This window comes from Galendromus occidentalis, unplaced genomic scaffold (genome assembly GCF_000255335.2).
Source record: "Galendromus occidentalis unplaced genomic scaffold, Mocc_1.1 scf7180000077464, whole genome shotgun sequence".
Classification (NCBI taxonomy): domain Eukaryota; kingdom Metazoa; phylum Arthropoda; class Arachnida; order Mesostigmata; family Phytoseiidae; genus Galendromus; species Galendromus occidentalis.
In genome coordinates this window covers 662,798-724,879 of record NW_003805452.1, presented here as the reverse complement: position 1 = coordinate 724,879, position 62,082 = coordinate 662,798, and the positions used below count along the sequence as shown (strand labels likewise).

The following is a 62,082-nucleotide window of genomic DNA, read 5'->3' as shown; positions in this document are numbered from 1 at the left end:
CGCGTGCTGGGACCTCGACATGATGCCCCCCGCCCTCAGATTTTTGTCGAAAACTCCCCAAATCTCGCGATCTGGATACCGATGGAAGTCGATATAAGTCTCCATTCATTATTCATTACGACCGAACCTCGAGGATTCCGCCTCCCCTCGGGAATTCGTCTTTCCGGGACTTCTATCGAGCATTGTGATGCCCCCGGAGCAGTGATGCCCGGGGTGGAACCCCTCACCCCCCTTCCCCCCCACGCTGAGCCTCTGCCCGACAGCTCTCCAGCCTCCCCGACAGGAGCCTTCGATGGGGTAAGACAATTGGAGCGAATGATCTCGTTGATGAGTGTCGTTCAAGCTAAAGCTCTCAGTCCTTCCAATCACGGTGCTGCTCTGGAGGTTAGATCAAGGAAGGACCCATCAAGAACGAGACCGGCAAGGTGTTCCGACAAGCCACATTTCTCGATCAGGCTTACACGACCACAGCGGGTATCAGCAACGCCGCGCCGTCGCTTCCGACGACGGATCCAGGGCAAACGTCGCAACGTAGATCGAGTCCGGAACCAGGATCATGGTAGCCGACGGCAGGAGGAAACGGTCGATACCTATGTAGAGAACGCGAATGAGGTCTCCCTCTCGGAAACGCTGTCCCTCGATCGAGCAGCCTTCTTCCACGAGCCCGAGTTCATGTGAGTGGAGCGTTCCCGCACAGGAGGTGCTGTCCGCGCTATCCATTAGGCCGCTCATCGCGTCAGAAGCGAGAATCTGCATGAAATTCATGCTATGGTTTCTGAGAGAAGGAGTCTACAAGCCGGGTAGCACGCGCAGATGCCATCATCAGCATGTTTGTAAGGCGAATATCTTCTAAGCGCTTCTCTCATCGGAAGAGCCTGCCAGTCCGCGTGGCTCTGTTTCTCCAAATCTCACTCTATCCGGGTTACGCAGGAAAAATGATTCGATACATCGAAGAAAAATGTGTCGTGGTTGCCAGATTTGCGAAAGATCAGGCCCCGTCTACCCATGGCCGTGCAAGAAGGCGGTCCTGTAGTTTTTTGTGTCACATTCCTTGGAAGCCTCCGTCCCGTGGAGTACCCCGATTCCGTGACGGAATTCGCTAGATTTCGTTGTAGATTCATCTTTAGATGAATGATTCTGTGGGAGTTGCTGCTCCACATCCTCCGAAGTCCCACCGAGTCTGCTCCTGGCGCCGGAGAGCTCCCTCAATACGAATGCGCTATCTAACATCGGAGCATGCCTTCCGAGGAGCCCGCTCTCCATTGGGTACATAACAGTTAGCGAAAAACACCTCGGCGTCACGTCTCCGGAAACACTTCGCGGAAAGAAAGGTATCCTGAGGATTTTGGCTGAAGGGGACAAGGGAACTTCAGCTTAAGGAGACAAAAGCTCAAGACTTAACAACTTACTCCATACCCCATACCCCCTCCAGGTGTAGGCTGAATCGAAATCATACGAGCGTGTGGTACCCTCGAATGTTCGGGGAGCGCCGAAGGTCTACAGTCCAAGGAAGGCGGAGATGCGTATAAGTTCGCGCCAATCAGCCCAGAACCGTGACCAGATTGACTGAGTGAGTGAGTTGAGCTCCCTCATGGGAACCCCAGGCCGTCAATAGTAGGATACCGGAGACAGTCAAACGAGAATTCCTGTTCGAAAAAGTCCGTGAGAAAAAGTTCATCCGTCTCACTGTGTAAGCCGTGTGCGTTGACCACGGGATTTCATGTTGGCACCAATGCGTGGGAGCGCGAACGCTGGAACTCCGCTCCCGGAGTCTCCCGTTCGCGCCAAGGTTAGGCTGAGGTTATGGAGTTCGAAGACCTTCCTCCCGCGATGGCCAGCCTCTGCGGCAGCATTCCCCCGCCGAGAACATCGAGGTGCCACATCATATGTATTTCCCATTCGGATGTCGGATGATCTTTATCGATTCGGGGCTTGTCCTTCGCAGAGTCCAGATTCGATGACTCCACGATCTGTGGGTATATGCTCCATAGACCTCTCTCGGAACTTGATTCTAGGTTCAGACACCGAATGATTTGATTTCTACTCGGTGACGAGGAGCGAAAACATTTCCATGTCGCTGACAAGATTATTGAGGGGAAAAGTCCTCGAGCAGTTGGAACGGCTGCAGCGAATCGATCTTATCGTCGGACACACGCCCACTTTGAAATTCGGAGAACCAAGTCCGCTGTCGAACTCAACACGAGAAAGATTCGATCCGGACCAAATCTAATCGTTTCATGCGTTAGCAGAGTGAGTTTTGATGCCGGCAAACTATACCGAATCGTCAAAGAAAGCACAGTATTCTTCTGGAGGACCGGGGGCTCCTTGAAAATAAGATATCGAGCTACCTCGATCCCAGACTCTTCAGACGACGATGATGGCTATTTGCATAAATCTGAATACGGACCCGTTCGGAGCGATGCGGCTTGCGATGTTCTGCAGAGCGTTTCTGATATCTTCCTGAGAAGAGTTTCGTGAGAAGTCTGCTACTCCATTGATTCCGATCCTAGCCGTTCGCTGGGATGATGTGATACATCCCGAGAACTATTTCCCCGGGTCAGATCTCCACAGTCGATGTCGGGGGAAGGTCTCCATCAACAACCTGAGACTCGCTCAACGAGATTTCCGTCGTGCCAGCGACGTGAATCGGTGTTTCTGATTTCTGATGCTCCGAACAACGACGGAACGGTCCCCGACAACTCGCGAAGGACCTCATCTGATTTTGAGGAGCGCGAGAAGCGCTCACCGTCAATGAGCCCCGAAGGAAGACGACTTCGGGTCGCGAGGAATCGCGACATGTGATGACACGCTCGTATGTTGTAGAAGTCGACGATTAGATGATAGACTCCCCGAGATGAGAATTCTTCGAAGTTCTTCGCCGAGCCTGGCGCTCGCTGGTAGGCGAACTGCTCCACGGCTGATCAAGACATTATCATAGGTGCATCGATTCTTCTATCGCCCGTTCGGCGGAGCCTACGGACCGTCCGGTGCGTCTTTATTTTTCTTCGTCTTCTTCTGTTTCTAGCTAACTCTAGCGTGTGGTGGCGCTCTTTCTTGCTGCTGTGCCTTCGGAGGCGTCCATGCGCCGCCCATGGTGAAATCCTCTCCAGCGACAAGGCCTCCGCTCACGGGCAGCCAGGCACCGTCAGAGTCTGATGTGCGTTGATCTGGGACGACGGCAGGCGGCTCGATACGTGAAAGAAACGGTGTGCGCAAATTTTCTACCGGTGACAGTTAATTCCCAGAGATCCATCTCTCTCGACTCTATAGGACGAATTTGTGCGTGGATTGTGTGACGACCGATGGTGCTCGTGAGTGCTGTCTGCGAACTGTTCCCAGACGCAAGACAAGTGAGAAAGTGAAGACCGGACAATGTTACGCCTTCGACACTAGGATACAATTGACTCTTTGGACAGAAACCACACGATACCCCAACGCATTCTCATGGCAGAGGTGCCGTCAGTTCCTGGCGTTGGGGCATTGCACGGAACGGCCTCAGCTTTCGCCGCGGTTCATGCGGCCATACCGGTCGACCAGAGAACCCATGAGGGCCGCTATGTCTGGGAACCTCGGATCAATCCGTTCACAGGGTGAGTTTCACTGGGACGATCGTACGTAATACGTCGAAGCTCAAGACCCGACTCGAGGCTAGACGACAGGCTTCGGTTCCGCGCTCGAATTTCCGCTGTTGACACCGGTCCCGGCACTCGCTCGCATCTATCGTCGGCTCTGCAGAGCCACGGCGGCGTCTCGAGGAGGATCCGCGCGGGCTTCTCTGCCCAGCGCTCATCTCACTGCGCTTTTGGTGAGGTTTCGCGAGCCAGTTTTCTGTGGACCGTCGATCTTCCCGCGTGATTCTCATGATTCTCTGGGAGTATCCTCGCCGGCTCCTGGAATCACGAGAGAGAGTTCCGGGTCGGAACTACTACCGATGATACCCCATTCGAATTGGCAATCTGACTGCCTCGCACCGAATACAGCACCGATCCCCGGATCTCTTGGTCCTTGAATGTCGTTATCCAGTATGCCCGGAAGCAGATCCACTTATCGGCCTAATGGGTGTAAACAGTGAGACGCGAGTGAGCGGCATGGTAATCGGCAGAGAGACGATCTACCTGTTGTTTGACGAGGTCAATATAAAAATCGACACGATCAGAAGAAGCCAGCGGGAGGAAGAGAGTGAGATTCTGTAAAAACCTCCACCTACATGGAGCGAGCCGGAGTTCAGCTGGTCTCCTGCCAGAGGCTCCCGCCGCCACATCTGTCGTTTCCATCATGTGCAGGCAGTCAGTCAGGCAGGCTGGCTGCCTAGCAGGCGAGTAAACTGGCCGCATTTAGAGACTAGCCGTCCTCTTCTTGTGGAAGTCTCTCTTCAGCGGTCGTTCCAGCACCTTCCTTTCCATCTGCTTTCGTCTTCTTCCGAGCTTTCGGACGCACCGAGGAAGGCAGAGCACCTGACGAAAGGACATCATTTATCATTTGTTGTCTGGCTCTTTGTTGCGAGTGCTCCTTCTTGTCGAGCTAGATCTCGACAGCGTCAACGAAAAAATAAGAACAACAAGAGCGCTCCGATCGGAACAAATCTAATTTCTCCTCGCTCAAGAAAATTCGGCCTCGATGGGGAGATCACTTGTGTGAGAGTCGCTGCTCCGCCGGCCTCGCATTCCATGACTCTGGGATTCATGCTCGAGTGGAAAACTACTCGCGAGAACGACCACGACCACGAAAACTACTCCCCACTACCGCCATCGCTTTTACTACTCGACAATTCCGACAGACCGAGAAGAACCATCAACGGATGGTGGCATTAATCCGTTTCTTCCGAACTTAGTTCCAGTCGTTCCCGCCTTTGAACTCGGCTTCTGTCGAGAGCGCTCTCGCTTTGTTTTCAATAAATTCTCCATCTGAGCGCGAAACATCCCGAGGTTTCGCTTGGGAATCTCAGAGCCTGAATTTCGTCTCATTGTTCAAGACTTTCCTCTTGTTCGTCGATTGTTCGATAATGCTCTGGGGAAATAAAATTACGGTCTTTGTCGGAATGCTCGAGCTCTTGTGTTACGAGACCGGGAGTGTTCCGATGATACCTTCCTTCAAGCCCCTTCGTCCACGCTGATAGGTAGAAGTGCGCTCCGTTCTACCCTGGAAATGTAGAAATCCTGCCATCTTGATGAAAGGTCGGAGCGAGGAACGTTGTCCTGACGATGATTGTCGTCCATTTTCCCGCCGAGAGTCGACCGAATCGGAAGCGAAAGCTGCGACACTTGGAAGCGTCTCCCTCTTCTCGCCTGCTATGCGGGGAGGCCAAGAACAACAAGAGAGCTTTTCCACCTGCGGAATCCGTTCTTTATGGTTTTTTTTTCATTCTCTATTTTCCTTTTGTTTCTCTAGCCTGGTAGACACCGAGTCGGGACCGCGTTTCACGCAACGAATCATTCTCTTATTGTTGTTTCCATCGTCAACGCTTGTTCGCTCCGAATCTCTCTAATCGAAAAATCCTGACGCCTCTCTAATATGAATTGAGTAGTCATTTATTCTCGGTCGATCCTGCATATGACAGATTATGTACCGGTCAGCGAACGGCGCGAAGTATCTCAGTAGCGGAAAAAAAACTGCCGAAGGCTGCCGAGCGATCGGTTTAACATAGATAAACGATTCCGAGTCATAAATTCGCATCGATTTCGAACGAACTCAACATCGACCATTCCTGCCCTTTTTACAGGTTGCCCGCGTCACCCGAGCTAGCATTCCAGCAGGCGGTCGGGATGGGTGCAAGATCTCCGTATAGATTCTCACCGTATCTCGATCAGCTGTACAACCCTTTCACCGGCGGATCCCCTCTCGCAAGGGTTCTCAGTCCAGTCAGTGAGTACAACTCCGATTTAAGTCATGATTCGTATACTATCTGGATCGGGAGAATATCCGTCAGCAGCGATGTCCCGCGGCTGAAAAGTATTCTACGAGACGACGTGGCTCTCGGAGCGAGGTAGTGCTGCCGAGAACATGATGTTCGGGAGAGCTACCCCCGAACTTGTCTGGACCTCATGAGTATTATATGGCGCCGGAGCCGTCGAAAGCTGAAGTGCAGGAGGAGCTGTACATAGTCTGGTCCGAGGGGGCAGATTCCAACGAATTCAACATGCTTTGATGAACTTTATTAGACCAGTCATGCTTTGTGATTTGTGGCTATGCAAGCGAACTTGAACGCCACATCTGGGAGAATGAGGGTGAACGAGGCTCAGCTTCCGCGGATAGAGCAAGACATACGTATATGTTGTTTTTCAATTAAAGTGTGCTCTCTTGAATTTTCCCGCCGCATTTAGATTGCTTGTTGGCACTCTCCGTCAGGATTATGCCGGCATTAAAATAAGATCTCCGTTCGGGAGCACTCAATCAAGTAGCCGGCGTTTGCTGCGCGCCAATCTGTCGGAGCGCTCGCACGACGCGTCTGCACTGCAGCCATCAAGCGTAACTCACTCAAAAAGCCTCTGCCGGAGCTCTGCTATATGAATGAAGGCTGATGGGATGAAGGAAAGAATGAGAGTGAAAACAACTCCTACCAAAAGATCCGCTCTTTGTGGGGTACTTCTTTCGAGTCCTGCGGCTCAAAATTCGAGATTCCGTTCCATGAGACCGTTTGACTGGAATAAGAACGTGGCCCAGCGAATGATGCAGTTTTCTCGGGTGAGGCTTCCGTTCCTTTTTCACGCAGGGCGGAGAAGAAGCTCGGAGAAAAGCGCAGCCAGATGTCTCTTGAAACGAGCCGTGGGATGTTCCACTGAATACAACCAAACTAGTCGCAAATGACGGGGTAGTGGTCAGAATTAAGTACTCCAATTTATTTACCCGTCAGGAGAAGCTCGAGAATCTGCCGCAACAACAGAAAACGATGCTTCAAGCGGTGCGGACGGCAGCGGTTCGCACTGGCGCCACTTACGGGCTCCTTGTCTAGGCTTCAACCTGAAGGCGACGATGGGGACAAGCTTAATTTTGAAACTTCCTCCGAAGGCTTTGGAGGCGGAGCGAATAGATGGAGGGTATTGGAGGCGAATGGGCTCCCGCGCGAATTTAGCGAGAGGTCTAGTAGAGTTTTCCATGTCCCGGTCGGGTTGAATTTCGATCAAGACACAGCTCTTCCAGGCTACAGGATCGAATGTGCGAGGAATTCAGGCTGGGCTCCCCCGAAAGGAACACCTCCCCGAGCTGATCCCTTAGGCTTCTTCGCACCAGCTAGACTTTATCCGGTCGGGAAAGAAGGAAGATTAAAAACGGATTTCTTGCCCCTTTCAGATGTCGCTCAGCATATGGACTACCTCCAACACATGCAAGCTGCCCTCGCACAGCAGCGAGCAAGTCTCCAACAATCGGTCAATGATCGTGAGTCTCTAGAGCTCTTCTAGGTATTCCTCGGCCCTCGGGGTATTCCAATTGGACCTGACGATCGTTCGTGAAGGAGCGATCGATCAGAAAGACTGTGGAATGTTGGGGTTGTCAGTTTAAAGTTCAGTCGGATCCAGAAGAATATCTCGATCCCCTGCATCTCCCCGGTATAAAGAGGATAAAAAGCGATCTAAGAAAAAGAAATGAGGCAGAAGAAAATCATCAGATCAACTGTCGTCATCGGGAGCGCTGGCCGAAATTTACGATTTTGCTTGATGGCGTCGATCGATGCCCTGTGGCATTCTATCCAGTGGCTCGTTTCAGAAAGTTCTTCGCTCCGCAAAAGCGTCGCTCCTCTTCGACCTTGCGCAAGTGTACGGAAGGTTGATTGGAGATTTCAGTCTCTAGAGATTCGAGACGTTCAGATCGATATCGCTGCGAAAGGAATGACCGCAATCCACTGATTCCCCGCTGTCTATGGTTCCTTTCGAATTCTGCGATCAATGAATACGACAATTCTTCCATGCTGCTCCCTCCAGCCTAATTGCGTGGCGAGCGCGTAGTTATCGGATCGTAGGGAAACTTCATTCAGGGTGACTCACCGGAATACGTAGCGTTGCTGCTCCTATGTAGTGTTGGTGATTTCCATTCGCACGTCTCTGAGTTTATCCTAACCAGAGTTGCCGGGTTAGACTAGTTCGACTCCTTGCCTAGTTTGTTTACTAAGCTTGGCGTCAAGTCACTCTAAAGGAGAAAAAAAGCAATCTGGAACCATCTGGACGGCTTATCAAAACGTTTACCTTGTTACAACGCGATCTTTTCAAGCGTTACCCGTCATAACCAGATTGTATCTCTGCTCCCCGAGAGCGTCAACGGTTCCTCGAACACTTGACTCTCATTTTTTTAATTGGAAGAGTGAATCTCTCGGATATGAAGATGAAGAACTCTCGGAAGAAGAAGGAGGGGATTCGGGGGGAGCAATGCCTCGTCCCACCTTATTCCCGTGTGACCCTAATTCTAGGTTCTTCGGAAATCCGGTGAGCAGAGTCATCATCGCAGACGTTGGCCACATGAACTACCTAATCCCGGAAGAATCGGACCGTGGTATATCTGTCGAATAATGAAGACGTGCTCCGCGCATGATACTCTTCAGCCGAGAACCCCGCCTTATTGAGCTTGTTGATCGCTGAAGATGTCTCTCTGGATTTTTTTGGTCTATCATTGTGCTCTGGCTTTCATTTTTCGTTCGTGACGCAAGGAATCCGCTTTTTTTCATCCGGTTAAAATATGAAGATGTTGTGTGAGTCTTTGTTTGTTTTCGTCAAGAGGAAAAAAAACATTCCGGAATCGGGTTTTTGTCTGTCCTGTTCGTTTTCTTATCGGAAACAGAAAGGAAGGGGTCTTACTCAGGAAGGTGTCGAATAATAAGCTGATTGTTGTCTACGGATTCACGTGTTCATCACCGGATCGGGGTCCGTGGTTGATAGTGACGTGTTTTTTTTGTCCGAATCCTTTAGCTTTTATCTCGTTTTACGCTGTCTGAACAAATCCCCAGAATCGGGCAGGCTCGTTACAAACTCACGCACAGCCTTGTGCACCGAGCGCCCGTCTGGAGAAGAACGTCGCTAGTACAGCGGCTAATGATAACAACATACGGACGCACAGAACGGGAGTAACGGCTCCGAGTGAGCGGCGGCCGTAATGTAGTCACTCTCGATGATGACGTGGATGATGATCTGTATTGTCCGGGGGGTTTCGCCGCTCTCATGTGTGTAATTGCAAATTGGCGGTTAGGCTCTGAGCAGTTGGCCCCTGACTTCCTGTTGCTTGGTCGTTCTGTCGGCGGGAATATAATATCATTTAAATAACTACAGCGAAAGATTGACGGTACACGGCTGGACGGCAAAAGATTGATTTAGGTGACTTCGCCAAACAAATCTGTGGAAAGACACTTCAATCTATACGGCCAGCTGCTTGAGCCTAAAGTTTCGCGATCGACGCTCTCGATCCGAATCTCACAACGCTCGCTCCATCATCGAATCGTCTCCCAATCTCTCCCCGACCTCCGTAGACTCAGTGTAGAATAATGGGGATAAATTCGGGGGATGAATGGGCATAAAAGCTTCTTCTTGGCAAATTATTTGGCGCTTATCCTGTAGAACGGAACTTTGGAATGGATTCCAATACAGATTCGATTCGACGTTTGAAGCCGCGGATCGAGGTCGGCTCTAAGCAGATGGATTCGTAGCGTGAGAGTGACGATTTGGTTGACGCGGCTCGCTTCGAGACATTGGCTCCATGAGAGAAATCCTTTTTCACTTTTTCTACAGCTCCATCAGCTGATCAGATATTCGACCCTTTCGACCCGTCGTTCGTGTCGTTTACGGGCGGTAACCGAGAATCATCTGCGGTGTAATTAGTCTTTTGCATGACTTGGCTCGAAAAGAGGATTTCCCTCGGTTCTTTTCCTGAATCTTCTTCTCTATCCGGCGACACGCGTGTTGGGCCCTTCGCCGAGTCGCTCCTTTCACCAATATCAAGATACGAATTAAAGTTCGAAACAGAGTCGACGAACTAGCATGAGAGTCGGACTAAAATTGGAGTAAACAGGAGCCCCGAGAGAAATCCTCGGCAACAGAAACAAGCGTTAAAACAAACAAACGTCGGGATGCTAATAACCGAAAGCAAGATAACGCAAACGTAGATTTCGGTGACTTTGTCATTTGCCCGTCCCTCGGTTAAGGGAGCAGCTGAGACGCACCTTGAGCAGATGGCAGTTTGTAGCTGTGATTTTGTTTGTTGAAGGTCTCCTCCTGTTGTGCAGCTTGATTTTCTTCAGTTTCGATGCCACTCGTGCCGTTTGCGCCGAGATTCGGCCAACTTAATTTGCAGTTCCGTTACGATTGCTGTGACAATGGAAGAAGTTTCTCTCCGCGTTAATGGGAGCGAGCGCGGCATTCGACGTCTGAGACACCGCCACTCCCCAGCCATTATTATCAGATAAAGATGCGTCTCTGTGTATCCAAGAGTCTATCCATCGGAGCGAGCCGACGAGTCACCGTCAGTCGGGCCGACGGTGCGTCAGTACGCCTGCGTATGAGCCAGTCGGACGCGGAGAACAAACCGCAGTTTCGCTGGTTCAAGGCGCGTGCTCTGGATTGCCTGGGCCTTCGGACTGCATTCAACGCTTTTCAGCTTAAGCAAACGGCACTAACGGGGGCTATCATTTGGAAGAGGATTCCAGACAGCTGATGCTCTATGTACATTTTCACGGCCCTGCGCTTGATCGACACGCTAATGTATTCGTCACGCAGAAGCGCCGAAAATGGACTGCTTCTAACCCTTACCCTAACTCTCTGAGTTCTGTTTATCTACCGCTGTCAACGGGAAAATGATGGATGCGATTTGGCTCGATAAATTCAATGCGGTGCTTGCAGGCTGGCTGTCATTACGAGGTGGGATTACGCAGAGCTCACCATTGGTTTGAGTTAGCGAAGGAGCATCTTTGAATCTTGGTTAGAAGAAGATACAATCCTCAGTTTATGAAAAAGCACGTGCCGCTCAGATTTGGGAGAGGAGGAAAGTCGAGAGTTTCGAGCCCATAACGAAAGAGCTGGGAGAAAGTTGAAGGATCAAGCTTTGTTGCTCGGCCAGTCTCCGTAAGAGGAAATCCACATCGGTCATTGTTAGAGATCCGAATTCCTCTTTCGGCGTTTTCGTTAAACATCTCGAGCATCACCTGTGTGACGGATGGGTTTGATGAGAGACGATGGCTCTCTTTCATCGCTGATCTGCTCTATGGAGAGCGATTCTCCACTTTCGAGCTACTCGCTACGGAAAACCCCCATTCTGCTCAGTTGAAGAGCTCGATTGCTTTGTGGGACTCGGATGCACAAAGGGGAACGCGGAAGCTTGCGCCCTCCGAGAACCGATCTAGGATTAAGATATGAGATGCGAGAACGAACCGACCCGCCGGCCGTATGATGAGGCTTTATATTCTCTAATATGCATACGAGCTTAGCTCATGACCCTAAACATCGGGACAGAGAGCTGCGGAACGGGAGTGCTCGCTTCGTGTTTCTTAGCCGGACAACTTCTCTTCGAGAAACTCGAAAAAAGAGATGCGAATCGCTCACAGATAAATCCCTGACGATGATTCTAAGTGTTAACGCCCACGAGCGCCTAACGGGTTTCCGTCACGACCAACTGCTCTCAGACGGTTGACTCGACAGTTGACGCTATGCCCGATGTTACGAACAGTGGTCATCCCCCCGCCTTGGAAGGTTCGTCGCAGTGGTTCACGTGGAACTGAATTACCTACTTCCCACTCGCAGTCTTGTCAACCCGAGCGGGCGAAACACTGACGACGAGCGAGAGGTAGGAAGTATATTGTGGAGCGCTCCGGCAGCTCGACTTCACCGCGATCACTCGTTCGGCGAGCCAGGCCGCTTTGGCTCGCATTGGCTTATCGCGTGAGGTTGGCTACTCGACACTCCTACGGAATTTCACGGCAGAGAGAGATCTATTTGTCGAGAGCCTCATTGCGTAGTTCATCATCAACGACCCGTCATGTCGAGACTTGTTGGATGTGTGCCACCGATTGCGGACACGCAGCAGAAGTGACAACAACGCGAAAGTAGAGAACATAATCCGTGGAGGCTGAAGCTTGTCGCCGGAGATCACGTGACGGCAATTATCAATTTCCCCCCGGCGTGGAAAAACACGTTTGCGGTAACGACTCCTCATAGTCAAGCTACTTGTCAGATATGAATTCCGTCCCTCCTCGAATTCTCTAAACGGAATGTTTTTCGAGCGCTCCGGGTATATCCCCGCTAATGCCGATCACCCTTTCATCAGTTAATTTCTGATGGGCGACGCTCAAGGATCTCTCAATGGGAATAAGTTGGCAAAATGAATTGGCGTCGCTGACGTAGATGAATTGATGACTCCGGATAAATTCGAACGATCTTTGGCTATTTTACGCCGATCGAAGCGCCGGACCCTGATTGATTCGCTTGGCGTTGTTTTGCTCGTTGTCAACCCCGCCATAAGAAGCGCGAAAGTCCCGGAGCGGAGAAAATCGCTTTGCCCTCCTTTTGTCGTCGTTCTCACACGTCGTCCATCCGACCAGAAGCCGGAACGACGGAATCTGAAGGCTGTTCTCGAGAGCATCAATTTTCGGGGCGCGCAACGCTCTAGCCAGCCGCTTTGTGATCACGATGGCAAGTTAAGTCATCACAGAACGACCACCGGAGAGTGGTCGGTGATTTTGAAAAATGACGTCAGAATTTCCGAAAGGCCTAATTAACAACTGACAGCGAACACCCTCTCGCGACCGGAGCATATACCTTCCAGCATGTCCTTCGGGAAGGAGCAAATTTAACAATTTAGTAATTTATTCGATCACTGATTGATGAGGTTCTTTTTCAGCTGTCTCAAGGGCGGGACGCGGTCGGAAAAGAGCTTTATCATCCTCGCCATACTCGGATGCGTTCGACGTCAATTCCATGATACACTTCTCGCCGAACCAATTGGTGAATTTCATGAGCGGTTCCCGAAGTGGATCGTACGGTCATTTGTCGGCCGGTACGCTGAGTCCGCTGCATCAACAGTTACTCCAAAGGCATTATCCACACCATCCAGTCACTCCGCTGGCACCAGTCCCCGGCACAACCGATCTCGGAACGGTGAGTATCATTCTGTGATCATCTTTCTTATCAGGCTCTGTTTGAAGTCGAATGGTGCAAATTCATATCCGCGAGGTTTTTCGAGGTTCCACCTGGAGCCCCCGCTGGAATTGTAATCTTTCAGGCGTTCGAATAATTCCGGCTGTTCGACTACGCTTCATGTTTCACGTTGTATCATAGATATAAGCGAGAGAGTGTGAGGTTCTTGTACCGTCTCCTCTTTTTACCTTCCCGCTCGGCGTACCATCCATCGAGCCGACTCTCGCTTCCTTTCTCGCCGAATCTCTGTGAGCCAATGTCTCGATAATGAAGACATTCAAGGCTCCGCCGCCACCGATCCAAAAATCGACTTTGCCTCCTCTGGCTTTTTCTCTTTCTTCTTCTTTTTGGTCTTCACGAAGTTATTGATCACAGAAGACCGCGTCTCCTCTTCGCTCTTCGTCGTCTGCGTCGTCTTCTCTCATCGGAACAAGCCACCGGTCGGTCGGTCCGTCGGTCGGCCGACCGGTCGCTCGCTCGCTCGCTGGCTCGATCGGTCTATCTATCGGCTAGCTCACGGCTCGCTCCGCGAAAAGATCGTTGCTGCTGCTCTTGCCGGGGCGCCTCTACTGACGGTGTCTAAGACCACGGAGCTGTCTCGGACGCCCGTCGCTGCCGGTCGTGTCCGCGGAGAGCACCGTTCTTCTGCTTCGGTTTCAGCATCATCCGTAGAGTGTCTCGATATCTTCTCCGTTTCGGAAAGAAGAAATCTTCTTAGCCGCCCCAATGAACTTCAGCTCTTCGATCGCACTCCGATGCGGGATTGGTTTTGAAAAAAAATCATTCCTCTACCCTGAACACCAGGTTTCATTTCCCTCGATCTGCGCAGAGAGGAATTCATCAAAAGTCTCCGACTCGAATTCCATGGCGGATCGAATTTCAAAACCGCTCTCGGCAGAAATGCGTTGACTCGGAATCGGATCGCGCGCGTCAACTTACGGCTCGCGCTTCAGCCCGACGCCAAGATTCTCTTCGAACAGCAATGAGACATCATCATTATGTATTATTGTGAATGTCTTCATACTCGAGAAGATACGGGCGATTCAACGAGACACAACGGTCCAAGATCAACATGAGCAAGACAACGCGAGAATCATGCGGGTGTCTGAAACATATGCTTCTTTTTTCATTTGAAAACAGAAGGATGGGCACAGACACATTTTGTTTTCTCAGATGCATTTGATGTCGTAATCAGTTCGAAGTGAGTGATTTGCGATCTTGAATCGTGCGGACTGCCTCGTTGCTTCGGGTCCTATGGACCTGCGCTACTAGCAGCGGGCATTGTTATTCAAGTTTGCTTCGGGAGCCAAGTTGAAAATCGTCTGGGGTGCTCACTCACCCAGTGTGACCGACCGACCGATCGGCTGACGGACCGACCGAATGAATGTAGTTCGGGCAGGAGAACACAATGAACAAATGAACATTGCTTCCATGCGCCTGAGCGAGCAGAGCTCCGTCTCAGGCTCCGTGCCGGGCCTTGGAGCCTTTGAACACTCTGAGTGAGCCTCAACATCGAAGCCACGTATTATTGGGAGCTCCGAATCCGACCCTCTGAACTAGAATTCAAATTGAGGCATTCGCTCGAAGAAGCATGTCTTTCGAGTTGATGCTGCCGGAGAATAGAGAACTTCGCCTAAACCCAGCCTGTGCCCCAGCAGTGGCTTTCGTTCGCGAGCGAGCGAGCTAGCTGAGTGAGGCGCGGGCATGTCCATAGATCGGTGTTATAGATCGATTGAGACGTGAGGCTTTCCGTGAACAACTTGTGTGAGTGAGCCCAGATGAAGCCATTTTCTTCATTTTGGAGCCGATGCTGTTGTAGATGTTGTCGACGTCGTCGTAGTCGTTAGTCTTCGTACTTCCCCGTAAATGGCGTGTGGACCCCCTTTCCCAAGTTACTCGAACCGGTCTACTTGAGCCAATCACGAATGGCTCCTACGTCTATATACGGATGCACATGTGCATATATGAATTCGGGGGCACGTTTTTTGAGAACGGTGTCACCTCGAGGGCCTCGGAAAACTGTGAAAATCTGCTCCTTGGGAGTACCTACGAAGTTCTTCCGAGGACTCCGGCCGAGGAGGCGAACCCGTTCGAGCTCCTATTTCCCGCTCTTATGAGCTTCACTTTCGCCGATTCCAGAGCGGCGAGTAGCGAATAGAAGGAGAGTCCTTGCACTTATGACACAATAGCCGTAATGGCCACTCTCCCTTTCCTCGGTGGTCGGCAGCTTATGTCGCCGGTTTCCGACATAAAAAACAGAAAGAGAAAGGGTTTTCTGGTCGCGAGCTGAATCGCCAGCTGGCCAAAGGCGGCGCTGTGGCGATGACGTCGCTGTCCGCAGGACATAAATTTCGCAATTACCGTCCTGAGCGGGTGAGCCGTTATGTCGTTTATGGCAGCCGACAAAGGAGCAGCCGATGATGCCTTCACGCTCCGCCTTGCCTATTCGGCTCTCAATCGGATATTCTCTGCGTCGAGTCCGGTCGCGTGCTTTCAAAACTACAACTTCCAGACGGACCTCTTGTCGGATTTCTCGATTCTCGACACACCTCGGCCGCCTAGGATATGCATCATACGAGCTCGAGGCGAGGTATCGAGGAGCTTCTGACCTCAAAAACTGCCGGAAAATCTCTTAGATGACAGAGAGGAGCTCTATACCGTAAAGTCGGCCACGGGCTCCCCATGCTCAAGTCAGCACGGCTGGTCTACTTGTAAATTATGATACACAGGCATGTGGATCCTTTCATTCGCTTTTTGTGACTGGATGTGCGAAGAGAAAGAGAGCGACAGGAATGGTCAGATTGATTGTGTGCCTTGAACCACAAGAAGCGGGGGTTCGCGAGAGAAAAAACTCTACGCCCTCTGGTGGCACTTCCGAGAACGTCATCAGGCGGATGTAACTCTGTACCCGCTTCAAGAATGCTTGATGCGAGTATCTGGCTCGCTTCGGCTGTTAGGTGTGATGGTTCTGTTCGGTCGATCTGGACAGGGAGAACAAACCTTCACCGAAAAGTCTACTTTGGGCGTTCCTGCCGCGGGCTCACTTCTCTGACAGTGGCGGCGGCCATGGGTACCCTACCCCATGCAGGAATTGAACAGCTCGGCTGTCCAAAGAGAAGACGTGTATATTCGGGAGTGATACTGTTCGACGGTCTCCCGCTAAGCTATTGTCGTTACCGAGAACGACCTCAATTTCTGTTTGGTTCTCCTTTCCTCGTCGCAAGTAGGTACTCTCGACTTGGCTCTAATGAGCAGCTCAATGGCTTTACACCCCTCTGCGAGTCTCGTCGTACGTTTCGCGGAGAATCGCGCGAGCGAGCTCGCCGCCGCAGCGACAGAACCGCTACTGAGAGGTATAAAACTCGGAGAGCATTGTTCGTCGAGCTTCAGTGACCTGAGCTGACTGACTGCCATCCGGAGATCGGAGACGCTTCTTCGGAATACTCTCCGACGGAGGACAGCGCCCTTCTTTACCGATAGCTGTGAGAATTCGGGGGAGCTGGAGACAGCCATGAAAGGCTGAGGGGCAACGCGCGGTAGAACCTAGCGCAAAGGAATTCACAGGCGACTCACTCCGCTCAATGGCATTGTGTCCTCATTCTGGGGTGTCGATGTAGACCTCATTAGTCCAGAAACGGGAAAATATCGGCAGAGGATCGTACTCGCTCCGGAGAAGCGGAATGTGGTCGACTTTCCACGGAATCAGTCGCGCGCGGCGATCGCGGTTTTCCGTCGATCGGCGTCCGTTTCCATCTCTGCGCCGATGTAGTTGATGTCTCAATGTTCAACTTTGATCTTTGCTTCTCGCATTTCCCCAGCATCGCGAACGACGCTGCTGATGCTGTTCCCGGTTCAGTTCGAACGAACAGAGAAGGGTTCCCAATGTGGCAGAGAGAGCGAAGAAGTCGATGCGGAATTCTTGTGAATACACTTTGACACCTAGAGATTTTCATCAAGGATCTTTCTGCTTGAAGCGTTGAGAAGCCGGGAGGGGAGCTGGCTTTCTCTGGCTCGAATATCTTGAGGAATGGAACCGGGAGTCACTTTCTCGTGGTGGTGGTGGCGATGATGATGATGGTGTTGTGGCTCGGATTTCTCGGTTTCGAGCGAGTCGTTTACCCCAACACACCACAAGCCACGCTCAAGAAATCAGCGCCTTCTTAATCCATCTGCCCGATGACATACTAGGAGCAAGAGAACGAACGAACAACAAACCGTTCAGAACCGATGACAGAATAAGTCAGAAGAATCCGAGTTAGTCTCTTGATCTGGTGTAAATTCCTGGAACGCATATCGTTGCGAGCACGGTGCATTCCCAGAAGAGGATAGCATTCGGAGTCCCTGATGACTCAACCCCGCTGAAGATTCCGAATAAAGGAGAAAGAAAATTAGAAGAAGTTATCCCAGACTTCCGCATCAGGATGTCGACCGACGGAGACCTTTGCCGTTGGTGGAGCCAAGTGTTTAATGTTTCAAAAATGTGGGGTTCATCTCCCGGTCCATAAAACGAGAGGTTACGACAGGTCTTGCCGGCGACCATCATTCGTTTTCGTATAGTTTCGCGGCGTGCAGATCAGTCAGCCGCCCTTAAGGAAATGGGTGTTCCAAAAGTGGAGCTTAAGTTTTCGAGGGTCTCGAGTACGCGCATATGCGAACACCATACGTAGGGGCGTCGGCAACGTCTGCCGGTTCTGCGCTTTTCTTCATTTTCCCGATCCATCCTCGGTAAGTGAGAGAAGCCAGAGTAAAAGTAGCCGCCGCCGCAGCCGCAACAGCAGCTCGTCCTCTTTATTTTGTTTTGGTCGTAAAGGTCCAAGCAGAAGCCGCGGCAGCTTCTCCGTTTTATGGATTTCTGCTTCTGCTGTCCTAAGCTTCTTCACTTTTGCCACGGCGGAACCTCATGAAAGAACAGTGAACCTTGCTCGGTCGTCGTCTCGATGGCACCCAGTGGCTTTACGAGGTTGCCAACCTCTGTCGTATGCGGGCTCTGCATCTCGGTCCTCTTTTTCGGTTTTTCGAAGTTTGCTTTGGTTGTCAAGAGGTGTCTGTATGCCTGGTCGAATCGAACCGACGACCACTGCTAAGAACTCGGTTAGCAAGACGAGTTTCCCGCTTCGAACGCGAGGACCGAGCGGATTTCTCGAGCAGGATCGGCCTTCATCTCGAAAAGTTCCGCTCCGAATCTTATACCTGAGGCCCTGAGGTAATCTGAAGAGCATTCCGATTTGGTTGATTCCATGTGATCGGCGGCCTGTCGGGCTGATTGAGTCATGAGATCGGGTCACTTCAGCTAACGAGAAGAAGCAGAGCCTCTTCTTTCCCGCCCAGAAAAGGAGTCCCGGAACTCATGGACGTCTTTGGGAGCGCATATCAAACACTCGATCTTGTGTTTCTCTTAGAAGTCTAGTTTCCGGTCGGCAGGCAGGGAAATCTCATCGTCGAGACACGCGTGTTAAAGCGTGCAGCTACGGATTATGGCCGAGGTCGGCCTTGAAACAAAGCGGGATCGGTGGAGCTGACGTTACCCCAGCGCGACTAGGGTCGCTAGAATCCGGAGAACATTCACGGGAAGAACAACAAATTTTCCACACTTCTTCCTTCCGTGTTTCTCGGATCTACTCGCATTCTGACACACACACACGCACACACACAGACAGACCGAACATATGTTTCTATTCGAATGTGAGAACCGGAGACGGCGCCGCGCTAGGTCTGTCGATGAGCACGATCGAGTAGGTCTTCAGCAGCAATATTACGCTCAAGCGGAAGTTCGTTGATCAAGTGAATGAAGACGAGTTGGGTGGTCGTCTGATCAACAGATTTCTCATGTTTGACAAACAAAAGAACTTAACCAAGTTACCGCAGCGGTGCCAATGAGTGTCGGGCGTGCTCTGAATTCTCAACGAGAACCAGTTGCTCGCAGGTGCAGCGATCGTTGGCAGGAAATCGTCTCATGGGCATCGGTAGTTCTCCGATGATGCCGGGCTGCGGTCGAAACCACGGATTTCTGATCGGCTTCCCTGAATAGTATTAGCGAGGAGTTGGAGTCTCGTGGCGCGTCGCTTGATTCCAATCGGAATTCGCTCATCTTCGGTTGAAAACACACTCGTAAGCCGAATTGATGACTTCATACGTCTTCGTGCCTGTCTCCCCAAGCCAGGGCTGCCGAATAAACATAGTAACGCAAATGCGGCTCGAGAACAGGGAGATGAGTTAAAACGAGCGCTTTCGAGAAATCCCTGGCCGCATCCGTAGCGATTCCCCACAGCGAAGCGATCCAATGAGACATCGCCAACATATTTCGCGGAAAGGTGTTGATGACAACAACATCGACAATCAACTCCACGAAAATACAGATATCGACGAGGAGCCCTCTTTACACCGAAAGTCGATCTTGACGCCGAAGGCTGCCGCTAAGAATATGCCTCCTGGTGCGACACCTGGGTTGCTTCACAGTCTTTGCTCATTCTATTCACACCGACCAGATCTACTTGCTGTGCATACGAAGCCAATGTACCTTTCGCCGAAAACTTCGTGGTGACGGGGAGATTTCCGCATTCGGGAAGGAGTTCGCGCTTAGAGAATGCGAATTGCCCCTTTCCCGCGGAATAACAATCTCCATGGAAGACATCGTCGAGCATGGAAGACTCTCTCCGACTGGGTAAAGAAAAGACAGATCACGATATCTGAGTATCGCAGGCTGTCAGGGAAGTTCAACAGAGGGCGAAAAGGAGCCGGATGAGGCTCCCCCTAAATCCGAGAATCCGGGACTAATCGGCACCACCAGTGACTCCGGTGCGCGAGAGGGGACGGGAATGCGGTTGTGTTCATTTGCCATTCAGATTTCTTATTCTGAAACATGGGGAATTTTGATCCAGTCTGACAAAATCGCTTCGATCGGACGGCGCGAAACCAACGGGTCCCCTGATCATGAAGAAACAAACATTCAACCCGGCCACCAACTAACCGGTTCCAAATGTCTCTCGCAGCTGTGTGTGCTCAGTCCCGAGACGCGCGAGCTTTTCGTTTGTTCCATCCCCACCCTGCGGAGCCCAACTCTAATTGGTTATTTGTTCTGTTTGCAGGACGTGGTGTCAAGTACGAACTTGGAGATCAAGAAAGAAATAAAGGAAGAGAAAGAAGTAACCGGAGAAGAAGACTTCATAGAAACAAATTGTCACTGGGCCGATTGTACACTCGAATTCAACACACAAGCCGAACTGGTGAGTAGCGGACAGCAACCGCGGGTCTCGAGCCGACTCATTCCGGTTCACGGCCCGCGCTCCTGAGCAATCGTTGATTGATGGTCGAATTCTGAAATTACCCCCGCTTTCGAGAGGGAAATTTCTAGCCCAGTGGTTCCGCGCACAGATGCGTCGAAAGTTGAGAGAATTGAGTTGTACATATGCGGAGTTCGTTTCAATTGAATAGGACGTGCCCGACGGCGTATCCGACCGCGAACTGGAGGTGAATTGTTGAGTCCCGATTGTTACTGAAATACTGAATACGACAGAGATTCATTGCTTCGGTGCTTTTATTGTGGCGAGTCATAAAGCGGCATTACCAGCTCTCCGGATAGCGGTGACTCCTCAATATGAATGTATCTTGCATTGTGAATCAACCGCTCGAGTTGTGTGTTCGTCCACCCGATTGTCTGTCCGCTTGTCCGAAACAACGCCGCGCCCGCCGCCACGGCTGTCTCTGCTCGTTGTGTGTTTCTCCCGTTGCTCGCCGCGATCTCGCTTCTCTCGTATCTGTCTGCTTAGGAGACTTTGATCGAACGCCCAACCGATTCATATCTTGCATCCCATCTTCCTTTCTTATTCTCCGCCAGTCGTCGCAGTTAACGAGACAGACCGCCGAATCGGAGTCAGATCCACCTGATAGCGGAGTAGTATGTACTCCATTTGATGTGAACACGGGCGTTTTTAGTTTCGAAACCTCGGACTCGGAGCTCAACGCAGCCATGAGCGCGCATATCCCTTCGAGTGCGAGGGCAGCGGGGGAGGACGGGAGTAGGGGGAGGGGGGGGAGGACGGGATTAGGGGGAGGGGGGAGGGGGCCGGTTTGGGGCAGCGAGACAGTGAACTCGATCATGGGATTTCCTGATATCCGAGCGGAAATCGAATCGAATGGCAGCTGACAGGTGTGAAATTCTGTTTCAGGTCCACCACATCAACAAGGATCACATCCAATCGAACAAGAAAACCTACGTGTGTCGATGGCAGGACTGCCAACGCGAAGAGAAGCCCTTCAAGGCCTCGTACATGCTGGTGGTTCACATGAGACGGCATACGAGCGAAAAACCGAACAAGTGCACTTTTGAAGGATGCACCAAAGCCTACTCTCGGCTCGAGAATCTCAAAACGCATTTCAGGTAGGCGCCGCTTACGTTGAATTGTTCTCGTAACAGCTTAGCGGTTGAGAGGAGTAGTTCCTACGTGGCTCTGGATTGCCCTGAACTTGAGTGAAAGCGCATAGCTTCTGCTTGTGACGAGCGTCGATCCGGCTAGCCAATCAGTCTCCCAGCGAGCGTCTTCACTCGTGTAGATTCTGCAAGCTTATCGTTGCTTAGTTTTTTCGGTTTTGAAGTGATCGACGGAGATGGGGCCGGCGCGGCGGTGGCGATCGGAACGCCGCTATCCTTCCGAGGCGACGTTCGTCCGCCAGTCGTCCGGCCGAAAGCGTAGAGATAAGGAATAATTTGTAAGCCGAACGAGTGACATCGCCTTCAGAGCGAACGACGTTCCGTTCGACCCACCGACGGACGACTTCTCGCCTCCTGGTCCGAGCTGAGCTCAATCTGTTCGACCTCAAGGATTACGCTCGAAGAAACTGGTCGCTCGGAGAGTACGCGAAGAGCGCGATCGCGGAAAGTATTGAACTAAGGCAACAGACGGCGTCGGTCAGCCGAGTCAGTGACTTCTGGTTGCGGTCTCGGGTGTCAAAAGCCGTTCATCAGACATTGATCCGCTCTCTTTGTTTTTATTGTTCGACCGAGCAACATCGAGCCCGACTGAACCTTGAATCTCCTCACTCAGACATGAATCAGCAAGTGAACAACGCCTGGACTAGCGTCGGATCGGCATTCGATGGAGCGAGCCTTGTCTTTTTTGGAAACAAAGTATTCACGGACCGAAAATCTTCATCATTCGATGAAGCGGCAAGGGGAATACGTTGTCAGTGCAGACGATCGGATAGAGCGCGTCGAATAACCTTCAATCCCACCCCCTGGATGTGCTCGTGTCCGTACGAGTGTTTGCCCGCTCGTCGGTCGGTCGGTTCGTCCTTCCGTCCGTCGTCGGTCCGACCATTCGTTCGGGCATGCATGCCCATACGAAAGTGGTGCTCCGCTGGAGAAGAGCGTTGTCTTCGGCTTCTAAGGCGCCTCTTCCGAATCCATCTTCATCAAACAACGGCAACAAAAGTTTCACACCTCGAAAGAACGCCGCCTGAAGACAGTAGCTTTTCTTTTCGGGATTCTATCCGTCCCGTGGCCTTTTTCCTCTCACAGGAGCATACATCGAATCAAAGCAGACGACCGGCCTGTCGGTGGCCGGTCTGCATGCCTGCCTACTGCCAACCCATCGACCGGCCCACCGACCGGGTGCACAATCTACAATCGAAAAACAAAATAAAAGAACTCGTCACTCCCTACACGGTACTCGCTACATCACATGGCTTTGTGTAACATTCATTAGATTACCTGACGGTGACGACGACAGCAGCAAGAAAAGGAAGAAAAAAGAAGAAGAGCCCACGAGAGCTTGAAGAAGCGATCATTCCGATTGAATCGAGAATCAAAGAATCATTACTCTCCCAGTGAGATATGGAAGCGCGGTCCTTATGCAACTTTAAAGAAGGAATGAAAAACATAGAACATTCCTGTTCGTGAGGGTACTCGGAGAAGTGACTCCACCGCCTGGCATCTACCTACCTATCTGTCCTCTGGTATCTGCGTACCGCTGGAAGCTAATTGGTTTTCATTGAGGAACCCATTTCTATATATAAAGCCGAGCACAACAAAGGGCCTTGTGTTGTCTCGTGAGCCCTGAGCCGGATATGGCTCAGAAGTAGACACGTTGAAAGATCCAGCCGTTCGGCTGGTCCTTGGAGTTCTTTTTGCTCTTGGCTGACATCGAGAGCACTTGCCCAGCATGTCGAACCCTCTCGGCCTGGCTCTAGGACGGAGACCACAAGAATCATTCTCGCGCACCGATCTGTCCGGAGGTCTCCTCCGCATTACACGACATTGCTTCCCGACAGATCCACCTACGCCCATGGTTCGAGCTCCGGTACTCCTCCCTAGCCGCATGAAAGTCCCGAAAGAAGACCATGTTGAATGAATTGATGGAAACACACCACTTTCGCGAACGAAGACGACTACAGGCCGGTGTCACTCGGACGCGGCCATTGAGTGAGCGAGGCTCACGGCCTTTGGGTTTCCCAAATCCCGCGTTGCTCCTTATCGCTCTCCCTTTCTCTCCCTCATCAACGTCGTGTCTGTCGATGATGATCACTGTGTTGAACCTTCTGTGGTGGAACATTGCTGTCGTCTGTACTTTGGTCCCCTTTTGAGGCTGCGTCGTCGCGCTTGAGGGGTCTCAAGTTCTCGCTGACGCTGCCGCCACTGATGGCCGAATCCATGTGGGCAGCTTAATTCATCCGTTCGCTCGTTGGCTTGCTCGTCGACTCGGTCGGTCAGTCAGTAAGTTAGTCAGTCACTCAGTCGCTCCGTCAGTCAGTCAGTCAGTCAGTCACTATATGCAGGCTGCCTGCGAGGAAGTTAGAGAACGAAGCGGCAGGTCATCTTTCCTCAGCGTCGCGACGCTGCTGCTGCTGCTCTTCCTACGGCATCAGAAGCAGGGAACAACAGACATCATGTGAAGAGGGACAAAATTACGACAATTAACGGACACGCCGCAGACTCAGTCAGTTCAAGTCGACTTGTGTGTGGATTGCTGGAGTCGTCCGCCCGCCCGACAGACACACACTCACACACGAGTTATTAGATAATGATGATCTTCTACTCTAAGCAAGCCCAGACGCCTCGGAACGAATCAAACCCGACAACAACGTCAGCGATGCCACTCTGTCAGATGGATAGGGAACGAGGACGGCAGCACGGGCGGACGTTCATTCGTTCGTCCGTCGGCCGGCTAACGCAATTAGTTCAATTGAGTCACTGAAGTCTACGCTGCTGTTCTCAACTTCTCAGTGGGGCTCGAATTCCCCTCGTCGCAGTCGCTAATTTGACGTTCATTTACACCGATGAGAACGTGAATACGATCCGCTCGTTGACGGCGGCGCGGCGGCCGGGCGTTTACGCGCGCAGAGCGAACTCATACCGACCGCGCTCTACGGTTTCGAGCAATTTTATTGTTCCCCTCAACGAGGCGCATTCGGGGACGCGGCGACGGAGCGCGTCGCGGGTACCGTGACGGGTCTCTGTCTTCGGGATCGATTTCGTCGTCATCGTCGTCGTCGTCAGTCTCTCCTCTGTGTTCAAGGGGTTCAAGGGTCAGACGGGGGTCTATGCGAGGAAGGGTCCGGATCCTCCTGGTCTAGATTGGTCTGTGCGTTCAAGGCTGTGAGATGTGTCATCTTGATGGAGTAACCCCTTGGAGGCACCTTGCCGCCACAGTAAATTTTCGTTCAAATACTCCCTGTCTTTGTCTCTCAGCTTCTCCTCCCCCTCCCTTCTTCGTCTATCTCTCTTACCGTTCAGCAAGAACCCTTGTTGTCTGTCCATCCATTGAACGCTGCTTTTAATGGGAGATACGCCGATGATAGTCGCCCTCGATAAGGTATCGGCCGTGCTCGCTCGCTCGCTGACTAACAGGCAGGCAGACTGCCTACCTGGCTGGCTGGCTGGCTGGCTGGCTGGCTGGCCACGCAACCGGCTGACTGCTTGTTTTCTCGCGATAGCGTCAGGGCGCGGTGTACGTCTGAAGAAAGCGTGGGGAGTGTCCACTGATGGATAGGCGACGCTTTTACTGTCAATCGACTCCATTTCTCCCTGAAATGCAGATGCGTGCACTCCCAGTATCTGTAGAGTTCAGCTCGGGGAGATCCAACGATGATCTCGACGATGATCTGAAGGACATCTGCGGCAGGGGAATTCCTCCACTGAAAAGTCGACGAAGGAGCGCACGGCGAGAGCATCCTCGGAACTCCATCGCGAGCCGATACCGTGCGAACCTTTACTCAGAATCGATTGGTTGACGTGGATCCAAATCTGAGGCTTCGCTTCTCCATTCCAGGTCTCACACCGGTGAAAAGCCCTACGTGTGCGAACACAAGCTCTGTGGGAAGGCGTTCAGCAACGCTTCCGATAGAGCGAAGCATCAGAATCGAACCCACTCGAATGAGGTACGTAGACCCAAGAATTATCGGACGACGTCGATCGACGATATACGAGCTTAAGTACTAAGCTTACCTCGTTGGCTTAGCTAATGAGAGCAACTGCCATGCGGACCCGTCTTCTGGGCTTCGACCGGCGGAGTTTCAGACGGAAGAAACCGGTTCCGTTCATGTCGATTTCGCCAGCACGATCGCGCCTCGTTTTGACGTCTCAATAGAGATCAACCACAAACATGCGTAGATGTCACCGACTCTCAGAGCATATCTGCGAGTGAGCGGAACTAACTCATTGCATGCGGGTGGGTAGGAAGCCCAGAGCGTACAGAGCTCGAGCATACGGGCATTTTTGATGAAGTCGTCAGAAATCGCGTTGGGTTTTGTTCTTTTCTGCTCTCGGTCGTTTTCGATACGAAGGGCAGGGTCGGCTGTCCGGTCGGCTCTTGGTGGCAGTTAGCGTCGTCATCATCGTCGTCGACGGGAAATGCGTTCTCACGTCGTAGAGTTCCTTTGAAGATGATTTCCCATTGGAAACACGGTTCACTCATTTGTAAACGCCTTGGAGTCGTCATCGGCTATGCCGGCGACAGCGGCAGAATAACTTCAAAGAGCGCTGCCAAGCAAAGAGGAACAGCGTATCGGATCGTTTGCTGGACATTCCACAGTCTTTCAGCTGATGATGTCCACGGCGGCGACGACGACAACGGCGATGATGACGACGACGACGAGGATCGGACAAACCGACGAACTTATCACAAGCGAGTAATTGTCGTAATTGGACAAGCACAGAATACATTTATTCCTCTCGGCATCGAGAAGAAAGATATCAAGACTGTCTGTTTGTCAGAAGAACAAGGGCAAGAAGGCCGTTCGGGAGAAACAATCCTCGAGCGCGGATTATTGTCACCCGCTCGTCCGCCTTCGATCCGCGCGAGATCCGAAGCGGATGTATTTCGAGGAGCGTGACCGTGATTCGCTGTTTAATCTCTCTGGAACCCGATGCTGAGGGTTCGGGACGGGGACGTAGTTACTCTGCTCAGTCCGAATCAGAGACAACCCGGCGTTCAGAGGGTCGTCAGCCAAAGTCTGATTTGTACTACACCTTCGTTTACGTCCCGTACCTGACCGCTTGGGCGAAGGATACGTTTCTTGTTCGTCCACGAGGGGAACGTTCCGAACGGGATCAAACGGAAGAGTATCGGACGAAAGTGGTGTCAAGAATAAAACGGAGCGTTTCGCCAGAAAAAAAAAGGAGCGAAGGGACTTCGGAAGGATTTTTCGACGGAGCCTTTGATTCCGATTTACGTCGGCCAATTTCTTCGAACGTGTGGCGGGAAAGAAGCTGGTTGCGGCATTCTTTGTCTCGCGCTCGTTGCTCGCCCGACTCGCTGGTCGCAGTTGGTTTTATATCTTTTATCACCTCCACGTTGTTTATGGGTGCTGATGCCGCTGCGAGAACGCCGGCGCTCCAGTGAGCCGAAAGCAGGTGGACGAGCGAGTCTAGTTGAGTCCTTTTTGCCTAGCTCGTTCTTTTTCTCACCTTCGCTCCGTCCTTCGCTCGTTGGCGTGATTCGACGCCCCGGAGGGAGGTCGACCCTCGAGGCTTTTTCCTTTCTCTCCTCAGTCTCGTGGATTCCTGTTGCTGTCTATTTTCTTTCATGTCATTTGACATGTCGCTTGTCGACGCAGGACACATCCATGCATCACCAGTCATACTCTCATTCAGAGCGAGCGAGATATTTCTTTAGCTCGTTTTGCTCGTCGCTTTTTCGCCGAATCAACGACCTTGTGCTTTGTCGATCGGAGGCGTACATGTTATTATTGTAGGGAAAAATCGACGGGGGAGGAAACGCAGGAATAAGGACAGGTCAGGCGACGGGTAGGACACGATCAACAAGGGGGATTCGGAGGTGTGAACAACACTACACGTGTGTCGCACATGTGAAATGTACAGAAAGAACGCGTCCGACCGACCGACTGACTGACTGGTTGCCGCTAGCGCCGAAATCTTCCTTGCTCATGTGATGGAACAAAGGAAGAGGTTCCCGGAGCTGTACATGCATATATCACACCTCTCACATGTCGCTCCCATTTGCCTGGTTTCCTTTCTTCTGTTGTTGATGATGTTCTCCGTTGAGTTGGAACGAGGCGACAACGGGATCTTTGTACTCATAAGGAAACGAACGCTTCAATGAATGAACGAATGACCGGGAGAATAGGAGAGAAAAGAAGCCTGAGAGTGTGAATCAGACGAAGAGAGCCAACGGAGACATTCTGGAAATTCACCCGCATAGGTGTCGTGGCAGAACTATGTCGAGCGCAATAGATAGCGGTGGCTTCTGGGGAGGGTACGGGATGAACGTCAGCGTTTTTGATTGCCTAATCTCGATTTTTCTCCACAGAAACCCTATGCGTGTTTCGCGCCGGGATGCAGCAAGCGCTACACCGATCCCAGTTCGCTGCGCAAACACGTCAAGACCGTCCATGGAGCCGACTTCTACGCGAACAAAAAGCACAAAGGACCCCAATACGACGAACATCCCAACTCGGGCGGAATAAACTCCGACAACAGCTCACCCTTGAGTCCGGGCAGCGGGAAGTCGATACCCGATTCGGCGCCGGGCTACACCCATCTCGGCAACCCACAGACGCCACCGAGCGATGCGTCTCCCGTGAACGACTCGCACGTTTCCACCACGACCTGCGCTCCGGTCGACTCGCTAGTCCCCACTCAGCAAGCGAGTCCCTACGCCTCCCTGGAGTACGAAATGGATGAATTCGTGGAGCCCGTACCCTGTGCCGTCGGGGTCAATGGTTACGGTGACATACCCGCCTCGAGACCGAATTTCAATCCGGTGAACCGTATCAAGGAACGAATGCAGCCCGCAATGGGCAGGATACCAGCCCCACCTTCGCATGCGACCCACCATCAGGGCAACTACAACGGAAATCTGCATTACGCCGAGCTCCGGACGTGCAACGGCGGATCGCCACGGTATACCGAAATCACCCGCCATCCCCAAATCCAGGAAACGTCGTTCAACGCCGTTGCTGTCAGACGGGATAGCATCAGCACGTACTACGGTAGTATGGCCTCAGAAGCAACCCGGAGCGATGTCAACGACCCGGTTGCGTCGACCTGCGGAAGTGATAACTACGGACCGTACCTGAACTCGACCGCTCCTCCACCGCCGCTGAATCCCAATGTTCCTGTTCCGCGAGAAAACAATGAAGACTCCAATGGCAGCAGCGCTCTAGTCGATACCGTTCTGTGCGATCTCGATACGAACGATATCAAAAACGACATGAAACCTCTAGAGGCGTTGGACGATCTCGTTCTCCCCGATGAAATGGTGAACTTCATGAACGAGCGAACTGACGATCAACCGGCGAGGCCAGGATCCGCGTTGAGTTCTGCCGCCGTCTCATCGGTGAGTCAGTACGACGAGATCCGACGCAGTCAGATGGGACCTCCTCAACATCCGGCTCCCCGAACCCGTGGAGTCCCTCCGCGGCCCTACTGCTACCAGGCGACGCAGAATCTGGTGATTGCCCAACAACCGCAGTACGAGTACTACCAACCGCCTCCCGCACCGGCGCAACCGAACCACCGGATTCAGCCTCAGCAGATGTCGCAGAACTGCTACTATCCTGGACCTCCGCCCCCACCCCCGCCTCCTGCTCCTGCTGCTCCTCCCCAGGCCCAGATGCCGGCTCCCGCTGTAAATTATCCGCCGGTGATGAAGCACGACCAGAACATGAACCATCTTCCCGCCGCCCCCCAAAAAGTGCCCGTCGACCGAAACCACCACGCGAACAACTTGCATGTGCAGCAGATGAACATGACTCCGAACCATCTGAAAGATCACGCGCATGTCATGCACAGACACCCGAGCCAGCAGGGCCGAAGAGAAATCCAATGCCGCTCCGTCAGTCAGAGCTCGATGGCGCGAGATGCCTATGAGAGAACCCTGGAATACGTTCAGCAATGCCAGATCAGCTCGAGCTCAGAAAGTCGCGCTCAGAGACGCAGCAGCCCTCTCCTCGAAACTACGGGCAACATGGTCATCAACGACATGAGCGCATCCCTCACGTCGCTCGTGCAAGAAACAACTCATCTCAAATTGATGCAATAGAACCACCGATCATTATTATGAGGTATTATTATTATTCTTTTGTCTACAACTAGGGTGACGGCAGGATAAACCTCTCGGACCCCAGGTCCTTCGACAAGGCCACACCGCAGGATTCAAGCAATCCGGGGATCATCGCGACCGAGCGTCCTAGCCACCAACTGTGAAACTGTGAATTGAACTCGAGGATGGAGCATCATGTTACTATTTATTGACTGAGTGGAGGCTCACTTCGTCGATCTCAAAATGTTCCTCTTTCAAGGGAACCGACACATCATTGTACATATCTAGAAGATATCTCGGATAAGCGAGAAGGAAATCCATTATTCTCATTCTAGCGCAGCATCCCCCGTCAAGCCCAAAAACCCCGAGCTTCATTGATCAACCGAAAGGCCTGAGCATTCAATCGTTACTCCTCATCAAACCTCGTAGAATCTCTTATTGTGTAATTACCCTTACTTAGAAAAACCAATTGATGCGAAAAGAAGAAGGAACAGAATGTGAGCGGAAATCAGCTGAGAGGGCAGCGACATAGTGTATTTAAGTAGCGTCAGATGTTGTGGAAAAACGAGAGTACTCCTGCAAAAACAACAGAATGAATTTGCGCGACTCTAATAAACGAATTCTCGGTCGACCAACCCGAGTCATACCTGAATCCGTAGCCGTTCCTCTTTGTCCGCAGATAGGGGATATCTTGTTCCGCGGGAGAGGTTGCTCGTTGTCGTTCCCTCCTAACTCAACGCTAGTACGCTGATTGAAGGGGATGCTCCCGATGGAGCCTTTTCGCGACTCTTGTGGTACGAGAAGCACAGAGCTCGCAAGCGACGATTTCCAGCACATTCTGACGGGAACGGAGGTTGCCCCTTCGCTCGGTGGAAGGCTGACGAGCTGGGGTGGCCAGGGTCGAGACCGCGTGCGGAACCGCAGGCTTGGTCCAGACGTCACCTTCTCAGAGACTCAATGAGTTCCGTCGTTTGCGCGCTCTTCGAATAAAGGGGAGGGGGACAATTAGCGCAGAGAACAGGGGAAAGTGTCCATGGAAAGCGCCCCCGAGCGTCAGATGGCCTAAAAGTGACTGACAGCTCGCATGATGTTCATGATCGACATCAGCCTTAGAACCAGTCAACGAACGAAAATCCGAGACGAACAAGAGACAAAAAAACGACAGGATCGAGATTGCGGAGCGGTGCGACAGGCTGAGGATGGAAAAGACGATTTCCGAGCGCTTCTGAGAGAGGAACACTGCGAGAGAGGACGAAACAGGCCCCCTCGAGCTCACGGAGGTCGTCCGGTCCATGAGCCGCTTACCAAAGGTACACCCACACACAGGGAAACCCATTCCCTCACATGACAGTGTCATTCTCCAGTGAGTTTATTCGTCTCCCTCAACTTCCGTGGTGACTTCAAGAAGGAGGCTTGTGCGCGGGTCGAGGCGCGGCGGAATTCTGTACAAGAGCATCACGGCGGAGGAATCTCCTGGAAGAGCTTCCGAGTCGAGAATGAGAATTCATTTGATTGATTGGCCAATTACTTCTGATCACTACAGAATTTGATTGCGAGACGAAGGTTCCAATTTCATCGCAGCCCCACGCTGCGCCGTAACCTCTCGGAATTCTCCACGAACAGTCTTTTGTCTTCGGTCGAACAGTCTCCAGACGGTGGCGGCCTCCTTTCGGAACACAATCGAGGCGCGCCGACATACCAACAACGTTCTAATTATCCCATCATACAGTGCCCTGAACAAATACGATGTATCGCGAACGTATGCCAGCGAGCTTTTGCGGGCTCATGAAAAGAGAGTCCCTCGTCCCTTGCTGTCCACCGGTGTGCAGCTGCTGCTCCACTGTTTGTATCGATCCGAAAGTTCGTTTCTCGGCTCGTGGTGTTTGACATCCGGTCGACGTGCCGCCGATGGTTTTGTACCGAGTCCGTCGTCAGTCTGACTGCGGTGAGTTGACGCGGGCCACATGAAGAAATGATTGCTCTGTGTTGGTTCAACTTTTGCCGTGAGTGAGCGTGCCAACCTGCGTGTGAACGTGCGAGTTTGTGCGTCTGACGATCCGTTCGCGGAGACGAGAATGTCGTCGTCGTCGTCGAAGTCCGATCGACAGATCAAACCCTTCTGTCGGTCAGACGTTCGGCACCCATGAGCTGTGTGATGTCCGCGAGCTTTGGTGACGACTGAGTCGTGCGGCTGCGGCGGCAGTTCCACTCGCTCGCTGCTCCATCCGTCCATCGCCCGCTAGCAAAAGCTGGTCGCGATGCACATTTCAATTTGGCAGGTGAATCGCGTCGAAGCGTGAAACTAGACGCCCATCTCTGGAATGAATTCCGAACAGTGGGCGCTCACCGCCCCAAAGCAGACGCCGTCATCGTCGAAGCTCATCGCTCGGGAGATGAAGACGACGAAGACGTCCGACCAAACGGATGGACGTATCGCTGCCGCGCGGTCGGCCGGTGGGCCCTTGATTGCAACCTATCAACGACAGAATGGAATGATAGTATAAAAAAAGGGAGAAAAGTAGAAATGGGAATAGACCACGATTCCTTTGAGTGCTCTTTGTTCATGCCGCACAGGTGACTTCTGCGGGCGCAACAAAACATCCGTCGAGCACCCGAACTTCCGCGGGACTCGACCGCAGCAGTGACATCGTTCCATTGGAAATTTACTACAGAGGTAATTCCGGCCCGGACCATAATTCCGTGAAGTTCGTCCTTGTTTCGGAATGAGTCCAGGGGCGTACGCAGGGGGGGGGGGGCTAGAGGGGCTATAGCCCTCTCCCAGATGGTCCCTTCGTAATGCTGTAGTACAGGAGCGAATCGCCACACTGGATTCCAGCCCCATGCGGAGATCCGATCCGAGAGAGATTCTCCATCCCCAGATCTCAAGGCAGAAAACTTGAAAGAGGCGATCAGCCATCTCCCGGACATTTATTTTCTCGAGTTCCTATGAGGACCCGATCTGTTCGGGGTGAAGGATGGCCCCACGATTTTCCGCTCGATGATTCAGTCCAATAACTCAGACTCCGGAAAGCCCCTCTCGCGTCATCCTATTTGCTGTTCTCCGATTCATGCTTTTTCCCAACATCCAACGCTGAAGGCACGGAGAGAGAAGGTGACTGCCGGTAGACCTGGAGATCCCTGCCGCGCAGAATGGCAGTACTCAATACATGCAGAGTACAACGACGGCTTCAAACCCTTCGACGCGAATCAGACGATGCTCCTCTTCACACTCGATCCGTATCGAGGTCGCATCTCGGATTGGAAAGACTCATTTTTTACGGCATGGAACGGCGGGACCACCTCAATGGCCTTGAACGGCGAATTACAGGGAGGCGACAAACTTCTGGTAGACTGTCGTTTCTTTCTGCGATTATGTGCAAACCATTCCCCGAAGCAGCGGATTATGCGTGATTGTATTGGGCGCGCAGCAGCTCCGCGGCGGAACGAGGCCTCCTTAGAGAATTCCAATCCAGGAGTTCGAAGGATAGCCGATGCGTCATAGCTAAGTCTCATCCAGAGTAAAACGGCCCCAATTAGTAGCAGTGTCTTCCGTGGAATATCGCGATTCGGATGTCTCCGATTATTTGCTACGGAAACCTTCCGGAGATCCCGCTAGAATCGAATAAGAGTCTCTCGGGAATCCCCGAGGACGGTTTCCATCATCCGCGAGATGAAGCCGCGCTAGAGCATTCCATTTTTTCCGTCCGAAATTCGGCGCCAAACCAGTTCCGGGCGCCGAAGTCTCACGTTCAGCCTAAGGAGTGACCGAGTGGTCCCGATTTCATAAGCACATATGATGCGACCTCCATATATTGATTAGATCCTAAGTAGATGGAGTCTGGCTCCGCGACTTGCGTCGGATCGATATGGTCCAAGTTAGCTCCTTCCAAGGAGGAACGTTTCGAGCTCTCTCGAAACAATAACAACGAGACGTCTTCGCCGCTTGTCGCCGAGCACGAATTCGCACTCTTCCAGGGATTGGGAGAGGCGAGGATTTCTTCGGACTGAACGCATTGGAGTCGTATACCGATTATGACGTTCCTTGAGCGTCCAGGGAGAACAACCGTAACGAGGAAAGCGTTCAGTGAGCGGCATTCGCCAACTTGACTCCAAGTGACATCGAGTGGTCACAGCCGGCCGGTCGGTCGGTCGGTTGGATCCTCAGACCCCTAGAACGTTCACAGATGAACGGGCGAACGAAGCAACATCGGCAAGCGCTTTTGCTTGTGAGCAACTGGGGACACACGGACGCACTCACGCACGCAACTCCGTCATCCCGCGCCCAGACGCTCTGCTTTTCTACGCCCGAGTTTCGCCGCACAGGGACGGTCACTCAGTCAGTGACGACGACAACAGCGGCGGCATCGCCGGCGACAACGACGACGCGGTCGTCGTCATACGGCAGCGGCGTCACCGGCATCGGCGGAAGAGAGAATTCAATAAGAGCACGGCGACGACACGGTAAGAACAAGAGCTCGCGTGACAAACCTCAACAGCGCTCAAGTGGCGAACGAGTCGGTCAGAGTGGAGATTCTCTTCATTTTCTCCGTTTTTCCCTGAAAGGGTCGCTGGTTCGGTTGTAATACCGAGGCGGTAGCCATCTCGGCCCGAAAGCAGTTAATGTGAACAAGAGCGGAGCTCCTTTTTTTGTCTCCATCAAAAGCCTCTCTAATAGACCGACCGTTCACTGTCCGTCCGTCCGCACGTCCAGAAGAGCCCCCGAAAGCGACGACAGCACGGAACATATCACGTTTGGAATTTTCGCGCCCATCTATTCGTACGTTCATTAGACTCCTCGTCATTGACAGCTCGTCTTTGAATACATGATAAGGGGCTAATGGTTTTATGAATAAGGTGTTTCGCATGCCGACGGATGTTCCAGAAAACAGCTCGGTCATTTGGTTCCCGATCATACAATCGTTTGACGGAACTGGTCTTAATCAGCAGCTCGTTGAGAGCGTGGACGCTCTGGCGCTTCGATGGCACGTCGACGATAGGTCGCCTAACGGTTCAGGAAGCCACGGCTACCGATTCTCCGACGACCGTGCTCCTGCTGCTGATGTCGACGCGACTGCTGCGGTGTCAGCGCTTCAGATTGTCGGGCTTTCCTCTCCGGTCCCCTGTACATTTATGACAACTCCCAACGTCGATGCTGTCACCGTGGCTCCCGCGGAAAAGAAAAAGCTTCTGACGGGCTTCGGGAGCTGTGAAGACTGGTCATCCGGCGTGTAACTGGAGCGACCGATGCACAAAGACCGAGTTCTAATTCAAAGGATGATTGGCGCGGTGATCAACCGGACCGAGAAGAAAGAGCCCGAACTTAAAAGAAGATGAGAGTAGCCATTGCGCTGTAAAGCGACACAACCAGGTGTGAAGGAGGTGACCATTCAAGTTCACACTGATCGAGCGCTTGTGTCTCTGTTCAATTCGTTCGTTCATCTATCCGTCCGTTGCTCCGGTCGTCGATCCATCGTGCATCGTTGCCTTCTATCACCATCGCCAACAACACCACCTATTCTATGAGTTTTCGTCATTCGCGTCGATTTTCCTTCTCCGCGCTTCACAAAGCCTCACGCAAATGTACGATGCAATTAGAATCGTATTGCGTCGATGGGGCGTCACCAGACCCGTCCACCCTCGTCTCGTTTCTCATCACTGTTCTTTGACAACCCGTTGTGCTTCGAGGCGAGCGGTGTTCCGAAGTATTGACAGACCTGTTGGAACTCACGAGAACTTCAATTCATCAGTCAGCAGCGGTTTTTCACGCGATTAACGAATCCCAGTCCCAACTAGAATTTCCATCCTCCGTCCATTGGGCCTCACCCACCATGCGTCACCACTTATTATCATTTGACCCGCCGTGCTGGCTCGAGCCTACGGTCCAGGCTAAGTAAGACGACTACGAAGACGGCGACAATTTTCAGCTTCGATGCGGTCTGAAAAGGCTCTTGAGGTCGTATGAATTAGTGGTGCGGTCGCTTTCTCCATCGGGGACCGTTATAGGTTCCCGAGTCGACTCGAAGGACCGGCTTGACAGCGCCCAATGCGGCTCGCCTCGATCAATAGTTGTTTGGATTTTAGAAGTTGTAGCCGCAAATGATATGCATTGATGTGTCGACGATCCCATGGGGGAGCAATCGATCGATTGTTAATCTCACCGACACCCTTCCCTGGAGGGGACCATTCATTCTTCTAGCTTCTCGGTCATGCGGGCTGGAAAATCGTCGCGCAAACGAAAAAGCTGTAATTTCTAGAACAGCTCGTAGTCTTTCGAGAATTTCAGGTGAAAAGGAAAATTATCAGTTCCTTTCGTGGGTGTTCATTTTGATCGTCGCTGCGTTAGCTTGCGACGGCACATCAGGCGAGTTGGTGACTTCGAGAAGATTGCCGGCGTTCGAGTCGCTCTTCGAAGGCGATTGGAATCGGAGACCGCAACCAGGGCGTACAAGAAGAAAAGATTTCAATTTCTCCGTGCTGGATATAAATTGAAACGGAGAACTAGCAATTTGCGGAGCCTCAAGTGCACCCTATGGCTAGAAAGCCACAACAGCCAGCCCTGAGGAAACTTCCAAGCTGTGCATGCCGCTGAGCTTTCGAGGAATCATGAAATAGACTGACGAGTCTCTTTTAGGGGTCGAATTCCTCAGTCCGGGGAAATTGGGCCTTTCAGCCCGAAATGGGAAATGTGTCCCTGTTGATTCCCCTCTCCAGCTTGATTCACAAGGAGTTGACCGATTGATTGATCGAGCAATGCACTCTCGTTGGTGCGATACGTGCGCCTGTCGAATCACGCTATCTGCGTAAAGCTATTAGTCGCTCACCGAAATATCGCGTCTCGATTCTTAAGCGAACAGAATCACCTGAAGTCACCTTTTCGGTGATAAGGCAAAGTCACTCTCGACGAGACGCCAAGGCAGGCGGAAAAAAAACGTCAGGATCCAGATTCATTCAAAATTTATTCCATCAATAAGAAAACCGGCTCCGACATCTCCGCACAGGAAATTCTCTGACGATAGAGAGGGAGACTCCAATGGAATGGGATTCCGAACGTGTTTTCATAAATTCGTTCGGCGGTTTGCTCCATTTGATCGACGCTGAGCCTACGTCTCGTCTGCCGGGGTTTCCACCAGAGTGTCCTTGGGTCCTGGGCTATGGAAGCTCGAACCGAAGCCGAAAATTGGCGATGCCCGACGAGGGAGAAACGAATTTTCAAAAGTTCGAATCCTGGTTTGCGTATCGATGCCGATTGCGTCGCCTCGGAAATGAGAGATCAAATTTCGGTTTCAATCGTGGGTCAGGAGGTAAGCTTTCGGTGATTATGGATTGAGTCGGTCGATCGAGAGGGAGCGCGACGCTTCTTGGTCTTCTCCACCACCTGGGGTTTCGAAGACGGAAAAGCGGTACTGGGGTACTTACGGGTGCGATCAATCGATCGACGCCGTCTGACTATCCGGCGATCCATCCATCCACCCATCAGGAGCGGATGTGACACGACATCATGCCAAAACGGCTTGCTGTCACATCGATGCTCCGCGCGTGCTGCTCCGAGTCAAAGATACATGTCCGTTAGTCTGTTTGTCAATCCCGTCCGCGTGTCTTACTTTGTGACGGTGTGTGTCTGCTTGTGTGTGTATGGGCGCGCTTGATTCAGCGGCGCCGCCGTTATTGGGTTGTGCAGATGCAAGCTTCACAGGTTACACGAGTCGGGGGCCGCCATATCCCTATCGATACATTTATGCTGGGCCGACTAGCCGGCAACTCATGGCTCCGCAAGAGGCATCCGACGTGCACGCCTCGGCACGTTTCGGTCACGATTGTTTGTATCTTCGGCGGAATACTCTTCGTCGTCGTGTGGGCTGTTTGCTTGGCTTCGTTGGCTGTTCAGTATATTGCTTGCTGGCTCTCGATCGGCTCCGTGGATGCCCGGGGGCCCAACCGGCAAACTAAAATAGGGCCGTCCTGTCTCATAATAACGTGATTGAGGTTTCAGCGAGCGATCCGGCATCGCTTCGTCCGAAGTTTCAATTCGGACTTGATTTAGCATAATCTCCGCTGATCGCGATCGTATGTTTACCTCACGCAGGTACCCAGGGGAGACCCGATATTTGTGACGGAGAGAGGAAACAAAGTTTGGCACAGAAGACAGGGAGAGCCTAGGGGGGTTGGCTGGAGTTTCATCCGGGTCGTCCTCATTGACATTCAGGGTGGATCGCTTCGGCCTATCTGCGATTATCTCGAAGGTCAGATGACCTGGGAATTCGTGGAAAACTCGAAACGACCCAATTGAGGAAAGTTGTGGATCGAAAATTTGCGAACTCAAGTGTTGGGTATCAGTAACAAATCGGCTCGTTCCCTAATGAATCACATCATCAATAAACACTCCGGGGATGGTCCGGAGGAAATCTCTGTGAATCTTTATGTTGGGTCGGACAAGGGATCTTGAGGTGCTCGTCCCGTGTGAGAGGTAAGCCCGACGCTCACCCTGGATCCCAAGACAGAACATGGGGAGACTAATCACGACCAGATGTGTGAATTCCGGTGAGGACGCTGTTCTGGAGACCACTTTGCGTCGTCTTATTCTTCATGGATGACGAATTGGGACCGCAGACGATTTCCCGCACTACATTCGCTATTCCGCGAAATTAAGTGCTTTTGGTGACAGTGCCCCATGAAAGTCCAGCGAGGAAGCACAAGCAGTGCGGGAAGGCGGAATGAAGAGAAATTGAGGCAAAAATTCTTAGAGCTCCGCTTAAAAGAGATGGTCCAAGCTGACATGTTGCTGCCGCAGCTTCATCTAGCGGGAAGAGGTAATGACGAGGCGATAAGCTGTGTAACATGAGGGATCTGATAGCTCGGTTTTGCCGTTAGGGACGCCGCCGCTGTTTTCGTTTTTCTGTTGTGAAGCCTAAGGGGCATTCCGCCCGCGACTCGTCTTCGAGGTTCTGGCTCCGATCGAAAATGTCCAAGCGTCGCTGCTCAGAGGGTCGAGAGTCGGATTTCTCGTTGCGTCGTGATTTCTGGTGCTCTCATCGAGGCGAAGGTGCGGAAGCCGCTGCCGACGCCGAGGTTCAGGCTCTTAGCTGTTTTGGTGAAATTTGTAAATGCTCAACGGGGATGCTGCGGTCCATTGTGAGGATCCGGACAGACTGGCTTCATCATCGATCACGCTGCCGGAGTTGTTCTTCTTAGCTGACTGAAAAGCGAATTTTTTTCTCCCATGATGTCTTCATCGACTGACTGTTCGAGCGGGCAAGTGAGCGAGGACCATCGACAGCGGCCGCAACAGCATGAAATTACCTCAACAAAATGAGGAGGATTCGGAATCCGCCGCCTTCGAGGGAGAACCTATTAATTAGAAGGGACCTCTTCTGGGTGGTTTCAGTTTCGTTCTTCTACCTGTCGGAGCGCGTATCACCGCTTTGCTCCGAGGCCTCAGTCTTTTGCGCTGAAGTGCTTTCGGCTGCTAATCGTCACTGCTTGTGTTCGGGTCATGTCCAAACAAACCTAAATTGGCTCGAAATGCTAGAGGAGGTCTTCCTCTCGATTCTATCCCCATCGGCCAGGAAACCCGTCACGGGACCGATTGCTTCAGTCGGGATTCTCCCGGAAAAACTTCCCCCTTTCCTGGTATGAGCTCTAATATATCCACCACCATCGTCAGAATTCAGTGGGGGATGTTCCGATTCCCAGGCTTCCGAGTCTATCGAACGGAATTCCGGAGGATTTTCCCGGCTGTACCCGACTCACCATACGGCGGAGATAAAAAGCCCTGTCGCCTTTTCCGTTCGCAAGTACAGCGAATCACGAGGTTCTCCCGCCAATCGGAGATTGACATCTTTACAGCTCGACAAGCCGAAGGATAAAAACGCTGCCGGATCATAATAAATTCAAGAGGCGTCAAACGAGACAGGTTGTCATAAAATAATAATGAATGTTAAGGAGATGACGATTCTCCGTCGTTGCGATACAGGCGGAATCCTCAGCCGAATTCATTGAGTCTGCTCGCCCATTGCTCCGAGCCCCATGCCGAGGCATTCTAGAAGGATTATTAAACATCCGCGTAATTTCTCAAGGTCCGGAATCTCCGGCGATTATCCTGCGAATTCGTCCGCGGCAAGGTTCAGGTACGTGGCGGTATTCGTTTTGCGGCGCGATCGCCTGCCCCGTTGGCGAGCCTTCCCCAGCGACCAATGTGCCGCTCTTTGGGGCAGTTTCCATGATGTTCGTGACCATCCAGAGATTACAATGAGGGCCTCCGTTGACGGATGACTTCGAGATTCGATCTCATGATCTCGCCCAGCAATGATGATTGCCGCTCGTTTCCAAGAGCCCGTCGTTCGATCTGTTTGTCGACACTGGCTCGGCTAGAAATCGGAGTGAACAATCAAGACATCATCCTCCGTGAGAGAAGCATCGACGAAGCAGAAAAGCAAAGCAATTAGCGAACGCATGTCGAGGTGAAGGGCACCTCACAACAACTCAATCTGGTCGGAGCCAGCCGATGACCGGCTTCTGTCCGTGTGCGGCTTCATATTTTACCTAATAGGCCTCAGTTATTACTCGGAGTTTCGTGAGCGAATCCTACCTCCGGGTTATCTTATTTTCGCCTTTATATCGATGATGATGATATTTGTGTTACCGCCGCCGCCACCGCAAGCCGCCGCGGGCTAAGCGTATCGAACTCGCAGAAGCGGACGAAATGACTGAAGGCAGTCGAGAGGCATAGGAGAGTGATGTCGAAGTGTCTGGAGAAAAAGAAAAATTGTGACTATCGGTTCGAGGTGACGGGGTCGTCGGATATTTTTCGACGGAAAATCAAAGAGATTTCTTTCTCCTCTGGCATTATGCCTTCAGAGGTGGTCAGCCGGAGATGAAGCCGACGACGAAGAGAAAAGGAGATGAAGGCAAAGAATCCACCTTCTGGAGTGACAGCCACCGACAGTTGGACGGACAGACGGACGATGGAACGAACGAACGCCCGGCCGAACTGCCGGCACGAAGAAAAAGATCAGCTAGATCTCTTCTGCCGAGAACTTCAATGTCTTCATCATCTCGACTGGTTGTGCAGCAGCAGCAGCGCCCGCCGCCTTGTCGCGCCTCTGTGATTACCACCCGTCTCCTCCGAACGAGTCCCTGAAGGAGCCCCTTGCTCCGTCGTCGTGATTGAAACGTCTTGATCTTCAACAGCCAGCCAGGCAGTCACTCAGCTAGCCAGCGAGCGAGCGAGTGAGCGGGGAAGCCAACCAGTCAGACCAGTTGAGAAGGCACGCAGGAAGGTCGCTCTTTCGTTCGCTCGGTTGGCCGGTCAACAGGTAGGTAGGCAGGCAGGCAGGCAGGCGGGCTGAAGGCAGGCTCGCTGAAGATGAAGCGCTCGGGATGAAGTCATTTCGAGGCCTTCGTCGACGCTTTGTCGGGTGTATCGATTCCCGCTCAATTCGCCACCCAGGGTGCTACGGCCGCTGACGAGAACGCCTGCCACCCAAGAACGAAGATTATGTAGTCTTCGTACTTCGTCTGTATGCATGCGGGAGGAGGGGCATCCTTAATTTGCTTCTTATGAAGCGAAAAGGAACCGAGACAGAAGGACACCCAGAGCGAACGCTCCAGCTGCACCCCAGTCTAGCTTTCAGATGTCTGCTGCCCCCTGCGGTAATGACAGTAATGACTTCGTCCTAGACCTGGTCATCACTCTGGTCAGCATTCCGGGATGGGTCAATTCTGATCGAGCAGACTTCCGGCCGGCTCGAATCCTTCCTCGGGAAAATTGTGGAGGCCGAGTATGGAGTCGAACAGGCCTCATGATGGGTTTCCTTGGCACGGTTGAGCTTGAGCGAATATTCGGATACCTCCGTGAGCATGTCCGAGTCAGAAGTCAATTCTGAGATTCTCTGTGTGCTTCGGAGCGTATGAGTACGCCGCTCCGTCAATCGAGAAACGCTCCGTCCTGTTCCAATCAATCGTCCAAGCGAAGAAAACGACAGCCATGTTGATTGAGGACATTTCATCTTCGTCAATGGTTCGCGGGTATTTGCTTTTTCTCCATGAAGAAGTCTCCGAATTCGATTCCTGTTGTCGAAATCGAAATTAGCCCTAGTGAGTCGTTTCGCTGAACACGCGTCCTGCTGAGTTTTCGCGGTCAAAAAAAGGGACGACTCGCTTGGCAGAAAAACCGACCGTAGCGAGACGGGACTCGTCCTGGCGAGATTTCTCCGACGGCGATATGTTATGATCAATATCGGTCGATCGTTCTCGATGTCGTACATGACATGATGTTGAGATGCGAAAAACAAACAGGATGGGGCACGAAGGGTCAATTATCATGCCAGAGTGTTCGCAGCTCGGCTCAAAGCCATAGCATGCCCGAGGGTATTGCCCTCGATTGTCGTCTTCAAAATTTTTGACGAAAAGTCGAGCTTCGACCTTAAAGATCTCCGCCCTGCTTGAGCCAACCTCCGAACATTCGGGCAACGGCCATCAGACCAAATCGAGGTCTCATCGGCTATTTTTTCTGCTTGGGCCGTGAGTTCAAGGCGAGTATCCCTAACTCTTATATTCCTGAAAGAAAAAGGAAACTCCTGGAAGTGAAAACGAATCCTACTACGGTGTCCTCGATGGCTCGAGCAGCGCGCGAAGATTCCAGTTTTCGCGGAGACGGAGTCCCCTCCGTGGATGTTGGACGGCGAAAGCCAGAGCTTTACAAGCCTTCGGATGTTGGACCGCGGGGTCTGTGACTTCGACAAGGCCTCATGTGGTTCTCCGAGTCGAGAAGTCGAGTAATCGGCGCGTCAACGCAAATCGGCGCGACTGGCTGAAGACAGGAATTATTCACAACTATCGTTTGGACTCACTCACCAGTCAGGCGCATTCTGGGGAACTAATCGTCGAGAACCTGTCGAGAAACCCTTTTGTCTCAATCCGAGTTCTAAGTCGAGAAGCTGTTTTGCTCTGAAGGCAAATACAAACAGGCAATGTGGGAGGAATTGTCAGCGCCGACAAGCCTCGAATCGTAGCGGACAATAATCCCGGAGGCGGAGAACTCCCCGAGAGCTTCGGTGTCGTAATCACCTGAGCGGCTTCGGACGAGTTCCGCATTTTTTTCTCACCACGCAGTATCCGCTATATTGTATTCGTCGGGGCGAGGATCCTTGAGACGTTTTCTCTTCATAAGTTTGCGCGTACTTTCGATTCTCGTTCATAATTGGCCATTGGGGGCGCCGACCAGCCCCTGGGTGGCCTGTGAAAAAATGTGAATCCATCGGTCGGATACAGTAACACCCCCAACATTATTCCACCGGTCTCCGAGCTGAATCACTGACTGGCAACAAGAAGAACGTGAGAGGTTCATCAGGCAGGCGACCGGCAAGCCACCAGCTAGCGGCAGGCCAGGTTGGACGTTAGGCAGACGATCCGAGCTTCGGGTACGGCAGCCACAGACAACACTGTCCGTCGACGGCCGAAAGCGCCTCTGCGAGCTGGGTTGGTCGTCGAGCCGTCGTACATAAACAGCTTCTCGGATTTGAATTCATTCAACGCCCGCAGAGTGATTTGTGGAGAAAGTATGTTCTCTGCAAAAGCTCCGGCAAACCCAGTCATCAACAGTATCAAAGTGTAGACAACGACGACCGAAACAACGACGAGTTTCGTACGTGAGCTGTCCGGGAAGAATTTTATCCGACACGATCCCGGGGAATCAATCCATGGCGCGGCGTTCGAGACCGACTGTGCGTTTCCCTTCATCGATTCCGATCGCCGCCGCAGTCGTGAGGATCCCGTGCTGCGTGTATTGTATTTGCTCCATTTCGAATGGACGGGCGCATTTCGTCGCAGCATACACAAAACCCGAATGGAAAAGAGATGGAGCGAATCGTTCACACGTTGCGTGTTGTTGGCGTAGTAATCAGGCGCTTGAAGTGCCTCGTCCCCCCTTCCCCCACTACCTTATTCAACAAGCTACCTAGCTATCTTCTCTCGGACTGAATAGCGCTCGTAGGCAAGCAAAAACGTGGAGGCGGATCTTGGGGGTACAGCGAGGATAACTCTGTCTCCCCTGTCACCGTCGGCGTCGGTGTTTGTCGATTGAGGGGTTGCCAGCCGCTGCTTGATTGAAATGTGAAGCGGCTTGGCCGACCATCCGACAGGCCGAGCGAACGAGTGGCGAGCCTGGGGCACCGTAACGGACCAATGGACAGTTTCAACTGGAGGAGGGGACGAGGTGACAAAAAATCGTTGATAGCAGATCAGCAAACTCTCTTCTTATCCTGTCCCGGTCGCTAACCGACTGACTGACTGACTGACTGACCGACCGACCGACCGACCTACGCACTAGGTGACTTGGTGAATGAGTGACAGTTAGTGACGTGAGCTCTCAACTCACGGCAAGCTGAACACCGTCCGAGAGGATCCTAAAAAGAAGAGAAAATAGGAGTTGGCGAACTCGAGCACTACTCCGATCCGGTCACGTCATTCACGGACCTCATTCATCTGATAAGCTCAGATGACTAGCCGCTACGTTCGCTGCTCGAGCCAAGGAATCGTCTGAAAGAAGATGCCCTCCTCGGGTGCGTACATTCGATTTTTCAATCACATCGAGTAATGGGTCCCGCGAGCCGGCTGTCGCTGGAGCTCGTCGACGGTTGCGAAAACATTCGTAGCGATCATTTCTCGCAGCTTCGGCGGCAATGATCACTTCGACGTCGATGATGATGACGAGGAAATTAGTGAATACCCAGAACGTATCACACATCTCGTTCGTCTAGCGTGTCACTGACCAGTCAGTCAGCCAGCCAGTCCGCAAGTCACTAAGATGGATGGATGGATGGTCGGCCGATCTTCGTGAGGGAAGTGATCTTCACGGACACATCAAATACAAACAGAACCATCCGTTCGGCCGGACAGACATGAGGTTTGTAGGCAGCCAAGCAAGCGGGCAGGAAGGCAACCGAACTGCTTGCTCTATGTATGCCTCCGCTAATCAGAATATCTAATTGTGCGTTTGTCCATTGGCAGCGTCGGTCGCTCGAACGACCGGCCGGCAATGGAGGGAATGTCGATGCTTTGTTGCACCAACGATGAACCAGCAACGAACACGACTCCTCATATTTGACCGATAATTGGGTCCGATTATGATTGCTGGCCTCTTCGTTTGTTTTTGCGGATGCTCTTGTTGACAACCGAGACTCCTAGAAAGAGTTGCAACAATGAACTACAAAAAGCCCGATCCATGACTTGAGACCGTCTCTGCGGTTCTCAGTCGGAGCATTCTAGCGGTGACGGGTCCGTCAAGCGAGTATCTATTCATATATATGCGTGAGAGAAGGAGGAGATGGGATTCGCGCGTGGGACACGTCCTCGAAGGAGGAGCTCGTGACGGGTTCTCGGGACTCTCATGATTGGCTTTTTCTCTGCGATTCGAAGGGTTCGCAAAGCTATTATGAGATGAGCTAAGACCGGGCCACGTATCTTCTTCGGTCAGCGGGCCCGAAATTTTCTCTACCGCTGTTCCCAATGCAAACCAGTCTGATCGATAATCGAATACTTCCGATTGAGTTTTCTGTCAAGGTTACTCGCGAAAACTGAGAATTGTTATTGATGGTCAGTTTCCGTGTGAACATGAATGGCAGAGTGGGAGTCCCCGTCGGAGAGAGCGTCCAATCATCGCCGAGGACAGCGCGGGGTTGGTAAGTTTTCCAGCCACTGCGAATCCTCCATGATAACACACGCATCATGAATGTCTCTGACGTTGCCCTGCACGGAATCTCGCGAAAGTTCAATTCGATCGGGGCAAGTTCCGATCTGCAGCACACTTCCGTGGAGAGAAGAAGACCCCTTCGTGTCTACATATTATGAAGAAACTGCCATGGGTTCTGATTCGCGATGAGCACCGGAGTTTTCGTGCCCTCACTGGAAATAATTTCATTCTTGGAGACTTACCCAGTGATTGTCATCGCCGGCTTCTTCCTTGTCTTGAGCCTAGTGAAAAAGTGGTTCGATCACTTTTACCGCGGCTTTCTTCTGCCGTCAAGTATCATCCTCATTGACTTCTCTCTGGCGTGACTTCCCCCGCCTATTTGATTCGCATCCGAAGTTTTTTCTGCAGCCGCATTTCCACCGATGGAAATCCTATCCGAAGGGGAAACATCTTTCCTAGCCGACGAAACTGTTAATTCATGGACACCTCTCGGAAGAGCGGAACTCGCTCGGCGACGATGTCGTGGGATCGTCCGGCTCGAACCGTCGACCAGATCATCTTTCCTTGATTATTGAAATACATATTCCGGCGTTCAGGCTTCGCTGTGGCGATAAATGAGGATGCAGTTGCCTCGAGCTGAACATCTTCTTCAGCAAGAGGTCTCGGGGCGTCGCGACGTTCCATGGACAACCATGAGTACGACGATTTTTCAGGCAGTTCCTGCACAAACTGCAGAAATTACTTAGGGAAAACCCGGACCTGAACTCAGAATTCTTGCGCTGGACCACCGGAACACGATAACGAGCTCCTCCGATGGGGAATCCGCGGCACGGATGACCCGCCCTCGGAACGAGGTCCTCGGAATGCATCTCCCTAAGAGACCACTCCCGGGAACACCGGGGCGGCTCGAGCCCCTGGGACTACAGTCAGGAGGCAGATCTCGTCGAAAGGGATCTGTCCCTCGTCAGAAGCGAGGTGTGAAGCTCATGATGGACTAGATTTGTTAGCAAGTCCGACAGTTGTGTGAAGATCCTCCGCACGAATGGATGGATGTGCGGACGAGCGCGCGCGCGAACACCACCGAATGAGTGAGCAGTCGAGCAGCAGCCGCGGGCGCGGCGGCTGTGTAACGTCGTAAATGCTGCGCGGAGTTCTGCTCCGATGCGTTTGCCTCTGATGAATACATTCTCCAATTTCTGCTGCAGCTCGGAGTCAAGAGCAAACGGTGATTCGTTGCTTATCAAGAGAGAGTCTCGCTTCCCAGTCATTCGGTAAGTTGGCGGAGAGCACGGCAGCCGCTGCCGGAAAAGAACACCAAATTAACAAAATGATCGCTCCGCTGCTGAGACATGTCGATGAGCAGCTCAATTTGGCGTTCCCGTCACTGCATTTTGATCGTCGGATTCAACACCTCCGGGCCTAAGATGGCCGCCGTTGATTGTTCTAACTCACTCGGCTTGCCAATCACCGCTTTCTGGCGCCTCGTCGTCGTCGTCGTCTAAGTTACCGCTCCAGAAAATGGGAAAGAAGTTGCAATCGTTCCCGAATCTCACCGACGGGATGATCCGCAACGACCGGCAAATTTTCTGTGAAAAATCCCGAAAGGCCAGAAAAGAAAACAGCGGATGTGGGCTTCGTCACAGTGTTTGAGTCTAGGAGGTCGCAAAGACGTGTCGCGACAGGTTTCGCAAAGCGTGTGAATGCGGAATGCCTCGCGACGTTTCTATGGACGTGGACGATGGAATTCCTCCGATGGGCTCGTCTTTGAGGAAACCGCCGAACGGTCCCGTTCCTCCGACGCAGCAAACAACGATGACCCTTGGCGTAGAATTTTAATTTTATGGTGGAGCGCCGCAGTGCCAGCCTGTCAACAAGCAGCGGGCGCGCCATAAAGCTCTGATGTTTATGAACTTATGTCTGCACTTTCCTTCCGAGCGTTCCGAAACTCTTTCGTCATATTGCAACGAGAAGTCCGACTGAAAACGACTTGACTCCCCGCTGATTTTGTTCTCGTCGAATTTACGATCATGTGGCAGAAGCAGTTACGTGTTCCGTGCTATTCTCCTGACCCAGCGCTATTCAACAGAGCGAGCTGTCGCCGCAGGATAGTCCTGGAAGGGCATGGTATTTTTCGGATTCAGACCCCGTACGCGCTGACTTCGACAACGAAGGCGACGACGAGGAGGGAACTCCTCTTGTGTTTCCAAAGTTCCGACGCTTCGAGGGAATTCCTTCGGAGACGGGATGAAGATGTCGACATCAGTCGTTCCATGCGATGGGAGTAGATCGCAAAACGTCCAGTCTGGGTGGATATTCCGTTGAGGATAGCTCGCTTGGAGCGGACACGAGACGGAAAAGGAAAACTGACGTCGAGCCGACGAGCACGGCGTGCAGAACAGAAGAGCATCCTTGTCCACGAGCCGAGCGATGTCGGGAAACGTTAGAGCCGCCAGATTCGAAACCAGCTCTGATTTCTCATTCTCTTCTTCGAATTCTTCGACCATCCCAGATGTGACTCGATACCAGGCCGGCTGAACAGGCAAAGACATTGGGCGAGCTTCGGTTCGACGTCTCGTACACATGGCCCGCACCAGGATGTACATCGCACCGAGCGCACGGAGCATAGAGGATGAGGAAATTCGATTTGCGCGGGGGTTTCTGCCCCAGAATACATTCGCTCGATCCGAAAGTGCCGCCAAATGATTTTCACGCCTCTCCTGTCATCACAAAATTCATTTCGCAACGCTCCGGCTCCGCATAATCTCGCATTCATCGCCGTTCTCGCCATAGTTGACGTCAGGAGCTCGAAAGCAGCCACAAACGATAAGCTCTATGCGATCTCAGAGTGGTGCCCAAACCCCCGCCAGCTGACTGCGCTCCGGGAGCCCCTTGCATCCGTGTTCCTGACACTCGTTCTCGCTTCCTTTCCCTTGTCGATTCCGTAGCTTCGATACCTAAGCTTACAAATAGCCTTTTGCAAACACGGATTTTCAGCGTCATTGTTATCGGGGCCGCCGATACAGCCAGCATCGCTGCACCAGCGACCCTACTGGTTTGTCATCGTCTCTATCGCTTCTGACGAGATGGTGGCGTCAGCGGTTGTTGTTTCCCTTTCATGGCACATCTTGTCAGTGTCAACACCGTAGTCCGCCGGCGAGCCATATCAAAACTTGCTCAGAAAACGTCCCGAGTCAGACGGGGCAAACCCAAAGAGTCGAAAGCTCCCTCTTCTTCTCTAGTGTCTGAGCATTTTGCTGCAGGGGATGCGCGCGTAAGAGCAAAACAGAAATTCATGAGAAACAAAATGGCATTATTGTTCTCTCAGTGCGTTCACACCCGATGGAGTTTCCCATTTACTTACTCACTTATAATTCTTACGGAAAGGAGCGCGATGAAAATCATTCACGTCAAATCGGAATATTTTTTTGAAGAGGCTCCTCTAGATATCATCATTTCAATATCGGAAAGGTGCACGACGCTCCCGTTCTATCTCGTGTCCTGTTAGCGGAAAGAAGCTCGCGTTTTACTGACAGATTTTCGGATTCTCGTGGTCTTCCAGTTGATGGGAACTCGAGGCGGTCAGGCGTTCTAGCGATCGACTAGCCGATCGGCGCTGGGCTCGTCGATCCTTGTTGGGAGTTTTCAAGCGAAGGGGTATCCATGCGCTCGGTGTGGTGTCGCGATAATTCTCAGAGCTTTGGAGTTCGATGCAGAAAGTCCAAATGGCTTGTTCAGCAGCCTCGGACCTGCGAATATTCTCCGTGGTTCTGAGGTAGAGGAGCTTGTTACGTTTTAGTTCATTGCGAGGAGAAGAAGAGAATAATCAGAGAAGTCGCTCGCGATTTGCGCCACCGTGTCATGTCCCGGGGAAGTGGCGACCCGAGCGTTGAAAGAAAATTTTCTGTAAATAACGGCCGGAGTAAGATGTGAGAAGTCGCTCACTAAGCTCCGGAGGCAGGCCGACGGTCAAGCGCGGTTCCGATGGAGCGATGCTTTCCTATGTTTGTAGTTCAGGAGCTATCCCGTTGCTGCTCCAGACCGTGAGCGCATGGCGTGCGGTAGACGTTTCAGGGTAGGTTTCGAAGATTGGCCGCGGCAACACCAGTCCACACCACCGGGAGCGAGAATGCGAGAAAAGCCATCCGGCCAGAAAAATTGCTCAGGCACCCCAAACATCTTCATCTCGTTCGAGGGGTCTGGGTCCTCACGCAACGCCTCTCCCTTGACGTCAGTTGTTCGCCTAGCTGCTGCTGCTGCCGCCGCCGCCGCCGGCGAAGTCCCAAAAGAGTTTCTTCTGAGCAAGCTTGAGTAGCGAAGGTTGCCCGCTCGCTCGCTCGCCTATTGGCGTCTTCGCTGTCGGGTTTCGAGTCGGTCTTTTCGTGGGTCTGTACGTTCCGTCGGTCCGTTCGTCCATAGGTCCGTCCGTCAGTCAGTCTTTCGACCGGTGGGTTTGGATGAAGACATCAGCGCAGAGGAGGCCCCTCGTGAGGCAGCTTTCGATTCTCCTCCTCCTCCTCCTCCTCCTCATTCGCCACCAGAACCGATTCCTGTAATTTCGTAAAGAAGCAGCCAACCGGCTGCAAGCAGCATCGTCCGTCGAAGTCCAGCTATTCGTCCAGACTTTCAATTTTTTTCCTCTTTTTTTATACAATACTTTACTTCCCATTTTTGTACAGCGGTGACGACGGCAACCTCGATCCTGCAGTACTCTTCATACTGAGCGACGGCTCGGTAGCCTAGGACCTGACGCTTCGGAATTGAGCTTTACACAAGCATTTCACTCTGCGAAAGGTCCTTCTCACTCCCTGAGAATATTGACTGCTTCGAAGGAGAGCTTCCTGTGCCAGAGTCCCCGTGAGGATTCCCTTCTCCGGCCCGGAAAGGGTTTCGATTGCTCGATCTTAGCGACGTCTCTCCAGTGATTCGTCTGGTAGCACCGGAATTAGACCTCATCGCCTATTAGCCCTTGTAGGTAGAGGGCATGTTACGTTGCGTGTGGAAACGCGCAAAAAAAGACGGGGACCTCAGGACCCACAGATGAAAGGACGGAGGAAAAACCCGGTATGAAGTCTGGTTTCCAGCGCCATTTCTGAAGCTTGACGCGCGCTGCTCGGGACAGATTTCACACTCTTAATCTTCTGACTCGTTGGGGAACGCATTCCTTGTGGGATGTTTCGCTCTAGAAATTCTAATTCACAAGACTCGAGCAGGGGGCTGGAGAAGCTCCGCGATTATTGTGACTATACTCTCACTTGAGCCCTTCGGGGCCTTGAGTGACATGAGTGCTTACCAATAGACAGTGGTGATACCTCCCGACACCGTACCTGACAGGCAGCTAAGAGCGACATCCTCGAAGGCTCGCGACCAGACCCAATCGACATCAGATCGTTGCTCCGAATAATTTGTCGAATGAAATGCCCGCCAATTTCGCGGAGCTCGTCGGTTCCAGAGGTCCGAATAGGGAGAGTGATGACGTGAGAGAAAAAAAGGTGAAGCCGCAAATGTCCACCCACCGTTATCGTCACGGCCGCACGAAATTCAAATGTCCCAGAGGCGAAGAAACGTTTTTCCTCCTCTTTGAGATTTTCTTGACTCTGACCCAACTTTTTTTCTTCTGGTCTTCCCCGGCTTCGGCGCATTGCGACTGCTTGTCTGACCAAGCCGTTGAAAGTTTTTCGTCCACCTTCCTGACCAGCAGACGTGCCGAGCACTTATGAATGACAAACACTCGTCTCATTGTGCTTTTATCTTCAACGTCGCTCACGCTTACTCGATGCACATTTTTTTCAGAGCATCTCAGGCGAGGTGAACGGAGTCGGAAGCGAGAGCGCGTCAGCTGGGGGTAATGGAGGCTCATTGGCTGGGCAGCGGGCTCCCTCTTTTTCCAGGCTCCTGGCTTGCGTTTCCATGGACGCCCCTATATCATTCCTCGGCTGAGATCCCCTCAAGCGGAAAAGGAGGAACATCCGCTGACAGGGCGAAAAACACTCGAAATGAGCTATGGGTTCATAACAAGAACATTACGTCATCCAGAAATGGGAAGAGATACCACCTGGGCACGAGTGAATTTCCGATAGGAAGGTAGTGATGTTCCAAATAAGGCTTCGAGTCACCGGCGGAGGAGCACAGGAGTACACGATTGGCCATTGTGTTTGCTTCTGTTTTCAAGTGTGTGTGTGCGTAAGTGTTCGCCTATTTTCGTGTGAGAGTTTTCGTTTGTTTGTTTGTTCTCCCGTCCGTCCGTTCGTTCGCTTGTTGGTTAGTTCAAATTCATCGAATCGGAGCGTTCGGCGCAAAGCGAACGCTAACTCGACTCAAGCAAAATTGGCTAAATTACCGTTGTGTGTTGAAGACCTTTGTCTGACTAATAGAGTTGCACTTCAGAGTGAGCTCCCATCATGAGAATTTTTCTCAGAGTGCCCCGGTACATTTTCGGCGACTGAACAGATCTTTCTCTCTCGCATTCCAGGAGGAACAAAATCTCTCGGACCTCTTCCCGACGATCCTGACGAGCCCCAGAGATTCAGCGAATTCCTTCAAATCTTGCTACGGTCAGGCTGCCGAACCTTTCCTCCCGAAAGGTTCGGACGGACGCAATTTCCGCTTCCGAGTTCCGGAGAGCCACGAAACGTCGGCTTGTATCTCGAGACGTGGTCTCCATCCTGAGCGAACGATGGCTTGTTGTGGCTCAGTCCCAATCATAGTTGGCGCGTCCATGTCCCTGATGGCATACTTGCTCTTGAATCGAGTCTGAGATCAGCCCAACTCGTCGACCGGCGACACATATCCACATGTTCGTTTTGGTGTACCGTGAGAGTCACTATCGAGAAGTGAAGCACCATCATCGATTTGACTTGAGGAAATTCTGCGTGCGAACGTCACACCCGACTTCAGATTTCGATTTGCATATTGAAGCCGATATGCTTCAGTTTTAAGCATTGCTCTTCTGCCATTTGAATCGTTTCCACACAACCGTTGTCTTTCCGATGCCTCACATTTGCTCACAAGATTTTCCTGGCGTTCCGGACAGAGACGTGATGGTGAGCGGCCCGTAGGTATCGCGGCTTCGCACGACACGAATCCACGAGCTTCCCGTGAGATATGGTCGTTGTTCGGTCTCGACCACACTGGGATCTGTTCGAAAAACGTTGATTACGTTCCGATAGTCGGTCTTGATGGACCCTCGCTGCGCCAATACCCCAATTGTCCGTACACTCGATAGTTTACCACTGCAGCGCATCATAGGCTTTCGGGACACCTTATTTTTTCGCATTCGGCGACGCTGCGATGGAACTCGATGATTTCACGGTAAACATTAATTCAGAGTCGTCTTCCACTCGCAAATTATTGTAATCATGGTAGCTTGACTCGTAAACGATGCGCGTCCGCGTTGCTCTGGATCAACGAGACGGTATAATTGTTTCACTTGCAATCTCTTACAGCTGCCGGGCTGCTCATCACTATCATCAAGTCGAGTTTTTGATGGCTTTCATATTTGCGAACACAATATTACTCAGCTCCGTAGGGGGCAGCATTCAATACTAAATACTGTGCACACGATGAGCATCGTTGTGAGCAGTGACATATGCGCCAAACGACTAACAATCAGTGATTCGATTCATGCGATTATCCCGGTTCACGAACACAGACCCGAGATTTTGCGATAGAAAAAGCTGGACATCGGTCGACACCGATGACAGGTCCCAAACCATTCGTTCTCCTCTCGAGTCTTCCACCCAGGCTCATTTACCGAGCGGAATATTGGAATCTGTAGGGAGAAGTCTCCGAAAGAATATGTAGATTGTCTGAACTCTCCCGACGGAGCCTGCGAAGGGCGTTCTCACTCAGTGGAGTGCTTGCAACCGCTTCGAGCAGCAGTTGTCCGATGGCGGCTCTTAATTTAAACGTCGAGAAAAATTGAGGAGGGTCCGAAATGCTTCATAATTGCTGCCGATGCGGCCTGTTCAACGGAAAATAAAGTGCCTTGATAAATAATAAATAATTGTCTTCCTCAAAAACAGGACCACGGAAGGTCTGGCGCTTTCAGGGAAGAAAAATACACTCACAACACGGGCTCATACATGAAGGGAACGCGAATGCGGTGAAAAATCCGAGCGGCCGCTCTGGACGAGCTTAAATGGCGCTCATATATCTCTTATTTCGATACATTCATCCCTTATAGTCATTCGAGGTGAATTCAGCGATTAGATGACCCACTGAGGCGGTATCTCGGCCCTCGAGAGATGAGTCGTTCAGGCTTGTTTCTGGCAAAAATATGAAAAATCGAGGAGCTTTCAAATACATCGATTCTCGGAAGGATTTTCAATGGCGAACTTTCCGGTGATCTTCGACTCAACGATCGGAGCATATCCGTACTGAAACAGATACCTTACGTTTTTCGCGCTCGAAATTTTCCGCGGAAATCACGGTCAATGTATACAGTTTATGTGTCCAAAGCTGACGGAAAGAAATCCCGATCATTTCAAACTCGGAGAGAAATTCGAAACCTGGGGGATAAAATCAGCCCAATCAAAATCAATATCGAGAGACGATGCTTCGAGTGCCATTCGCAAGCGCCTGGAAGAAAGATGTACCGGAGACTCTCGTTAGCTGGCCGAATACCTCGTCGTGTCGATAGCCGCTCTCGTCGATGCCAGGAAAGCCTCGGTTGCGGGATGAATTCCCGGCCGTTTCCGAAATAAATGAGGCTAATCTTTGAGTAATGTCTGATAATTGACGCATAGTCGCGTGAACACGGACCGTTTTGTTACAGCATCGGTCTTACGTTTCAGCCGTCTCGGCTTCTAATAGCAGTTGACGTCCATCACCTTGTTGACGCAGAGTCCCGACTCGCGATCGCCCCCTTGATAAGCACGGCGGACGAGTGGTCGTCCGGTCGAACCGCACAGCCGACAGGAGAAGACACACAGTTGTAAGTGCGCCGGCTCGCAATGTTCGAGCGTCCGGCCAGAAACGGTGCGCCGCCGCCGTCGAATTAATGAAATAATTTCTTGATAAATTCGCTCCAATTATGCTTCGCCAGCGGCGACGACTCCGCTTCCGACGATCCAGTGGTGACCGGACAAGGAGACAAACGGCTGGAGAACGCGCGCGAACGTTTGTCGGGCTCTAAGATCTGGCCGCGCCCACGAATTTGGAAAATTAATCAGTTCCGTTCGGAATATTCTTCGGAAATATGACGAGTTGGTCTGATTGGATCAGTCGTGAGAGATTGTCAGGCAGCGCGGTGAGTCCCACATGAGCGAAAGCCTACCAACGATCGTCGATGTTATCTCTCGATGGAGCTCGACTGCCTCACCTCCCGAAGCGACAAGGATTCGCCTGACGAAGGTCGATCTGGATGTGTTCCGGAATTCGAACCAGGGGATAGGAGATCATTGAGCGAGAAGCGCGCTTATCTTCCCCCTGACGCACGCGGTGCGCTGTCCGGAGTACCATAAAGTTTGAGAATACAATGTTGAGCGCCCAGCGGGGAACAGACGAGCGTCAAATCCACATTTCACTTCAGCGTGTAATGGGGTACCGCTGGAACAGAGCTCACAAGTCATTTGTCTTCCCGAGGCCCGAAGTGCGTGTCGACGACGAGAATAAGACAACTACAAATAATTTCATGGACCAAACTCTTGTTTCTACTCTACCGTTGACCGACACCTGAAAAATGAACATGAAAAATCGCGTCGCATATGGAACGGAAAACGGCAGCGGTGGAGAACGTGTTGTTTCATTTTTCCAAGCGAGCCGCCCCGGCGGAGTAAGGCGAGCGATTAGACCGAACACTGGATCAGCTATGGGCCTGAGAATGTGACTTCGTCGCGACCGGCACCAGCCGCATCGCAAAAGCCGGAGGAATGCCATTCGAAAGAGTGTCGATCGGTATCTTCGCGGCTGAGAGGTGCTCAACGAGTCTCCCGGCAGTTATTTTCACGCTTCCAGACTCCTCGGACTATGATCACGTCACAGGCTCTTGTTGTCCCATTAACACCCACTTATCGCAGATGCCTCGAGAGAATCGTCGATTTATCTCGCCAGAAATCGGTTCGGATCGCTCATGCCACTCTATTCCGTTATGCGACCGATTTGCGTCTATCCGTGGAAGCTCGTCACAGAGCTCTTGTCGGAATGAGGAAGTGATTCTCCCGAGCGAGTGCAGAGGGAACTAGTTTCTGGAATATCGATAGGAAGCGCGAGTACGCTCTTAAGAGCAGCACGGTTCCTCTTGTATGGATACCAGTTCCGAATGTTTCAAAAAATGAATCAACATCGCCGGAGAGCACCAACACGCTGACCCGGAACCCGTTGAATTCTGATGACTGGAAACTGGACTTGGATTTCTTCTGAAGCATACACATGGGAGTGACCCGCCACAGAACGCGTCATGTTTCCCGGGAAGTGCTTTTCCCGACAGACGAAGTCGTCGGTTGCGTGCGTGCTCGCGCTGACGTCTCGGGCTTGCGTTTCGTGCCGACATCCCGGTGAATATCGGACAACAGTCATAACGAGGTGTGAAGCAGGGTCTGTTGAAGAACATCGGCAGACATCAGGGAGGGTTCCAAGCAAAACGAGCTATCGCGGAAATCGCATTGTGATTCCGCACCCGCTCTTTCGCTAAACGAGGAATTCTGGAAGAAGACGCGACCTGGAGGACGGGGTCGCTCTCGCATTATGGAGATCTCCTCGAACGCCATAAGATACACTGATTCTTGAAGTGCTTAGAGGTACGTTTTGGGGGAGTACAAGGCGCAGGATATCGCGGTCCTCTTCGATTACCGCACTATTTTATCCCGGCGAGATCCAGACACTCCAATACAGCCTTATCGGTTAGAGGACGTTCGTCCTCCGGGAATTCTCTGCGAAGCTCTTTGTAGAGAGTTTGACCGGCGTTGTTGTGGAGTGTACACACTGTCTCGACGAGCTCCAGTCTCGACATACCTGGAACAAGATGTGACGTTCAGCAGGGAAGCTTCGCTCGGGGAGAGATTCGGGCGGGCGAAAATCTACTCACCTGGCACGCTCGAAGCTCGTCGATTGAAAACCGCCACTGACTTCGGTGGACCCCTGACTGCAGAACAATCCATGACCTGCTCCAATTTGTCAGTTATGGCTGTGGGAGACGCAAGACATTCAGTGACTTGGGAGTGAGAGGAGAACATTTTCCGATGGGATTCACGATGCACTCACCGCAGAAGTTGAAATTCTCGATGGACATCGACGTCCCTCGATCGATGAGACTGAGAATCAAAAGTATCCATAAACGAGGCTTCGGCTCCATCGGGCAACGTTCCGCGTTCTCCGTGTCCGGCTTATTGATTCAATCGTTTCCATATGCTCGAAGAAGGACCGGATTTTGCATCGGACGCTCGCATATGATTTGTTTGCCTAATCATTGCGACCTTATGGAATCTCTGGAGTAATGACCGAGTTTGAACAGCGGAGGGGATAAATGGGAAAGCTAAAGAGTCGGCAGCTCAGAGACCCGACTGGGCATCCGAGGCTCCGATGTTGAAGATTGGAGTTTTGGATCCTGGTGGAATTGAGGCGATGGCTCGGAACTGTGAATCCTAAGCGGCAGATGAGACCAGTTTTCGGGAGAGACATCATCGTCGGTCCCCGAGGGATTCCGTAGTATTCCCGGGCGTCTTTTGGAGAGACGTTCTCAATGTAGTTGTTTCGAGTCCAATCCGATTCCAATCCTTTGGGTTGATTCTCGAAAACTGTGAATCTCCGTAGGATCTCTCGTGATGGGAAAGCACTGGCCCTCTCAGGCTCGATCACGATTATGCAAGATCTGCGGGATCTTGCCGATAGTTACACAGAGCATCTTCCTCCCATCGCAAATCCGCGGCATGCACAGATTCTGTCGCTCGAGACCTCACCCTGCCCAGTCCGAGAGCTTGGAATCAGCTCCGGGAACAGCTTTGCCGTCCCGGTCAACGACTTGGCCCTCGAGGTCTAGACCTCAAGATGGTGACCGACACTGATGGACGGAAAGATACTACTCGGACAAGTCCTTGTTGAGGACCGAGGCGGATTCTCGAGTGACTCTCCGAGTCTAGACGGCATTTTCATCTCCCCCGCGGCAAGGTGGATCGGCTGCGCCGCGTCGCGACTGTAATCGGCGCTGAGGGAGAGAAGCCGATTCCTCGGTGATTCGGATTATCTCCAACTTCCTTCCAGTCCCAATAAGGCAGTTGTTCACCTTCGGGGATAAATATGAGCGCTCGTTGCAGCTCCTACCCCTGCTACCTCTTGAGATCACGGAGGTCAATTACCACCGATTTCACTGAGCATGTCACACTCGGAGATGTGTTCAAGGTAAAAAAAAGGTTTCGACTTTATTCAGAATCTCTGTGTTTGTTTTTTCATCTGTATTTATTCCATTGTTTGGCTTGAACCTGAACGCTGTCAGCCAGAGCAACAAATGTAACGAGCAACAGTTAATTGTCGAGAATAATTCAGTGGTCGTTGAAGAAGTAGCCGTTGTTGTTGTTGTTTCTTTATCGTGCTGCAGCGGAGACGCTTGTTGTCGTCGCGTTTCTCGTAATTGTCCTCGCTGGTGCCATTCCTCCAACGGTCGTAACTGATATCATCGTTCAGGGGTGCTTCCTTATTCTAAAGCGCACTCAATCCTCCGGTCTTCCTTGTTTTGGATTGATAATAAATACATTGTTTTTTACATACACACTCGACCGCTCGGGCGTCCTCCCACATTCATTCGGCCCCCAATCTCTCACTGAAGCATCCAACATCCCTCCGAATGAATGCCCTCTCGCCCTCCCATATTTCCACCAGTACCCAAACAGTCGGTCGGACGTACATTCATCAATGAATAAATTGATCACTCAATCAATCTGAACCAATTACGCTGTCTTCGTAGTTTTCTCCGAAACGCCGTTAGATCTTGCGAGAGAATTTGAGCAAGGCCTGCGGAATTGACCAATTTCTAGCGCGGCTCGGCGAGTCTCCAAACTTGACTCAAATTCGCTTTCGGATGTCGTCCTATTCGGACTTCTCTCTTCCCTTCCGGCCTCGTTCCTCGTTCGTGCGATGTTTATCTACAGAAGCAACAATTTCTACATCCGACGCTGAAGAACGCTCTTATCGGAAATCGGGCCGACGATGGTTCTGTCATCAGCTCTCACATCTCACGGTTAACAGTTAACATTTTTGACCCTTCGGATTTCCTTCGTCGCGTACACAGCCATGCTCTTCGTTTTCGGAACTCGGGATCGACGGCCCTCGGTCAGCAAGTCGCTGATGATTTCGTTGTCAACTAGAGGAAGCACATCCGTGCTGAACGTTGTGACCAGATCGCTGGAAAAAACGTGAAGAAGTCAGAATCCGCAGCGAAATTAGCTCGAAATCACTAATGGACGTCCGGCTCCTTTACCGTCCGGAAGACCCTCGGTCGGAACGTGAGTCATGCGGTACGGGGAGAGTTTCCACTTACAAAACGAGTCCAGCGGCAGTCCCAATGAGCGAGTCGTTCTTCTCGTTGTCTTGCGCGATGGACATGATGAAGCGGACCATAAATTCTACGTGCGGATGGAGAATATGCAAACCACTGGAGTTCGGGTTTTCGCCCTTGAGACCTTGGAGGATTCCCGTGTAGGCATCGAGACATCCATTTCGAAGATCATTTAGGTACTCGATATTTTCGAAGTCCGTCCGGTCGACCTGCGCTGTGGACGCTGTCGAGAGCGTCGTGAGCATGACCTCCGCGTATTTCTGGATCCCTGGACCGATGGCCAGGGCGATATCACCGAATGCCGAGAGGATCTGGGGCTTTACGTTCCGGCCTAGAGCGGGATCGTTCAACGCTTCCAAGAGAAGTGTCATGATTTCGTCGCAGTACGGAAGCATGTCCATGCCCATCGATCTGCACAGATCAGCGCACACGCCGACAGCTGCCAGGCAAACTTGAGTTTCTTGGTGATTTTGCAAACCCAAAACGAGGAATGGTCTGAACGATTCCATATACTTGAGGAATCCTCCGCCCAGGACTTCGATGAGCGTGGACACGGCCATCAGAGCATCCTCCTGCACGCCGCTCTCCTTGGCGCCAACGGTGGTCTTGAACATTTGCAGGAGCGCTGTCATGATGAGGTCAGAAGCCTGAAAAAAATCACGATCAATAAATCGCGCCAGCTCCTTCGAGGCTTGGAATCTCGAAGATACAATCTGGAAATCCCTAAACGGCAGCTATGAGTAACTCGGACATGAATCAACGTTTTTTACCTGCAACGCGTCAGCGGGTGTCATTTTGCGCAGCAAAGATGTCAGAGTTGCGCAGAGGAGGCATTGTAAGTCGAAGAAAGCGTTTTTCTCCTGCTGGGAGGCGGACATTGCGATTTGAGAAACTTCGAGTATCGACTGGATTCGTTGGAGAACGATCATGGTCATCTGTTGAACCCAGGCGTAACAGTCCGTCGGCGAGTTCTTCATCAATTCCATGAGTGCTTCGTAGGCGGCACCTCGGAGATTCGACTGCATGCCATCGTGACGTTCAGTAGCTTCCAAAAGCTTCGTGATGATGCTTTCGAAGTACGGCGTGAGGGCGTATGTGTCCGGAGTTTTACTCGTATCGCCCAGTTGCGCTTCCTCGTAGGCGGCTTGACCCAACGAGCTGAGCGCCCAACATACGTTGGTCGCAACGCGCGGCTCCATCGTGAGCGCCTTCATGAGCTCTTGAAGCAACGTCGGTAAGTACTGAGGGTTGAGCGCGGCCGCGGACGCGTTCTCACAAACTCGTCCGATCGTCCACGCTGTCGTGTCTCGGACAACGACCGACGAGTCGCTCAACATCGAGATGAGAGCTCCGATTGCCGTTTCGGCCAACGACTTGGTCGACTTGGTGTCTGCGCCCTCGAGAATGCTGCCGAACAGCATGACGGCGGCATCCCTACGTCTCCAGTCGGTGTGTTTGATATTTTCCTGAATGAAGGGGAGCGCGTGTGGAATGATGGTGTCCTCGCAGCACGTCGCGAGGAGCATCAAACAAACCCCTGCTGCCTTGTTCACGTTCCACTCGTCTTCGTCGTCGTGTTCCTCTTGCTTCATGAGACACTGCGTCAGCAGCGGCATGAGGTACTGCACGGCGCCCTTGGCGTAATACATCGACAGACGAGCCGGTGGATGACCTTCTTCGGCAGCCTCGCTCAGCTCGATCGAGAGGTCGATCTCTTCCTCGCAGACATTTGACCAGAACTCGATACCTTGCAGCGCGATTTCATCCACGTCGCTTTTGATTGCTTCCATCGAGATGGCGAACAACGCGGGAGCCATGTAGTGCTCCATGAATTCGTAGTAGAGGGACATGATCTTCACCAGGCATTGGAGGGCCGCGACCCGGACCTGAACGTTTGTGGACTGAGTCGTTTCGCAGATGACCTGGAACAAGGAAACCCAACCGTTACAGCCGGCGAACGTCAACTCGAGATTTTTCTTCACCCGAATTCTTCTTTGCGAGCGATGCTTATTTATTATTCATCATCGTCATTCATGAATCGAGTCGATGAGCTCGCGCTCGAGAGGCTCACCTGCATGATGTAGTGTCTCTCGTTGTCATTGTTGAAGTTGCTCTTGCTGAATTCTAAGGAGTTTTGGAGTGCGTTCGTAGCGGCGAGCTTCACACGATCGGACGTTTCGTCTCTCCGCATGCAGTGAACGATCACGGTGAGGATTTCGTTGGAACGCGCCGCCAACACCTCAATGGGCTCGATTTCCAGGCAGATATAACCGATTGTTTCGAGTGTGACCACCTTGATCATTTCCGTCGAGTTCGTGTTCGCCACGTTCGACACCAAAATCCTCATCAGCTCCGGCCATTGGTCGTGAGGGAGTTCGGCGATGGCGACGTAGGCAACCACTTGCGCGGCCGCGGACGGCCTTTCGGTCTCGGTCCCGAAACATGACAAACAGTTTTGCTTGATGACGTTTCTCTGCTCAGCGGGGAAGGAGAGCCATCTCTGTTGGTAGAGTCTCTTGGTATCGGGGTCCTTCGATGTGAGCTGATTCTTTATTTGAAGACCAGCCGCAACACGACAAGGTCCGGGGTTGGTTGGATTTGTGAGCACATCTGTCAGCGATTTGATGAATTCGAGCTGAAATGTGAGAATTGTCCAATGAATGTACTTGAAGTCTCTGGAGTCAGAGCGGAGTCACGGGTCCTATAGTTCCTCGTGGAATGGATATCTATCCCGTTCGATGTCTCACTTCAATCTTAATATCGATTCTCGGGGGAATGTTTGCTCGATTATTCGGAATCTCGATTTCGTATGTACACATTTATCGGAGGCCAATTTCTAGCCGAGAGAGATTGAGCAATCGAATAATACGGAATAGGGTCCGAATTGGATTCGTTCTGGGCTCCATGGGGGAGATCTCGGCTCGCTCTCACCAGACGAGTTTTCGCATCACGGCCCGCACTCAAAAGCACCGCATCGCCTTGATGCAGAAGCAATTAGGCCGCCAATTAGAGATCCTCGATCGTGTTCGGTAGAATTCACATGTTTTTTTTGGCGCAACAGAATTACAGAGGGTCGCGAAAAGACTGCCTTTGCTTTCCGGTGGGCTCTAGCACAACAGTCCATTTCTAAAACTCGTTACTTTACAAGAGTACGGCGTCGGAGATGTCCAATATTCATAGCTACGGAACACAACGCAGGCTCCGCTTAGCGCCATCGACCACACTCGTCATACCGATGCGTTCACACGCCGGCTCAACGAGCGTCGGAAGTCACCGCCGAGCCAAAGCACCAACACACTGACTGGCACC

At 52.1% G+C, this 62,082-nt stretch overlaps 2 protein-coding genes across 2 annotated transcripts in view; one reads left to right on the top strand and one right to left on the bottom strand.

Moving 5' to 3' along the window:
* The first annotated feature begins 3,444 nt into the window (after positions 1–3,444).
* On the top strand, positions 3,445–29,599 carry LOC100907670 (transcriptional activator cubitus interruptus). Its single transcript, XM_029111732.1, has 8 exons — positions 3,445–3,590; positions 5,720–5,883; positions 7,288–7,374; positions 12,808–13,064; positions 20,189–20,326; positions 21,269–21,480; positions 25,367–25,475; positions 27,866–29,599. The coding sequence occupies exons 1-8, from the start codon at positions 3,445–3,447 to the stop codon at positions 29,597–29,599; spliced, it is 2,847 nt and encodes a 948-aa protein (XP_028967565.1).
* Positions 29,600–57,662: 28,063 nt separating this feature from the next.
* The window catches only part of Fs(2)Ket (Importin subunit beta Fs(2)Ket), a 5,113-nt gene continuing 693 nt past the window's right edge, over positions 57,663–62,082 (bottom strand). The window contains exons 3-6 of the mRNA XM_003744305.2: positions 60,845–61,408; positions 59,544–60,695; positions 58,756–59,420; positions 57,663–58,619 (exon numbers count right to left, since the gene is read on the bottom strand). Of these exons, the coding sequence (XP_003744353.1) occupies positions 58,457–58,619; positions 58,756–59,420; positions 59,544–60,695; positions 60,845–61,408 (2,544 nt within the window). The 3' untranslated portion in view covers positions 57,663–58,456. The remainder of the gene's footprint in view (positions 58,620–58,755; positions 59,421–59,543; positions 60,696–60,844; positions 61,409–62,082) is intronic.

Excerpts from the sequence above, each read along its gene's own strand:
- LOC100907670 (XM_029111732.1), top strand. The coding sequence starts at position 3,445 with ATGGCAGAGGTGCCGTCAGTTCCTGGCGTTGGGGCATTGCACGGAACG. Across the intron at positions 3,591-5,719 it reads CGGATCAATCCGTTCACAGG|GTTGCCCGCGTCACCCGAGC; the intron begins GTGAGTTTCACT and ends CCCTTTTTACAG. Across the intron at positions 25,476-27,865 it reads ATCGAACCCACTCGAATGAG|AAACCCTATGCGTGTTTCGC; the intron begins GTACGTAGACCC and ends TTTTCTCCACAG.